The 72,089-nt window shown below is 47.0% G+C and overlaps 3 protein-coding genes across 3 annotated transcripts; 2 read left to right on the top strand and 1 right to left on the bottom strand.

The window, feature by feature from the left end:
* Nucleotides 1–22,051: 22,051 nt before the first annotated feature.
* Nucleotides 22,052–23,633, top strand: LOC139832282 (uncharacterized). The gene is made up of 4 exons (XM_071822004.1): nucleotides 22,052–22,076; nucleotides 22,162–22,772; nucleotides 22,863–23,236; nucleotides 23,342–23,633. The coding sequence occupies exons 1-4, from the start codon at nucleotides 22,052–22,054 to the stop codon at nucleotides 23,631–23,633; spliced, it is 1,302 nt and encodes a 433-aa protein (XP_071678105.1).
* Nucleotides 23,634–34,345: 10,712 nt separating this feature from the next.
* On the bottom strand, nucleotides 34,346–35,233 carry LOC139832281 (uncharacterized). The gene has a single exon (XM_071822003.1). The coding sequence runs from the start codon at nucleotides 35,231–35,233 to the stop codon at nucleotides 34,346–34,348; it is 888 nt and encodes a 295-aa protein (XP_071678104.1).
* Nucleotides 35,234–37,384: 2,151 nt separating this feature from the next.
* LOC139832280 (uncharacterized) lies at nucleotides 37,385–47,312 on the top strand. The gene is made up of 10 exons (XM_071822002.1): nucleotides 37,385–37,579; nucleotides 39,815–42,318; nucleotides 44,308–44,370; nucleotides 44,796–44,943; nucleotides 45,081–45,510; nucleotides 45,672–45,919; nucleotides 46,020–46,232; nucleotides 46,404–46,496; nucleotides 46,586–46,687; nucleotides 46,923–47,312. The coding sequence occupies exons 1-10, from the start codon at nucleotides 37,385–37,387 to the stop codon at nucleotides 47,310–47,312; spliced, it is 4,386 nt and encodes a 1,461-aa protein (XP_071678103.1).
* Nucleotides 47,313–72,089: the final 24,777 nt, after the last annotated feature.

The raw sequence follows: 72,089 nt of genomic DNA, 5'->3' as shown, positions 1-72,089 counted from the left end.
TAGGGAATTATCTCTTAATTTCTGGCTCTATATAGGTGGAAGGAGGCCTGTCTAATCTCTTCGTGTGGATCCATGGATCCGGTTATGATACAAACTAAACGGAACGAGGATTGACATAGCGCCGCGGCATAGGAAGGCGCATAGAGGGACGGACGAAAGCGCATTATGACGGACGAAGAGAGAAACGCTTTCGCTTTTATTATTATTATATAATATATATAATATAATATATATATATATAGGGTAGATCTATTCTGCAACCGGTTGTAGAATAATAATCTACAACCGGGTCACCCCTGTATAGGAGAGATTTGACCGATCCAACTAGAAAAAACAAAAGAAAAAGGGAAGCGCTGGGCGTCCCCCGGGGGATCTAATCACTAATCCCCGGGTGGACTGCCGTAGAATTAGCCAAAATGAACCGCTCAGATAGCGACACGTGTCATAGTTGCCCCTAATCCCACTTTTGCTACTATAATGTACCAAAGTAGCAAAAAACGTTTCAATTGTAGCAAACTCTATTCTCGGCGGAGACTCGCCGGAGACCGCCGGAGACTCGCCAGAGACCACCGGAGACCTCACCGGAGATCACGTAGCAAAAACGTTATGCTATTGTAGCAAAAAAAAATAGAAATGTAGCAAAAGTAACCTCACCGAAGACATCGCTGGAGATGCCGCCGGAGACATCATCGGAGACGTCACCGGAAACCTCGCCGAAAACTTGGTAGCCGAAAAAATGTATTATAGTAGCAACAAAGCATAAATATTGTAGCAAGAAAATTTTGTTATTGTAGCAAACTGTGCATTGATGAAAAAATAATGGTAGCAAGACAAATTTTCCCAAAAGAATTGTAGCAAATAATTTATAGTATGTTAGCAAAAACGCTAAATTAAGGTAGCAAAAAGAGCAGATAATTGTAGCATCACATTTTCGTCACAAAAAACCCAAATTGCCGGAGAGATGGTAGCAAACAATTTACACTATATTAGCAAAAATGCAGAACTAAAAGTAGCAAAAAGGAAAAACTATTGTAGCATCATAATATATTTTTCTCTATTGTAACAAACTGCTGGGTAGCATTACAGAGAACGGCCAAAAGGAGCACCCGGATCCATGGCGTAATCCCGCATTGCCCCACGCCCTGAGCTCGCGCGCTGGCCGGCGGCAGTGGGAGAGATGGCCGACGGCGAGGCGACAGGGGCAGTGCGCGAGCTCGCGGGATAGTAGGCCGGCGGCGAGGCGACAGTGGGCGAGCTGGCTGGTGGCGAGGCAGCAGCGGGCGAGCTCGGGAAGAACCACGGGCATCTCGATCAGGCCATGGATGGAGCTCCGAGCCGGCGCGGGTTGCGGCGATGCAGAGAGGCCGCCTTGGATGGCGCTCCGGGCGGCGCGGGAGGAGAGGAGGGGAGGGAGGCCGCCATGGATGGAGCTCCGGGGCGGCGCGGGAGAGGAGGAGGGCCGGGGATGGCCGCCGGGCGCGAGGTGGGCGGCGCCGGGAGCGGAGGCGCATCCTTGGGGGCGTGGGCGGCGGCGCTGCCTGGGTGTGGTCGTCGCGGCCTCCGTTCCTAGCGATGGAAGAGACTAGCGCTGTTAAGATAAAAATCGTGGTGGAACCACTCTATCGCTCGCTTCCGGAAGTGACACGCGTCGTTCGCTCGATCCGGAGGATTTCTGCGCTGTTCCCCCGGGGGAGAGACAGCGTTTCCCAAAGAAAAAACACCCCGCACCAATGCACCCCACGCCCCCAGTTCCCTGCCCGCACGCACCTCACCTCCTGGTGGCTACCGGCGGCGCGGCCTACCAGAGGCTTCCCGCGCCGCCGCTCCCAGAAGATCTCCGCACCTAGCACCTCACCGCGCGAGCTGCCGCCCCGTCTCTCCGCGCGCCGCAGGTCCGTCGCCGCGCCGGAGTTCAGGAGTTGCAGCATGGGAGGCTGCCGGCCCGTCGCTCGCGCCAGCCACCGAGCTCTTGGGCACTGCCGGCAAGGGGCCGCCGTGGGGCCCTTGGCCGCAATCAGGATCCGGCCGCTCGTTGCGGCGCGCTCCGCCGCCGACCTCTACCACGCCGGCCTGGACACCACCACAGGCAGAGCCCCCGCGACGGAGCAGCGTTGCAGTATTACAACGGATTTTAAACGCGTGCGGCTGCAGTTCTTGGAAGCATAGTTGCAGAATTTTCGGTTCTTCCCAAATCCTAATCCAGAAAATCTCTGTTCTGGAGTGAGCACCGTGGTTATGTTCTTGCCACATACACACATCCCTCCAGACTCCAGTATCCATGGCGCCCTAGGAGAACCGCGCTCTGGCTCTCAACCCTTGTCTGGTGTGCGGTCTCACAGGTCGTGCCTGGCACTCGGTACTACAAGTGCATAATCTTCAGTGTAAGTTTCTTTTTTTCAGTTGTCGATCTAAATCAAAGTATAGAACGAGTTGGAGTATCCATTCTAAGAGCAGTTGTTTTTTGATTCTAATACAGGCCAGCAGCGTACTTTTCTTCAGGTGGATGGAGGGATACGTAGAATTATGCGAGGCGGATGGCGGTAAAAGGTGCCGCTCGCAAAGCCGCCGTCGCGCAGCCTGTCCCAGCTCACAACTACTGATATTTGGTGCGCGCGAATCTTAGTGTGTCCATCATCAACACAATGGCCACGCTTATCTTAGTGGCCATCCTAATCGTCCTGCTGTTGGGATCTGTCACAAAATTAAGTACAGTATAGCTACCCAGGCAATATGTTGTATGCCGAACTAGCTACTGCAATTTGGTTCAGTAATCCTTTTAGCTTGGTGCATGTTGCCAGTCCACGCGACAGCTTATCTAAAACGTACTGTACTTATGAATGATCTATGTACCCTGGCGTATTAGTGATCTGTTATTTAGCAGTGCCGTTGGTGGCCTCCACGCGGCAGCTTATCTAAAACTAATATGTTTTCCACTCGCGTTAACCTCAACGGGACAATGCATTTTTTACTTTGATTTTTAAAACATGTGGTCACATAAAATGAACAAGAAATAAAACTTTAATTGGTTGGAAGTACAACCTTTCGATCGACGGCAGTTCAACAACAAAAAAATATTTCCATGTTTGTAAAAAAAATAGGAAAAGAATATGCAAGCAGTTTGGCCGTGCTTATGCGGGAAGCACAAGCATGGTACGCCGGGCAGTTCAGGTGCATTGATAAGGGAACTACAAGCGGGCATGACTTCAGGTATTTAAATTCATGTTCATAGAAAATCAGTAAGAAATATAACTGGGCAGTTCATGTGCACTTACAAGGAAAGTATACGTGTACTGCATCAGGCAGTTCAGGTGATGTGCTCTATCTGTGTGTATCGTCATTGTACTGCATCAGGCAGTTCAGGTGATGTGCTCTATCTGTGTGTATCGTCATTTTTCAAATTTTCTTTTGTCTTATTTGGTATCGTCAAACAGATGCTCTATCTGTGTGTATATGTGATGTGCTGTTTATTTGAAAATTTCATGTGTAAATCTAAAATAAAAAGAATTACAACTGCATTATACTAGGCATTACAAGCGCATTGGTTGTAGCAGTACATGTGCATACAGCAGTTCATGTGCGCGTGGGATTTTGATCACAAACGTGACCCACGACTCCAGAAAGTTTAGGCACGCTAAACACCACAGTTCAGGTGCGCTTACGAGGCAGTTCAGAATCGTGACCTGCGACTCCGAGAAGTTCAAGCGCTAAATGCAACAGTTCAGAAACGTGACTCGTGACTCCGGGAAGTTCAGGTGCGCTAAACACGGCAGTTTAGAAATGCGTCCTCGGGCAGTTCAGGTGCGTCTCCCTAGGCAGTTCAGGTGCGCTAAGCACGACAATTGTGGAACACGTTTTGGGAAGTTCAGCTGCACTAAATCGTCAGTTGTGGAACGCAACTTTGGACAGTTCAAGCGCGAACGAGGGAAGTACAAGCAGGCGTGACTCAAACAATGTGATTTTGATGTGCAACTTTTGGAAGTTTAGGTGTACTACGTGTGGCAGTTCGGGGCTGTGATTCCGGGAAGTTCATGTGCGCTAAGGAGGGAAGTACAGGCGGGGGCGACTTCGGTAAGTTCAGGTGCACTACAGGGCAGTTCAGGGACACGACCGCTAGAAGTTCAGCCGCTAAACATGGCAGTTCATAAAACGTGATTCTTATGCGCAAGTTCGGGCAGTTCAGGTGCTTATGAGAGAAGTATCCAAGCAGTTCAGGTTCTTTTACGAGGGGAGTGCACTCGGTGAATTCAAGAAGATGTAGTAAAGTGGGCAGTTCAGTTAAGTTAACAAAGGAAGTTCATCTATATATTGACTCCATGCAGCACAGGGAGGTGAACCTGGCAGTACAGGCAGTGACTCCGCAAAAAAATAGACATAGTGAACCCGGACAGTATAGCCATGACTCTAAACAGTTCACTTGGATGATACAAGAAGTTCAGGTACATGTCGAGGGAAGTTCAATACTCTGTTTTTTGTGGGGCGGAAATACATTATACTAATCGCAATGTTTTGAGCCCCGAGTACCTCAATCGCTGGTTTCAAAACCTTCTGCAGCATAATATGAATCTTACTTAACTATCTAATTCATTTCACAACAAATAATATTGGTCTAGCCCATCAAATTTTGGCCACCATCCCACGTAATACATCGAGAACATGCTTCTAAAACTTTTAAAATTAGTTTTCAACAATAAGGAATTGGCAAAAGTGACTAACACAAAAAAGTTATGGCTTGTTAATATCTTTCCAACGTGATATCATTTGCGTAATTCCGATTTGTCATTTGAAAAATAAAGTAAAAATGGTTCTGTGCCCGTCACGCTAAAACGATGAACTGTAATTTTAAAACTGCTCTTAAACCATACAAGATCTCGGAACATTACTAACACAAAAAAGTTACGCCTAATCCACAGCTTTCCAACGGCGTATTATTTTCTTCAATTGGATAAACGGTTTGAAAACTGCGAGGAAAATACTGTCCTGTAACGGAAAAAACGCGAAAACAGTGATTTGTATATTTTAAATTACTCTCGAGCAGTTCAAAATTTCGGAAAACACTCAAGAAGAAAAAGTTGCGCAATTTCGATACGAATCCAACGGTATATGACATGCATCATTCCGATAAATGGTGTACTATACGAAAATGAAAAAGTACGCGAAAACGTCGATCAGTATATTTGAAATTACTTTTAAACTGTGTAAAATTTCAAAAAAAGATTAATACAAAAAGGTTTCACAATTTCCACAGCTATCCAACGATATATCATTTCCTTCATTGTGATTAATGGTTCAAAAACCGTAGCGAAAAAACTGTAGACCGAAGTACTACAGCGGGAAGTTCAACCGAGTTAATTAAGGAAGAACACGTGAAGTTCAGTTGTTTATATATATAGGGTCGCACTATTCTAAAACCGGTGCTCCCAATATTATTCTGAGCACCACTTTCCCTATAGAGAGGATACGATTCGGAAAACAAATGCGAAACCCACCTCCTCCCGACAGCCAACCACGCGAATCAGGGTTCCACCATCCCCACACAGCATCCCTGGTTTGCAGCCACGTGCCTGCACCCAGCCGTCGGCCTGCCCTCCGGCTATCCCTGCAGCCGGCCTGCCCCCACCGCGGCCTGACTTCCCGCCGCCTGCCTGTATCCCCGCCGCGGCCTGTCTCCCCGCCGCTGGCCTGCCCCCGCGGCCGGTTCTATCTCCCGTCCCCCTGCGCCATCGGCGGAGATGGCCGGGGCCGACTCCCCTTTCCCATGTCCGCCAGCCCCCTTCCTAGCGACGGTTACGGGCCGCCGTCACGTGCCCCCATCGGCCGCCGCGCGTACCGCCCTTGGCTGCTGCGGGTGCCCTCATCGGAGCCACGTGTGCCCATGTCCGCCTCCGCCTGCCCTCCGTCGACTGCCCTCGTTGGAGCTCCTCGCTCCGGCTGGACATTTTCAGCGCAGTACAATTTCGCACATATGGTAGGTCGAGCGGCCGAGCAGCAGCAGGAGATGGAAGACGAGCGGCTCATTACCCAGCAGGAAGACGAGCAGCTCGTTTCCCTCTGCTACTTCCTCATGTGAGTCAATGTGTGTTGTATCCGACAGTTGAGAAATTGAGGCACTATTAGTTTCTGATTGCATCCGTAAGTTTCTTCTGCCCATAGCATATTCATTCTAATGCCTGACGGTTAGGAATAGAAGTGAAACTGGTGTAGAAATCCGGTATAGGAAGTACACTCCTTCAGCTTTCATCTTCATAATAAGTACACTTTGTGCAGATACCACTGTCATGTTTTCTTGGACCTGAACTTGTGTTTGGCGGCGACCTACACTTCTGAAGAATATCATTCTGTACTTCGTGGCTACAAAATGCATTTGGTAGCTTTATTTTTGTGTGTACTCCTGAAAGTAGTTGGTCTGAAACTCTGAACTTCCCTGTTATATAGTGCATGGACCATGTTTTTTTGTACGCTTGCAAATCGCTAATTAGTTTTGTCCCAACATTCACACTACGAAGTACATTTGTTAAGAAATCGGTTTCTCAACACGTGGAATGAAAACAAAGTCCAAATAGGGATTAAGAAAATACGGCAGCACACTTTTGACCTGCTCTTGATTTGACTTGTTCTAATGTCCCTGCAGGATTTGATTCGTTTCAATGTCCATAAAATTAACTCCGGGTCATCACATCCACTGTCGCTGTCTAAATTTGCCCACTTCAGCTTGGCCCTCATCAAGATGCTATCCACACGGCCGCCACGGTCGTGCATGTGTCACAATTAGAGATGTCAAGAAGTACAGTCAGCGCAGCGGCAAGAAAAAGTGTACACAGCGAGAAGTGCAACCTTATGACGCAGGCAGTACAATCCATCAATTGTTCATGCCGCAAGTCTGAATCCTCTATAGATATTTTTACGCCCCCATGCAACTCGTTGTGACGAGTTTAGAAGTAATGCTACTATGAACATCAATAGGAGCAAGAGGAGTCTCATCTAAGGAACTGAATGGGCTATTTGTTCGGTTATTTTATCTTAACTTTTTTTTGGATTATCATTGATGAAAGCCTCAAATTCTCATATCTTTTTATCTGTTTAAAAGAAGTACAACCATTCGACACGAGCAGGACACCCACTTAACATAGGAAGTTCAATAAAACGGCCAAATCCAAATGTAGAAAAAACATAATAATCCAGTCATCCGGGAGGAAGTTCAAATAAATGACAAGTACAACCATTCGACACTATCAGTACACCCACTTACTATAGGAAGTACAAGAAAACTGACAAAATATAAATGTAGAAAAAACGAAATAATCCCATCATCTGCGAGGAAGTTTGAATACTTGATGATGAGAAGTACAACCATTCGACAAAAGTAGTACACCCACTTAATATAGGAAGAACAAGAAAACTGACAAAATCCAAATATTGAAAAAAACAAATAATCCCATCACCCCCGAGGATGTTCAAACAGTTGATGACGAGAAGTACAACCATTCAACACGAGAAGTACAAGCACTTATTATAGGAATAACATGAAAGTCGATAAAATCCAATTGTAGAATAAATAAATAAATCTCGTCACCCAAGAGAAAGTTCAAATAGTAGACGGCTAGAAGTACAACCATTCGACACAAGCAGTACACCCACTTAATATAGGAAGTACTAGAAAACTGACAAAATCCAAATGTAGGAAAAAATAATAATCCCGTCATCCGCGAGGAAGTACAAGCAGTGATTCCGAGAAGTACAAGCGGAGACTCCAGGAAGGACAAGCGACAATTACAGGAACTCCAAATTGTCCAAAGAAAAGAAATACTCCCAAATAAGTTCACATAGCAACGTTGTGAAGTTCAAAAATTAACATCCCGTAAGTGCAGAATCACTTAAATAAAGTGTAGGGACAATCTAAAATTATCATTCGGAAACACACATGTTTAGTAATTCGAAAACATAGTAGTATCGAAACATTTCTAGGAAGTACAACCACGAAGGCCAAGAAGTACAAGAACATGTCTCGGGAAGTTCAGATGCGCGTGGTTGTGTTGCACATTTTGTGTGGTCGTGGACATCAAACGAACACCATATGAGAAAATTATAGCCATTTTACTGAACACTTTCGTGAAACCGCGCAAAGAAGTACAACCTCATTTTCCAAGAAGTACAAGGTCATCCGTGGTGAAGTTCAAATACTTGACGCTCAGAAGTACAACCATTCGACATGAGAAGCACACCCACTTAATATCGGAAGAACAACAAAACCGAGAAAATCCAAATGTAGAAAAAATCAAATAATCCCATCACCCCCGAGGAAGTTCAAACAATTGATGAAGAGAAGTACAACCATTCGACACGAGAAATACAAGCATTTATTATAGTAAGTACAAGAAAACCGACAAAATCCAAACGTAGAAAAAATAAATAAATCCCGTCACCCAAGAGGAAGTTCAAAGAGTTGACGGCGAGAGTACAACCATTCGACACCAGCATTACACCCACTTAATATATGCAGTACAAGAAAACCGACAAAATCAAAATGTAGGAACAAAATAATCCCGTCATCCGCGAGAAAGTACAAGCAGTGATTCCGAGAAGTACAAGCGGAGATTACAGGAAGTACAAGCGGTAATTACAGGAACTACAAATTGTCCAAGGAAAAAATACCCCCACATAAGTTCACATAACAACGTTGGGAAGTTCAAAAATTAAGATCCAGTAAGTGCAAAATCACTTAAATAGAGTGTCGGGACAATCTAAAATTATCAGTCCAAAACACACATGTTTAGTTATTGTAAAACACACTAGTATCGAAACATTTCTAGGAAGTACAACCACGAAGGCCAAGAAGTACAAGAACATGTCTTGGGAAGTTTAGATGCGCGTGGTTGTGTTGCACATTTTGTGTGGTCGTGGACCTCAAACAGACACCGTACGAGTTTTACTGAACACTTTCTTCAAACCGCACAGAGAAATACAACCGCATTACCCGATAAGTACAAGTTCATGTCGAGGAAAGTTCAGTGCTCTGTTTTTACGGGGCGGAAATCTATTGTGCAAATCTCATCGATTTGATCACTGACCACTTCAATCGTTGTCACCAAAAGCTTTATATGGTAGAGTATGTGTCTAATTTCATTACCTACATCATTTCACTACAAATAAATGGATCTAATCCGTCAAATTCAAGTCATTATCTCTCAAAGTATACCAAAAACATAATTTAAAAACTTTTAAAATTGGTTTTAAACCGTTCGGATTTGGCAAAAATGCTACATATGAAAAAGATGCGCCCTTTTGAAACCTTTCCAATCGTATATCATTTCCATTGTTTAAATATACTGCAAGGAAATCGTGGGAAAATCATTCGGTGCATGTCACATAAATTGGGCAGACAGTAATTCGAGTTTTTCTCTTAAACTGTAAGGAATTAGAGAAAACAACGTGAATAAGAAAGTTGCGCCTACTTCATAGCTTTTGAATGCCATATCATTTACATCATTCCGATAAGCGGTTGAAAATATTCGTCCAACTTACTATCCGCCCATTTTTGAATACGTCTGAATTTTGGTATTTTCAAAATTATTCGAAAACCATGCAGAATTTGAAAAAATGTTAAACATGAAAAGTTGCGAAATTTCATTATCTATCCAACGGTATATCATTCGCATAATTTGGACAAATGATTCGAAAAAACGAAATAATCCCGTCACCCACGAGGAAGTTCAAATAGTTGATGAAGAGAAGTACAACCGTTCGACACGAGCAGTACAAGCACCTATTATAGAAAGTACAAGAATATCGACAAAATCCAAATATAAAAAAATGAAATAATCCCATCACCCAAGAGGAAATTCAAATAGTTGACGGAGAGAAGTACAACAATTAGACACCAGCAGTACACCTACTTAATATAGGAAGTACAATAAACTGACAAAATCCAAATGTAGGAAAAACAAAATAATCCCATCATCCGCGAGGAAGTACAAGGAGTTATTACGAGAAGTACAAGCGGAGACTACAGGAAGTACAAGCAGTAATTAGAGTAACTGCAAATTCTAGAAAGAAAATACTCACACATAAGTTCACATATCAATGTTGGGAAGTTCAAATATTAAGATCCAGGAAGTGCAGAATCTCTTAAATAGAGGCTAAGGAAAATCTAAAACTATCATTTCGAAACACATGTTTAATTATTGTAAAACACACTAGTATCGAAACATTTTCGGAAGTACAACCACGACGGCCAAGAAGTACAAGGACATGTCGCGAGAAGTTCAGATGCGCGTGGTTGTGCTGCACATTTTGTGTGGTGAAAATTATAGCTCCGTTTTACTGAACACTTTCATGAAACCGCACCAAGAAGTACAACCGCATTTCCCGCTAAGTACAAGTTCATGTCGAGGGAAGTTCAGTGCTCTGTTTTTACGGGGCGGAAATCTATTATTCAAATCTCATCGATTTGATCACCAACCACTTCAATCATTGTCACCAAAAGCTTTATATGATAGATTATATGTCTAATTTCATTACCTACAACATTTTACAACAAATAAATGGATCTAATCCATCAAATTCAAATCGTTATCCCACAAAATATGCCGAAAACATGATTTCAAAACTTCTAAAATTACTTTTAAACCATTTGGATTTGGCAAAAATGGTAGATACGAAAAAGATGCGCCATTTTGACACCTTTCCAACCGTATATCATTTGCATTGTTTAAATATACCGCATGGAAATCACGTGAAAAATCATTCGGTGTCCATCACATAAAACGGGCGGATAGTAATTCGAGTTATTCTCTTAAACTGTAAGGAATTAGAGAAAACAATTGGAATAAGAAAGTTGCGCCTAGTCCATATATTTTCAATGCCATATCATTTGCATCATTCCGACAAACGGTTGAAACAAATCATCCAAATTACTGTCCGCTCGTTTTTAAGTACATACGAATTTTGGTAATTTCAAAATTATTCAAAAACTGTGAGGATTTTGAAAAAACGTAAAACATGAAAAAGTTGTGCAATTTCATTATCTATCCAACGGTATATCGTTTGAACATTTTCGATAAGTGATTCGAAAATCAAACTAAAAGTTCGATTTCTTTCCATATATAAGTGTTTTCGTATTTTCAAAATTAAATTTAAACCGTGCATAATCTACAAAAATTGTGAACATGAAAAAGTTGCGGTTTTTCATTATCTATCCAACGGTATATCATTTGCACATTTCTGCCAAATGGTTGAGAAACTCGTAGTATAATCATTAGCTCTGAAGAAAATGAGAAGTTCATGTAAGTTCCGACAGAAAGGTCAACCCTCTTATCCAGGAAGTTCAACATTGTGTCCAAGAAAGATAATTTTACGAAATAATTACGTTCATATTGATTTACCACAAAAAATCGACATAAAAAAAGCATTGTGTGAATAATTGTAGTGTAAAAAAAGACGAAAATACTTATTTTATGTCATATTTTTTTACGTCACATAAACAATTTTTTTTGCAAGGTTGATTTTGTCTTATGTTCTACTCGACTAATGAAGTAAGAAAAATTTTACGTGACGTAAAAATCATTTACGGTTGCAAAGACAGAGGGTGGGTGTAGAATAACTATTCTACTCCCTGGCACTATTCTACAACCGGTGCTCAAAATAATATTCTGAGCACCGGTCGGCCCTATATATGCGCGCACACGCACCAGATCGAGAAATAAAGGACACCTAGCACGAACTCACCCCTCCCCTCCCGTTCGTGCTCAACCCCTGGTAGCTCGCCGCCGTATTGCCTCCCGCCGCCGGCCTTAAGGCTCCCGCACCGGCGCCTGCAGGCCTGCCGCTCCGCCGCTGGGAGGGACCAGCGCCGCCGCTTCAAGCTCCTCGCGCGCCGCCGCCTCGAGGTCGTCGCGCGCCGCCGTCTCCAGGTGCTCTCTTCTTCCCCGTCACCGACGCCCTTCTTCCCCATGACCAGCGGCCTGCCTTCTTCCCCGCGGCGCTGGTCTGTCCATTGTTTCCCGCGGCCGACAGGCCGCCTGCTTCCCTCTGCCGCTGATGGAGTCCCTCCGGCAACGCCTGCTCCATGCCCGTGGGGCACCGCGCCCAGGCCATGGTTTTCGGCCAGATCATATCGAGTACTACGTACGTCGCAAAGTAGGGATGCCCGCACGCCTGTTTTCCTTCCGTTCTAGTGTCTCCATGTACGCAGCAACTGCTGCTTTTCTCTCTCGTGCACCTCTTTGATGCTCCTCTGCCTCTAATACTGCGCAGCAGCAGTGCAACTGGCTACTCACGGAAGTACAAGGAAGGTCAATTAGAAAAAAAAATCCAATTTACTAAAACGTGGATGAATCGGAATGTGGGGAGTGCACCGCGCCCCTGGTACTAATTATTTTATATGCACTGTTTTATTTCGGAGTAAATTTGTTTATCGTTTCTGAATTTCGAGTCGACCTGTAAGTTTGCAAGAAATCTGTTTTAGTAGATAACATAGAGGTCAGTACAAAAAGTGTTAGCATACGCATACACATTAGATTACATGGCAGAGGCTAGCGGCGGCCGATGCATCTTTCTTTACATTGGGAAAATGTAGATACAAGCAGGTTCAAGAGAAAAGGTAATCGTCTATAAAGCAAAAGTACAAATGGATAGTGCTTGGGTAATGCTAGGATTTTATTTTTTCGCTGTTCTTCGTGGTCGACGCATTTGCTTTTCTGTAACTTGCCAAGCAGGACATGTTCTACCATTTAGAAAAAGTTGGGAAGTACAGTTAGAACATGCGGAAAATTGCAGATAAGTGCTGATCTAGCAGAACCACATCCTCGCTCGTTCTGTCATCAGCTTCCGCTTTGTATCCGCATACGAAACAACAGTACACATTTTGGTAACAGTGGTGGTTAACAGAATTACAAAATATATTTTAACTACGTTGACCATATATTGCTTCCTCGTATGATTGAATTTGTATGTGCGTGTGAGTATGTGCTGAACCTTTTAGTTCATGTGCTTGCATAGAGTTAATTACATTTTTCCCACCTAGCCTTTTAGTTTGGATTTATTCGCTCCCGCTGTCATAATCTCATTTCTGGTGATTCTTTGCTGTTGCTAAGCCGTGCACTTACCACCGACCGACAGTAAACTTAACTTGTAACAGCAGTGCTTCTTTTAGTTCGGAGAGGACAACATTGTTCTTCATAGACAAAATCATCTAACGTTAAAAGCTGCGGAGAGCTCGCGCGCCGCAGCCTGGGAGGACAACCGGGCGGCCATCTCGAGGGCTCGACTCCGTCGCCTGGGAGGCCCGGGGCGCCGTCCTCAGGCAAGTCAGCGTCGCCCCAACCTGCCTCGCTCAACCCTTGCTGGCGATTTCTGCTGCGGTTGAACTTACTTCAAAGGGGACTTGTACTTTTTTTTCACGGCGCATGTACTTCCATAATTTTCTTATATTGTTATGTTCTGATGGTAAACCATGTTGCATGTCGTGGCTGCAAACTGTTGCTATTTCTCTTGGAACTATGTTTTCTATCTTAGTTTGTTGAACACTAAAATTCTCTTTCTATAAAAAAATTCGTAGTGCAAACTGTTGGAACGGGCAGTGCAAATTTTGTGTATGTAAAGATGGCCATCTTTAGTTTCAGTTTGGACTAGAGTCAGTTCGTGTGCGTAAAGATGGCCAGTTTAATCTTGTCTCGGTAAGATGCCAGTTTAGTCCTGTTTCTGTTAGACTTGTACGATGCTTCCACTTAGCATCCACTACTTTCCAGAATTTTTTTTTCTAATTTTACCTCTGTACTGTGTATGTGTGTGGCGGATTCCAGTCCGAAAGCTATTGTCCATTTATCTCTGAATTTTGGAAGTTAAGTACTTGCATCGAGAACTCTGAATTTTCAGTCTGAGCTGCTATTGAATTATTCCGAACTCAATCAATTGATCTGTCATTAGCTCTAGCAAACATTTCCTGCAAGTTTAAGGACAAAGTCCACTTGTATTTATAGAGCACTTGTCCTTTAACGGCTATACAAGAAATTCCGAGCGCGGATGATTTTCTAGATGTCGGCTTGTAGTGGGAAATCAAAATTGATTGGTTTTGGGAAGTACATGGTTCGCCTTGTAGTTGCAAACTAATAATAAAAATCATCCAATTTTTTTATCTTTCAAGAAGTATAATTAGAGATCCTAAGAAAAACAAGGGGTGACTAAACAAGCAACGTTTTCTCCTACGAAATGAAGCATATTATTTTTTTGTTTCAATTTACCTGGATCGCGGAATGGTTTAACTTTTAATTGATAATTTTAACATATGGACGCTGAAAAGTATAATAATTCGGTAGGAGCAGTACACCCACTTAATATAGGAAGTACAAGAAAACCAGAAAAATGGAATATAGAAAAAGAAAAATAATCCTTCATCGACGGTGAAATTTACTTGACGCTGAGAAGTACAACTATTCGACACGAGCTATATACCCGCTAAATATAGAAATTACAAAGAAAATCGACAAAAACAACAAAAAATAAATATCGTCATCCGCAAAGAAGTACAAATAGTTGAGGCCGAGAAGTACAACTATTTGGTGCGAGCAGTGCACCCACTTAATATTGGAAGTACTAGAAAACCAATGGAGAAAAAACGAAATAATCTAGTCATCCGGAGTGAAGGTCAAATACTTGTGGTTGAGAAGTACAACTATTTGGCGCGAGCAGTGCACCTACTTCATATTGGAAGTACTAGAAAACCAATGTAGAAAAAACAAAATAATCTTGTTATCCACGAGGAAGTTCAACTACTTGACGCTGAGAAGTACAAGTATTCGACACGAGCAGTACACCTGCTTAATATATGAAGTACAAGAAAACCGAGAAAATCCAAATGTACAAAAATATATAATTCGGTCATCCGCGAGGAAGTTCAAATGCTATACACAGATAAGTACAACCATTTGACACGAGCAGTACAAGCAGTTATTATAGGAAGTAAAAGAAAACCAACAAAATCCAAATCTAGAAAAAACATAAAAAAATCCCGTCATCCGTGAGGAAGTTCGAATAGTTGACGCGGAGAAGTGCAACCATTCAACACGAGCAGTACACCCGCTTAATATAGGAAGTACAAGAAAACCGACAAAATCCAAATGTACAAAAAACAACAAAGTCCAGTCATCCGCGGGAAGTGCAAGTCGTGATTCCGAGAAGTACAACCGTTGACTATAGGAAGTACAAGCACTAACTACTGGAAGTACAAAGTGCTCAACTAAAATTATATCGGCTTTTATGAACAGTTTTGTGAAACCGTACCGAGAAGTACAACTGTATTGCTCGGGAAGTATAAGCTCATGTCGAGGGAAGTTCAACGCTCTGTTCTTGCGGGGCGGAAATCTATTGCGAAAATTTAATGTAGAAAAAATCCTATCATCCGCGGGGGAGTTCAAATACTTGACGCTGAGAATTACTACCATTCAACACGAGTAGTACAACCACTTAACATAGTAAGTAAAAAAACCGACAAGATCTAAATGCACAAAAACAAAATAATCCCATCATCCGCGAGGAAGTTCGAATACTCGATGATGAGAAGTACAACCATTCAACACAGGCAGTACAACCACTTATTTAGGAACTACAAGAAAGCCGATAAAAATCCAAATATACAAAATAATCTCGTCATCCGCGAGGACGTACAAAGACTTAAAGCTAAGAAGTACAATCGTTCGACACAAGAAGTACACCCACTTAATATAGGAAGTACAAAAAACCGACAAAATCCTAATGCACAATAAATAAAAAATAAAAATCCTCATCCGCGGGAAGTACAATCTGTGATTCCGAGAAGTACAAGCGGCGACTGCATGAAGTACAAGCGGTAACTACGGGAAGTACACAATGTTCAGATAAAATTTATTAGTTTTTCTGAACAGCTTCGTGAAACAGCATCAAGAAGTACAACCGCATTGCCCGAGCAGTACAAGCTCATGTCGGCGGAAGTTCAATGCTCTGTTTTTTGCGAGGCGGAAATCTATTGTGAAAATCTCATTGTTTTGTTCACTAACCAACTCAACCATTGCCACCCAAAGCTTTATATGATAGAGTATGCGTCTAATTTCATTACCTACAACATTTGACAACAAATAAATGGATCTAATCCATCGAATTCGAGTCATTATCTCGCAAAGTATACCGAAAACATGATTTCAAAACTTCTAAAATTACTTTCAAACCGTTTGGATTTGGCAAAAATGGTAAATACAAAAAAGATGCGCCCTTTCGACACCTTTCCAACCGTATATCATTTGCATTGTTTCAATATACCGGATGGAAATCGCGGGCAAAATCATTCGGTGCCCGTCACATAAAACGGGCGGACAGTAATTCAAGTTGTTCTTTTAAACTGTAAGGAATTAGAGAAAACAATTGGAATAAGAAAGTTGCGCCTAGTTCATAGCTTTCCAACGCCATATTATTTGCATCATTCCGACAAACGGTTGAAACAAATCATCCAAATTACCGTCCGCTCGTTTTTAAGTACGTCCGAATTTCGGTATTTTCAAAATTATTCAAAAACTGTGAGGATTTTGAAAAAACGTAAAACATGAAAAAGTTGCGCAATTTCATTATCTATCCAACGGTATATCATTTGTACATTTCCAATAAGCGATTCGAAAATCAAGCTAAAAGTTCGTTTTCTGACCATATAGAAGCATTTTCGTATTTTCAAAATTAAATTTAAACCGTGCTGAATCTGTGAAAGTTGTGAACATGAAAAAGTTGCGGTTTTTCATTATCTATCCAACGGTATATCATTTGCACATTTCCTCCAAATGGTTGAAAAAATCGTAGTGTAATCAGTAGCTCTTAAGAAAATGGGAAGTTCAAGTAAGTTCCGACAAAAAGGTCAACCCTCTTATCCAGGAAGTTTAACCTTGTGTCCAGGAAAGTACAAGTCGGTGCTCAGAATATTATTCTGGACATATTCAAACTACACCAGGGTGTAGTTACACCCACGCATGTTTCTCATAGACTTGTGTGTACCATGCTTGTGTTGCCTTGGATCCATCTCAACTATCAACCTTCAATCAATTCATTCTAACACATTGATCGTCTCATGATTCCAATCATCTATAAAATGTAACAGTATACCCACATAACATTTCTAGATACGTCTAGGGTGCTTCAAATCTGGTTATATATTGTTCACTCCCAACACCATACATGACCTAGGGTTTAGAGGGAGAAGAGGTTTGCTAATCACGGAAAATGCAAGCTTTACTCGTCCTTGACCGTGGACACGTCGAATAGATTAAACACTATTCCGAAGTTGTATAATTTTATCCCTAAATTGTATAGATAGATTTTGCATTGTGACTCACTTGAGGTGTGCAATTCTAGCATCCTGCTATGTTGAATTCACAATATATTTTTCTTAGTGCGATTCCACCCGCTGAGAGGTTATTATCAGATACAGAATGCTGCTCGCTAGCCCCCATGGTTATGAATAGATATGGAATACGGCTCGCCAGTAGTCCTCTCTTGGGCCACATGGTACAACTAACTAGATGATTCCCCGAATGTTGCTACGGGAATTTTTAGGATATACATGAGCGAACATTAAGAAGTAAAGAAAAAGATAACATGGATATTTTCTTGTGTTGCAATTTACATGCTATTATTTCAATTATAGAATGTAACGTAGCATACCCATGCATGCAGAATTGCAGATACATGTATTTGGACGCATGCTAACATTTATATTCTTGAGTGCAATTGTTAAATGTTTATATATATTATAATACAACACATAATATCCATGCTAACCCTTGTCGACCAATTCAAGAAAATTGAGATTATAACAATATATAGCAAAAGGAAATATAAACTTGTTTCTACTGGGTCGATATATATCTCTGCAATTATGGGAGATACAAAATGTGGGTGTCTAGATCTAGAGCAAGGAATCAAATCGAGGCAGCGCAAAATCAGTTATCACCCTTGACATCCACAATGTACTCGTACGTAGACCATTTGTACCAAAAATGGAATATATGATTTTCCAAAGTATCATCTAGAAAACTAGAATAGTCAATATTCCTCTGTGAACTTTGCAACTACCTGAAGTGCATCTTAGGATTCACTGATCATCACTTCAAGAATGAATGGTAGCCAACAACAATAAATTTTCATTAGAACGATGCAATCAATCATATCATAGCTGCATGTTTCTATGTTGTTTAAATTGTCTCCATAGTCTGGGCTGCCGATCGTTGAGTGTGATCCTAAGAGACCCATCAATACAATCGAAATACAACCTCGATTCGGTTGTGTGAGGAAATGGAGAGAAGAATCATTGACATGAAATGTTGGAACCAATCACCGTGATGGAAGCACCTGAAGAGTTAAATATTAAACTCGGATCAAGCATGATATAAACAAAAGTGTGTTGGATGGCACCATCGAGAGAGTCAGGACTTCACTTGCATAAACATTTCAGGTTCAACTGTGGATAATATATACCACTCGGCAGCTGCAGGAAGTAGAGAACATGGAAGAAGAGGCCCATGTTTATGGCTCAAAGTCTAAGCTCACTCGTAGATGACGTAAAAAATGTTGCCGAAAATGGAGCAATGAGCGTGTATGGCGCTTGAAGGAACATACGCCTCAACAACGGGGACGCCAATAATCTGAAGGTGCATCATATGTGATCTTGCTTAAAGGACTGGAAGTTTTGAAAATAGGAGACTGCAACCCATGCATAGTCTACATCGGGGTGAGGTGGTGAGGCGCCAAGTCGAGTTCTCCTCGATGGCCTCCATCTCTTCTTCCATCGCATGCCTCCAGCTGACATCTAACGTGGCCCCACTGAACGAGCCAGGCTCTTCAGTGGCGAGGAAGTGGATGTACTCGTCCAGCTCCGAAGCCGGACCAGCGTAGATTACGTTCCGCACAGTGCGAAACCGGTGCTCGAGCTCGGAGTCATCTTTTGCGTCAAGCGTACTTGCGTACCTTTACGGTGGTGTGACGAACTCTCTGCCAGTGGAAGCCGGAGTTGGGGACTCTGCTATCGGATACCCTGGTGTCGACGAGGAGCCGGATGGAGGAGACTCACTCCAGACTTCTGGAGTCGGTGAGGTGGGAGTCGGTGATGACGGAGAGTCGGATTGAGGATCTGCATTAGCGTCTCCTTGAGTCGTCCGCGGCTCGAGCACCATGTGCTCGACAATGAACGAGTCAGCTCCGAAGGTGTTCACCGACGTCTCCGGTGACTTCGAGTCCTAGCGCACTCTTTTGTCAAATACAGCGTCGAGGGTGACGTGGACTCGGCTTGTCGCCAGGTCGAAGGACAAATAACCCTTTGTGCCAGGTTCGCAACCTAAGAAGACCCTCGGCCTGATGTGATCATTGAGATTCTTCAGCCTAGGTCACGTCTATCTGATGTGCACCACACAGCCGAACGTGCACATGAAGTGCACATCCGGCCTGCGGCTATGCCAGGCCTCGAACGACGTCTTGCCGTCCACGCTTTTAGTCGGCGAACTGTTCAAGATCAACACGGTCGTCGACACTGTCTCACCTGAGAACTCGCCGGGGACCTGCAATATATCCACCAAAGCAGGACGTAGGGGTTTTACCTCTCCGAGGGCCCTGAACCTGGGTAACTGCTGTGTCTCTCTCTCTGCAGTGCCCATCGTCGGCAAGGCGACGACGTGATCTTGAGTCCCCTGTGTTTGAACCTCTCGGGTTCGGTGACACCCGTGTTCCTACCCGGACACGAATCTCCGGCATTTGGCGCGCCAGGTAGGGGACTCAATCTGCCGTCGTTCTTCTCCGTCAGCTTCGCCGACATGTCCGGGCAGGTTGAGACTCGCGACGAGCGCGCGCGTCACCATGCGGCTAGTCGCGCTCGCTCTGAGCCTGCTCGTCATCGTGCTCCTACCGCCTCTGAGCTCGCTGGACGCGACACCCCGGGGGCTCCCGAGCCGCCCGAGCGCCGTGCTCCGGAAGAGCCAGAGCCACAGCCATGGACCGACGACGAGGAAGGTTCGTCCTTCCGCCCGTCTGGGGAGCCTCAACATCCCTTGACGTGAGGTCTCACCTCCTTCATCATCTCCGAGCCCAACGCCCCCGAGCAGCTTACGGAGGAGGCTCGCATCCTTCTGGCTCAGGAGTTGCTGAACCACCCAACATTGGTTGCCGGGCGGGACGGTTGGGCTACACGCATCACCAAGCTGGTGAATGGGCGCGGCAGGCCCCCCGCTCGGAACGTCCCTCCGCCGCCGCTCGCTCAGCAAGCGCTAGGAGAGGCCTCGCGCGCGGCGTCGTCCCCACAGGTTGCCGAGCCCAGCTGCCATATCATCCTGAGGACGCCTGAAGAGGCCCGTGTTGGGTTCGAGCGACAGCCCGAACGACCACACGAGCGCCAAGCAAGGGTCCTCCGGGAGATTGCGGTGACGGGTCAAGGGAACCGCACTACTAGGACGCCCGTCTGCATGGGGGCCTGCATCGCCTACACCAAGGAGCTCCGCCGCGTCTCGTGGCCGCTCAAGTTTTGGCCAGATCTGCCAGCTCGCTGATACGTCCATTTTGCATCACTATTTTATATCATAACTTACTGTTATTCATTGATATATTTCATATTTAGAGATGATACTTATGTTATTTCATCTATTTTGCATGTTTCATGATTATTGGAGAATCGCTCACCGGAGTCAGGATTCTGCTGGAAAAAGCACCGTCAGAATGCAATATTTCGGAAGATCAACAATTGACGGAAATTACACCGAAGATCTTATTTTTCCTGAAGACGAAGCCAGCCAAAAGGAGGGACCGAGGAGGGCCGCCATGGCCCCCCCCCATAGGCCGGCGCGGGCCCTGGCCTGGCCGTGCCGCCTTGTGGGGAGGGGGCCCACAGCCCCCTTCGGCCGCCTCTCCTTCGCGTACTTCTTCGTCCTGAAAACCTAAGCTCCAGGGGAATCGCGAATAGACACAGCCGCCTCTACGGGGCGGAAAACACCAGAGAGAAGAGAGCTCTCCGGCAGGCTGAAATCTGTCGGGGAAATTCCCTCCCGGGGGGAAATCGTCGCCATCGTCACCGTCATCGAGCTAGACTTCATTGGGATCATCATCATCATCATCTCCACCACCGACACCGTCATCTCCACCACTGCACCTCGTCTCCGCTGTAACATCTAGGGTTGAATCTTGATTATTTCATAGGGGAAACTCTGCCGGTGTTGATTACTCCTTGTTATTGATGCTATTGAGTGAAACCGTTGAACCAAGGTTTATGTTCAGATTGTTATTCATCATCATATCACCTCTGATCATGTTCCATATGATGTCTTGTGAGTAGTTCGTTTAGTTCTTGAGGACATGGGTGAAGTCTAAATGTTAGTAGTGAACTATGTTGAGTAATATTTAATGGTTTGATATTTAAGTTGTGGTGTTATTCTTCTAGTGGTGTCATGTGAACGTCGACTACATGATACTTCACCTTTATGGTCCTAGGGGAATGCATCTTGTATTCGTTTGCTAATTGTGGGGTTGCCGGAGTGACAGCAACCTGAACCCCCGTTGGTATATCGATGCATGAGGGATAGCAGGATCTCAGAGTTTAAGGCTGTGGTTAGATTTATCTTAATTACTTTCTTGTATTTGCGGATGCTTGCAAGGGGTTTAATCACAAGTATGTATTAGTCCTAGGAAGGGCGGTGCATTAGCATAGGTTCACCCACACAACACTTATCAAAACAATGAAGATTAATCAACTATATGAAGCGAAATCACTAGACTAATTACCCGTGTGTCCTCGAGAACGTTTGGTCATTATAAGTAAACAAACCGGCTTGTCCTTTGTGCTAAAAAGGATTGGGCCACTCGCTGCAATTATTACTCTCGCATTTTACTTACTCGTACTTTATTTATCTGCTATATCAAAACCCCCTGAAAACTTGTCTGTGAGCATTTACAGTGAATCCTTCATCTAAACTGCTTGTCAACACCTTCTGCTCCTCGTTGGGTTCGACATTCTTATTTATCGAAAGTACTATGATACACCCCCTATACTTGTGGGTCATCACTCGCTATGACGGCCACGGGGACCCAACAGAGTTCCTATAGCTGTACATTGTGAGCATCGAGGCCGCGGGGGGAGACCAAAAGGTTTTGGCTAATTGGTTCCCTATGGCGCTCAAGGACATTGCCCGCTCCTGGCTCATGAACCTCCAGAGGAGTCCGTCTCCTCCTGGGAGGATCTCTGCCAGCAGTTCGTGGCCAACTTCAAGCCTACAGCGGACCGCCACTCCACTCTCAATGACATGCGCCAGATTCGCCAGGAGAAAGGCGAAACGCTGTATCAATTCATGCAGCGCTTCAGCAAAGTGAGGAACACGATACCCATGATTTCTCAAGCCAACATCATCTCCGCCTTTACCGAAGGTGTCACAGATCTGCGGATGAGGGAGAAGCTCGCCATGCACGATGAGCTTGAGTCCACAACGGAGCTCTTCGCCATGGCCGACAAATGTGCCAAAGCGGAGGCGGGGCGGCTGTTCATCCGAGACCAACTAGAGGCCCGTAGCATGCCGTCCTCCTCCAAAGGCAAGAGCTTCTCAAAGGACACTAAGCGCAAGACTGTAGCAGTCTTGGCTGCTGAACCTCACCAGAAGTTCCAGCGTGGAGCGGAGGGGGAGAACGCAGGAGCCAATGGGCGCTCGTTCTGTACCTGTCACCGCAAATCTGGCCACTCCACTGACAACTGCTATGAGATCCAGAAGATCCGTGAGGAGCGGGACAGTCAGAGAAAGGTGAAGCATTCTGATGGGCACAGCGGCGGACGTGGGGGAGGTCGTGGAGGTGGAAACTGGAACAGTGACCGGAGCAGGGGCAACAACTAGGCAAACACCACCCAGCCACGCCTCGGCGATGGGAGAGACCATGCCGAGGAAGGCGCTGGGGGCTACCAGGAGCTGAGGGGCGCTATCTGTTGCATCCTCGGTGGGGCTCAGGCGCCAACCTCCACGAGGCACTTCAAGCAGCTCGTCCGAGAGGTCGCGGCCGCTCGCCCAGGTTTGAACCATGTCAAGCTCAAATGGTCACAGTTTCCTGTTTCTTTCAGCTCAGAGGACCACCCCAAGTCCGTCAGGATAGTAGGGGCCATTCCCCTCATGTGCACTCCCGTCATCAACAACATTGCTGTCGCCAAGACTCTGATTAACGGAGGAGCCAGGCTGAATGTTCTGTCGCTGGAAACTTTTGAGAAGATGCAGCTGTCTTATGATCGACTGAAGCCCACGATGCCGTTCTCGGGAGTCACTGAGGGATCCACCATGCCCATCGGCCAAGTGTGACTCCCTGTCACATTTGGTTCCCACAGCAACTATCGTACAGAGCTCATCGACTTCGATGTCGCGCACATTGGGCTGCCCTATAACACCATCCTGGGTTTCCCTGCCCTCGCCAAGTTCATGGCGGTCACCCACCATGCCTACAACCTCGTCAAGATGCCAGGCTGCAATGGTGAGATCATCACTGTCTGCTGCGATGAGAAGGATGCGGTGAACTCCATGGCGCATGCTTACCGAGAGGCCGCTGCAGCCTTCCCGGTCAACGAGGATGTCATGGAACATCTTGGAGGCAGTGAGAGGAAGAAGCAGATGCTTTCTTAGGCGCGTGCCAGAACAAGAAGGGCAGCACACGCCGCTACCCTCGCCGAGGCCATGGCCACGGCTACCCTCGGCGAGGACCGGTTGGGAAATCTCCAAGGCACTGGGGGCTCGGGGGCTCGGATCACTCTGAAAGGCAATTCCTCCAAATAGGAAGGCGCGCTCGATGCCTCCCCGAAGAAACTCCCAGACATGGCTCACCATACACCATCAAGGGTGCAGGAGTGCAATAGAGAGGTGATCGAGCCCCATCCCGAGGAAGGATCTGGAGTGGAGTACTCACGGCACATGACCAGCAGAGCAGAGAAGCCACCCAGGTCCCTGGATAATTGCGAAGGCAAAGCAAGGGTGTCAGCCGACTGGCCTACGCATAGCGATCGCATGGCATCAGGAGTCTGCCGCGCTGGGGCTAGGAACTCCTTCGACAGATCTCCCTCGGTCCTTCTGGCACCTTGCAGCTGAGAGGGAGCTATAACCCTCCAAGAAGAAATCCCAAAGGCAGTCACCCACAGCAGGTTGTTTGCTTTTTGAAGATGCCCGGCCCTGCTCTCACATCTTGAAGCAAATTCTCTAAGGGTCACTGATTCAGCCGCGGCAGCATGTAATGGGACTTCTTTAGATCTTTCTCAACGCGCACCCGCGCTGATTGGAATAAAAGACTCTGGACTTCATTCCTAAGGAATTCAAAAACTTGTCTCAAAGCGTTCCCTGAGTTCTCGATTGTGTGCGCCGTGCGAGCGGGGGCTAGGCATTGTGCCTTAGTCGGGGTAACCCATCAGTCCTACACTTGGGTACTGAGCTCTGGCAGCGGGGTCGCTACCCGCACTAAGCCACCTCACCAAGTCACTTGGTGTCTGATCTCCTCGCACAACAACACATCCGAGAAACACATCGCACGAGCAAAACAACACACAGAACCTTACGGTTACCTCCCCGAGGAACCAACAAGGAGTCACGGTAAAGCCTAAGGCGCAAGTCTACGGTTGCCTCCTCGAGGAACCAACATAATCCGCTGACAGGATACCTCTTTATACATGTGCAAACCTTACGGTCGCCTCCCCGAGGGACTTACAAGGAGACACATCAGAGCCTACATGTGAATCTTATGGTTACCTCCCTAAGGAGCCATCAAGAGAACGCATACAGGACACCCCCGACGTGCAGAACCCTATGGTTACCTCCTCGAGGAACCAACAAGGAGTCACGTCAGAGCCTACATGTAAAGTCTTACGGTTACCTCCCCGAGGAACCAACAAGAATAGGCATACAGGACACTCCCCACGTGCAGAACCCTATGGTTACCTCCTCGAGGAACCAACAAGGAGTCACGTCAAAGCCTACATGTAAAGTGTGACGCCCCGAGACCGGTACCATGAGGATCCCAGCGAACCCGCTGAAATCCGCACGATATCGATTCTGAGACGCCCTCCGACACGACGTGCGCGACGAATCACACACGTGATGCCAGAGGAATTACCCCGAGCGGTAACATTACAACAGGATTACAATAGAGCCCACAAGAAACAGATATATTCCAACAAGGACTCCAACGAGTCAAGATACAAATAGATACAATACAAAGATCCAAATCATACATAAAACCAAATACATCCGAGTACGGATAAGAATACAAATGGGACTAAGAGTCCTGAAGATAATCAAGTGGCGTCCATAACCCTGCCTAAGCCAAGACGGAAGGGTAACCTCGCTAGCGTCGTTCTTCATCGTACCAATCTTCATACCTGCCCGGTTATGTCCCAAAGCAGCAATAAGTACGAGTTCGTACTTAACAAGACTTCAAGACATATAAGCATTCATCAACCAGTCGTCCTTTGTACTTGAGGCACGCAGGGACTTAGAGGACGCAAGATGAACGTCATAGGCAATATGGTGGGGTTAAGCGGCAGCGCGCAAGCACTAAAAACCTATAGAGACACTCTACAACATTCATCTACCAGAGAAGGGGAGAGAGCGCATAACTAACAGTTCTATACTCTGCAAACATAACACAGCCGATGCATTCCCCCCTCGCAAGGAAGTACTTACAAGGGCACTCACACGGTTGACAAGTATTAACCAGTTATTATTTAAGTTATTCTATCTTACTATGCAAGTTATTAGTATTGAAACAACAGGTGTAAGTTGTCTATGGTCGAGTCATACAGCTCCAAGTCGTCCATAACCGCGGACACGGCTTATCGATAAGATTGTAACCCTGCAGGGGTGCCCAAATGTGCCCACACGCATGATCAACCCACTTGCGACAGGTGGATATCACGACTCGCACTCTCCTTCACGACAACAATGTCCAGGAAGCCACCTAACCAAGTTGAACCCGTATCGAAGTCCGGCCGAATCTCCGAAGCAATAGGCTGGCATGCACGCAAACAACAAAAGGTAAAACATTACGAAACTAGTTGTGGCCACTGGACAAAGCTGTAGATTCCGGCAGTGGTCGAGGGGAGACCCAATAAACATACCCACGTGTGGTTAGAGCGCTCAGTCTCGGAACAGATAACAGGAACTCGGGGTCCTAGATTTTAAAGAAACACAAGTGAGCCGTCATAAAACGATCAGCTGACCCACCGATGCCTCCACTAACAACTATTAACAAGTAACCATGATACCCTCAACAGATATATCCATAAACCATGTGTCATGATCTCCAACAGATAACCCGATAAGATAGCGATAACGGTAACACGATAAAACAGCACTAGCATGCACTACGACTCGCAAGGCAGACCCGATAACCAAACAACAGCTGTAGGAGGTTGGTGGAGGCAATATATGCTGCTTGAGGTAACAAGTGGAAGGGACACGTGACAAGAACGCAACTTAAGGATAGCATAAGGGAGGAGGCAAAAAAAATAGGTGAGCGACTCCAGCAGAGACAGGAGTTTAGGAAATGCTTGCCTGTTAAAGCTTGCCGAGGGACATCCGGAGAACTTGGCGTAGCTCGCATCAACTCAACGTCTTATCCGGGAAGAAGCAAAGCGCTACAACAAACAATGGGTGCAACACTTACTACTACGGCAAAGAAGCAGCATGATCATGATGCAGGCATGCATGACATGGCAACGATGGTGCAATGCAACTTATCCATATTAAGCGGGATCGGAATCCCGACAATTAATTAGGTTCAAGTTATTTATCTACCCCGCATATTAATTGTTGATTAGCATGGCAAGACATGGCATGGGTGAGCTACGCAATTTAAATGGAACCGGGATAAGAGATAAGCATTCCCGCACAATTCCATATTTAATTATTAGGTGTATCACTATTACCGAACAACCACATATGCAATGTGATGCAACATGTAAGATTGATGCAACAAGTTATATATAGCATTTAGGAAAATAGGGACAGGCTAGGGTTCACACGTTGGGTTTTGAGGCCGGAAACTCCAGGGTCGATGAGGAAGAAGATGAAGCCGGGTCTCGGCCTTCGGATCCGTGAAGAGTGAAGAAGAACTTGGAGTTCGCCTTCTTGCTTCGGTGTCGGTGGCGAACTAGACAGAGGTCTTCGGCTGCGAAGGAGATCTTGTGGTTCCACCTTGATCGTCGATGGCAGGTTTGACGTTGACACGTTATCTCATTGGAACAGCCAACACATAGATCGTGAGACACGGAATCAAAAACAAAAGGAGTGGAGGCAAGAATACACCGTAGTGTCAAGAGCAACCTGCAGAGCAACACAACAGCGCCACGTTCGGATTCATCACGATTTGGGGTTGTGTCCATGCGGGAAAACAGACGATGCAACGGTGCACTTGGGGTCGATGTCAACAGGAGGACCGTGTCCTTGTAGCAGTGACAAAACGAAGAACTTGAAGTGGAGACCCACGCTACGGGAGCCTGCAAGGGCACGCGGGGCAAAGCGGCCGAGAACGAGGAGCTACTGGCCAAGGCGGGAAGCAGCGCTGGCGTCGCGGTAGTTCATGCTGCCGCGCGCGAGCGGTAGAGGGTATCCGTGGCGATGCACTTGATGCGGTGAAGGGAAGGACGATGGGGCGACGAGGAGCCAGGGAGGTGGCGACCGAGACGAGCAAGGGATGACGCAGGACGGACGTCGTGCTCGAGGTAGCGGTTGACAGCGTCGGGACGAGCCCGGCACGGCTGCGGGGTTGGGGACGAACAGTGGACGGAGCCGGGAGGACGGAGGCAGAGGCGCGGCTTGGCTCAGACGCAGGCGTCCAGGAGGAGGCCGTCGACGCGCGGCCATGCGAAGGGAAGGCGGCAGCGCTTGGAGAAGGAGGGGAACAGGGGCGGCGCCGGCGGCGTCTGGTGGCGAGGAGGAGAGGGGCGCGCGGCCGTGGGCTTGGCATCGATTCAAGCTCGGGAGCGAGAAGGGATGCGAAGAAAGCGTGCGGGGCGACGGGGTGCGTTAGGTGGAGGGACTAGAAAAGGAAAAAGAAGAAAGGCAGGGGAAAAGAGAAGGCTGGCGGCGGGGGTGTGGCTGCAAAAAGCCAAGGGGAGTCCTGGATGGGAGGCTAGGGTTTCCTAGGGTGGGCCGGTCGGGCCTTAGGTGGGCTGCTCCGGCTGGGCTGGGAGTTGCCTGGCCGGTCGGGCTGGGAGGCTCTCTCCTTCCCCCCTTTTTTTTATGAAACCCTTTTTTCTGTTTTATTTTCTGTTTGTTTTAAAACCATTTCCAAAATAGTTTTTATATAGGAAAATAAGCAGAGTAAAATATATTTTCATTTGAGATAAAAAGAGGAGATTAATTTTGGCAAAGAATAAGGTTTAATAAAATATAATTTTAGGATCCAAAATATGCATGATGTCATGTTGATGCAATAAAAGAGAAACAACAAACAAATCTGATATCGGGATTTTCCTGGGCCGCTACATAAAGTCTTACGGTTACCTCCTCGAGGAACCAACAAGAACATGCATACATGACGCCCCCTACGTGCAAATCTTGCGGTCACCCTCCACGAGGAACCTACAAGATGTCACGTTAGAGCCTACATGTAAAGTCTTACGGTTACCTCCTCGAGGAACCAACAAGAACATGCATACAGGACGCCCCCAACACGTGCCTGTCACGTGGAACCCTGTGCATCAAGTCTTACGGCCGCCTCCCCGAGGGGTCAACAAGAATACGCGCACATGAAAAATGCCTATGTGTCAAGCTTACGGTGTCTTCCATGAAGAACCAACAAGAAGGCACAGAAAGCATTCACAAGAACCAAATTAAAGTTCTACACCTACCCCGCAGGCAAAGTACGAGCTAAATAGACCACCTGGTCTAGGTTCAAAGTCTTACAACAAGGACTTAAAAACAAGGACTTCACAGATAAGGACCTCCCGACAGGCAGCGGAGCAGTTAGGCGTGCGGCAGAGAGGTGGCATCGTCTCGGGGAGCTTCTCCGGGTGAGCTTGCATCCACCGCCGAGTCACCACCCTCGGTCTCATCCTCCTCGTCGGTGGCTGTATCTGAAGACTCTGGGGAAGGCTTGGCCTCGCCTTGAAGCTTGTACCTCTCAAGTAGCATCGCCAGGCCCTGCTAGATGTTCTTTTCCGTCGCGACTCCGCCATCTATCTTCACCAGATCCTCGGCCTTTGGTGCACTCCTCACGAGCTCCTGGAAGTCAACGGAGATCCCGAGCCGCTGGAGGTGGTAGAAGATGCGGCGCCCTGCGGAGCGCAGAAGGTTGGCACTGTCCTTCGCGATCAGGTCACTGATCAAGGGCTCCATCTTCACAAAGGCAGTGAACATCAGGCGGAGGTGCGCGGCCAGAGCCTCGCCGTCATCATCCTCTGGCACCACGAGGGCAGGAAGCGGGTTCAGGCCAAGACGCGGGAACAGAGATTCCATGTCGGCCACCAGCGCAACCAGCTCCTTGGACCTCTGGGCATTAACAGAGCGCATATGGTCAGCACGCCTTTGCCGAAGCTTCGTCGCTTCGCTGAGCTCAATTTGCAGAGTGGCAATGGACTCTTTGAGCAAGGTGACCTCGCCTTCCGCTGTGGAAAGGGAGGCAGAGACCTCCTTGAGCTTCTTCGCTTGGCCCTCGGCCGCGTCCAGCTTCGCCTGAAGAGAGTTTCGCTCCTCCTGAAGTCGAGTGCGGTCGGAATCCAACTGAAGGGCGCGAGCGTCAAGATCCCTGGCTTTTGTCAAGGCAGCCCCTTCACGAGCCGCAACCGCCTCCTCTTTGAGCTCGACCACCTTCAGCCTCTCGGCGACATCTTCGTCGGCATGGTCACGCAGCTTGCGGAGGTCTTCTCGAGCAGCTTCCTGGGCCATTTTGAACTCAAGCTGCTCCTCGCGGAACAGCTCCCGCTTCGAGGCCAGGGCTTGGATTTCAACAACCAGGTTGCTGACGCACTCGTCAAGGGACCGTTGAAAGGCGGCACGTGCCGCCACCAGGCACTGCTGCAAGCCAGGAGGAGGCGTTGGAAGCACAGGACCGACATTGACGCTCTCCTCGCCGGAGACGGGGGACCCATGCGAGCGGCGGCCTGACTCCTGCTCGCCGCCTTCAGGAGAGGCTCTAGGCGTCGGCCAAGATGGCGACGGGGAGCGTCCGACCTCACCGGCATCAGCCGAGTCAGGGGCAGGGTGCTTAAGGGTTGCCTGGTCCTCGCCAAATGCTGCCTCACCAGCCAGAGGCCCCTCTGCCGTCAAGGTCTTCTCCAAGGGCGCACCTGTCCCCCTTACTGCGTCATGCGCCTCCACTCCGCGAAGCAGGGTCTCCAGCATCCCCTGGCGACCACCAAGGGATGAAGGATCTACTAGCATTGGATCCGCAGAAGGCTCGGGGGCTGCAGCCCAGAGGATAGCGGCGTCTACAACAGCGTCCTGGGCGCCCTGTCCCCCGCCAGGAATGATGGGCTCAGGGCGCGCAAACGGTTGAAGCTCCTTAGGCATGGAGGACTTTGTCCTCCTCCGCGGCTTCCCCTTCTTCCTCTCGACCATCTTCGGTTTCTTCTTCTTGGGGCGCCTGGCAGCCCTGAAAGGAAAACCAGCAGGTTGACAAGAGAAGAGCGGGGGAAACTTACATCCAAGGCATGAAAGGGAAGGGAGGACTTACTCGTCCTCGTCAAAGGCCTCAGAGACCCACCCCGTGGACAAGGGCGTACGCCCCTCGGCCGCTGGCCGAGGGCCTTCCACAGCTACGGCGATGGAGGATGGGCCTGTCTTGACAGGATGGGTTTTCGGGTCCTCCTCTTCCTCTATGGCGTGGCTGCTCTCGCCGTCGCCCTCAACTTCAGCGCCCTGATGGGCGGCGACTATCGCCGATGGAGCTAAGGCCTCCGGAAGCTCGGAGTCAAGGCTCTCGTCCATGGGCGCGGAGTTGAGCAACCCCTTGCCACCGAACTCAGGAAGCTCCTCGAGGATGGAGGCTTTCTGGGGGTCGTGGTACAGGGGTAGGACATCCTCCAGGGGATCCACCGGAATGCCCGTGTGAATGAGGTGGTTGAGCTCAATGCCAACCATGTCATCTTCCAAGGGGCCCCGCCCCAGGGACATGTTGGAATGAAGGTCGAAATCCTGCAGCCCGTGTCGATGCTTCTGAAGAGGCGCGATGCGCGCGCTGAGGAACTCCGTCGCGACCATCACGCCGGAAAGGCCGCTCTTGTTCAGGGCCTCGATTCGATCCCAAAGCTTGGAGCAGGCCGGGCTTTTCAGCTTGCAAGCCGCCAACGCATCATCGTTCCTAACCACGGGATGATGAGGAACTGCAAAGCACGGATTCACCTCGCCGAGGTCCATGAAGATCCAGCGTTAGCGGAAGTCATTCACCTTCTTCTCCCAGTCCATGTCGATCCACCTACTCTCAGCGTAGAAGGTCACGCATCCGGCTCGAAGGCCGCCGTTGTTGAGCCTGGCGCTGTAGAAGTGGTGGAAGAGGGCCACTGAGGTCCTCACCCTGACAAACGCCTCGCACCAGAAGGAAAAGATCGCCAAAATGGTAAGAGACCTAGGGTGGATGTGCAGAACCGGGACTTCGAGGTGCGAGAGAAGCTCCGGGAAGAACGCTGACAACAGCGGAACAAGCCCGGCAACTATGCCGTGGTACAGGACGGGGAATGCCTCCGCCGACGGTGACTCCCAGGACACCGAACCAGGCTATGTCTTTGAGGCCGCATGCTCATTCCACTCTGTAGCCAGCATGTGGCTAAACTTCACAACCGCAGCCGGCGTCGAAGTGGTCGAAAGTAGCAGGGGGGCCGTCAGGTTCACCGCCGTCGTAGCAGCAGCCTGACTCCCCGCCGCAGCAGGGTCTTCCGCCCGCTGGGATCTCCTTCTGGGGGCCATTGTGCCGGGAAAGGGGGCTCGACGCGGGGGTAGATTTGGCGGTGGAAAAGGAGGCTGAGAGGCAAAGCTTGGGCGACGGAGAAGGAAGAAGATGCAGTAACTCCGTATGGAACCACCCTCACACCGTTTACTAAGAGCTGGACTCCTGCCAGAAACCGCGGTAACCACATTTGACGGCGCCCCAAGGCCCGCCATTTGATAAGCACGACCATGATGCGAGCCCGCTCGGTCAAGGCAAGACGCGTGTCTAGCAAAGTCTTAGCAACGGTTAGGGCGCGTGTCCCTTCCGACCTCCCTCAGAGGGCATGCGGGGCACGTGCCCGGGGGCTGCTGTGGGACTACCGGCAATCGGGGTTCCACGTACCTTATGTCGCTGAGAACAAAGGACTGACAATCACTCCGGGAGGAAATCCTGGAGTGAGGCTCCACGAGGGCCGAGCCCTTGCGGGACATCAAGCACCTCTCCAAGAGAATCTCTGAGAGGCATCGAGCCAAATAGGCCTTGGATGCCAACCACTCGGGCCCCGCCCATGAGGGGTATCCAAGGCCACCTTTCCGGACCACCAGACAAACCAGACAGGCGTCGGACACGTCATGGCTGAGCTCAAAAGCTCCGTCCCGAGGAGGTGAGATGCCATTACCTCTTCGGTGCTAAATCGGACTCGACGAGGACCAAAGCGCCAAGACCCTGTCTTGACCACTTTGGTGCAAGGCCGGATGGACGGCACAAACGGCCACAAGAGGCGTCATCGACGACCTCAGCCTCTGCCATGGACCGGCACTTTAATCGACCATGGACTATGTCCATCCTGTAAAGGGCAAGGGCATTTCCCGCCCTCATTTTGGAGATGTGGCAACCCTTCCCCCTCAAGATATTTCGGGGGAAGAGTACCATCTCCCCTATATAAGGACTAACCTTGCTATCGTATAAGGGGACGATCCCAAGCGATCACAAACCCTAGGTACATGTACGGTCATCTTCTCCATTGTGACTTGCAATATATCCACCAAAGCAGGACGTAGGGGTTTTACCTCTCTAAGGGCCCTGAACCTGGGTAACTGCTATGTCTCTCTATCTACAGTGCCCATCGTCGGCAAGGCGACGACATGATCTTGAGTCCCCTGTGTTTGAACCTCTCGGGTTCGGTGACACCCGTGTTCCTACCCGGACACGAATCTCCGGCAACGGGCCATGCCCACAATCATATGGTTGCATTGCTCGACAACATCTTTTTGCTGCGGGGAGAAAAGAGCCGTCAGGTAACGCTTCACTCCGAGCTCTGCGCAGTACGTTGTGAAGGATCCGGAGGTTAACTCGCCTCCACGATTCGTCCTTAGCTTGCGTAGCTTGCAGCTGGACTACGACTTGGCTCCCGCCTAGAGTCGGATGATGGCGGCTGCGGCCTCGTCCTTCATCGTGAGAAGGGCGAGCCATGTGTACCACATCAAGTCATCGATGACGATCAGGAAGTACCTCTTTCCGCTTGGGGTAGCTGGCTTGATCTGCCCGTAGAGGTCGCTGTGGACCAGCTCGAGTCAGTCCTTTGCCCGGTAACATGCCTGCTATGCGAACGAGGCTCGCCGCTGCTTCCCTGCTAGGTAGGCGTCACAGACCTGGTTCACGTACTCCAATAGAGGAGGCCATGCACCATGCCGCCTTTTGATAGTCGGCGCAAGCTGTCAAAGTTGAGGCGCCCAAATCGAGCATGCCAAGTCCAGGCCGAGTCAACACCAGTGTCTATCTCTAAACAAACCGGCTGGGCGAATTGTGCTATCAACTTTTACATACGGTTAGCCTCACGCTTGACCTTCACCATTAGCTTCTGCTGCCGGTCCCGCACACGGAGGAGTCCATCCTCGATCAGCACCTGGCAGCCATTCTTGTAAACTGGCCCAGGTTGATGATGTGCGTGTTCAGCCAGGGTATGTAGTATACCCCATTGATGGCCCGGTGCTCGCCCGACTTGCAGACGAACAACACCATCCCTTGCCCGCAGATGTTGACTATGGAGCTGTCTCCGAATTTGATGGAGCCGGTGACGCTCATGTCGAGCTCAGTGAACGTGGCGCGATCACCAGTCATGTGATTCGTCACGCCCAAGTCGATGTACTAGACGCTCTCCTTGGCGCTCCCTTTTGCGCCAGGTGGACGCGCAACTTCCCCTCCAGCAGGAAGATGGTCAACTTAGAGGAACCCTTCGACTAGGTGTCACCTCCGTCCCCGTGAGTCGATGTGACTCCAACTCTTCTTGAGTCGGCAGATCGCACTAGGTTGTCCATCAGATCTGGGAGTGCTCCTTCGGAGGAGTCGGCTCGCCCTACGACTCTGCCACGGTCATCGATGACTCTGCCACTGGTCGAGAGTAGGGTGCAACCTCTGACGTGCCTGACCCCGCGCTCTGGCGAGTCAGCATTGGGAGCTGAGGGGTGGACGCCACTGTGCATGCCTACATCATGAGCAGTGTGTCATCGTTGTCGGCTCTACCTCGCACGAGGTGAGCTTCCTCGCACTTCTTCTTGCGGCAGTCCCGCGCCCAATGGCTGGCTACTCCACAGTAGCGACACTTATCTCTCGACGTGTCACGGTTCCCGGTGCCACCTTGCGCACCTAGATTGCCTCTGCCGTGCCCGTGGCCTCGCAGCTTCATCCGGGTGAACCACTCCTGTTCATAGAGGAGCAGCTTGCCAGCCGGCTTGACCTCCGGCTCCTCCAGCTCGTAGCGCTCCTCGGCTGCCTTTAGCTGGCCGATGTGCTCCTCTAGGGAGAGTGTGTCGAGGTCGACTAGGGTCTCGATGGAACATGCCATATGCGAGAACTTCTTCAGGACAACGGAGAGGAACTTGCGAATGACATCCGGCTCGCTGATCTTCACGCCGAGCACACCAAACTGTGACACGAGGGATGAAAGGCACATGCCAAAGTCATCGATGTCCTCATCATCATTGAACTTGATGGCCTCCAGCTGCTTCTTCAGCACCGGCGCCTTTGAGTCTCGCATCTGGGTTACCCCGAGCCGCATCGTCTTCACCGTCTCCCAAGCTTCCTTCGATGTCACCTTGATAGCGAGGGTGGAGAGCATCTCTAGCGGGATAGATCGCAGCAGGCACTCCATGGACGTGTGGTCTGTCTCACGCTTCGGCATGCCGTCGTTGATGGCGATCCAGAGCTTTCGCACCTCCAACATGACTTGCATGAGGAGGGAACAATCCGCGTAGTTAGTGCGATTCAACATCAGCCACGAATCACCGGTTTCGCGGACCACCTGCTGGATGACCAGCAAGCTCCCGCTGTCTGGCTTCCCGTCGATGATGGCCACAACCTTGCCGCCGGTCATCTTCGATGGTTCTCAAGAAGTTAAGCTCTGATACCAATTGATGGCCCAAAACAAGAGAGAGCGACGGGGAAGAAGGGGAGGCAGAGAAACACAGTGATACTTGTCCGGTAGTGTGCAACCAAGTGAGAGCCTTGCCCTTTAAGGACCAACGGAATAATTTCAAAAAGACAAAATTTAGCGATAATTCCTTTTATTTAGCAGTCCTGCAAAGAGAATCAAATGTTGATAAATGCAGTCTAGGGTCTTCTCCTTCTTCTCCTGCAAAAGCATGATGCTGCACTTCTCGGATAAGACCGATACTGATGCAATATTCATTACTACCTCCGTTTCAAGGAATAAGGCGCCCTCGTTTTACGTGTTTTTTGTTTGACCAAGAATAACTCCAAATAGATAAAGGTTGTTTGCATGAAATTAGTATCATTGAAAAGTGTGTTTCAATACGAAACCAACGATACTAATTACATATAATATAATTAAGATTTTGTTGCTCAATTTTTATGGTCAAAGTTCGTCTTGAAATACGCGTGCGCCTTATTCCTTGAAACGGAGGTAGTATCATGTACTTCTGGGATAACTATAGGAGTTTTGATGACTTGTTTAGATGCAACACCATACTCCTTTAAAGTATATTCAGGCTTAGGTGTGATGGTTAAGTTTTCCATCATTGAGTTTAAGTCAATAGTTTTTGACTTCTGAAAATTTTCTATGAACTCCTGACGTCTTTCGTCAAGAACACGCTCCAAATATCCAGGAAAATAAGTTTTCCCGGAGCGAGTCGACCCTCTACCGTGAACAGAGAGCATGGGCGATCCCAACACTTACTTGTGTCAAGAAACATCACTTGGAACTTAGCTCCCCGCAACGGCACCAGAAGATAGCTTGATGGCCTGCAAGAACACATGTTCGTCAGAGCATATATTCGCGGAAGTATTATTCTAGTTTTATATCGAATCCCAATGAAGAAGCGTAAGCAAGTGCTTATTATGGATGTTTCTATCGCACCCAAGGTGTCACTAGTCTTGAGTAAATTGACTGCAAGTATTGGAAATAAAAGTGGTGAGTCGTTAAGATGTTCTGGAACTCCAGTGATGATTCTTCCAGATAGGAAGTTGCTTGATTTCCTCCAAATCTTCACTTAATGTCCTGATTTCGTGTAGATGTTTTTTCATATAAAAAACTTTTCCATCCGATGTCGTATGCAAAATCTACAGCCGTTTTACCGAAACATAACATTTTTTTGCAAAATATCTCGAAATTCATGTTTGTTATTTTTCCTAACAACTAGATTACGTAACAAAACTACATCTTAAAGGATTTTAAAATTTGAAGGTCTTATCATTTTCTTTTATTTTTTCCAAAACTGAAAAGGCCATGGCGGCGCCACGGGTAAGTTGCTGCCCGTGGCGCACCCCAGCCCGGCCCAAATATACCCGTGGCACACCATGCGCCACGAGTAAGGAACCCACCTATAGATGTTTTCCTAGTAGTGACACAGACAACAAAGTCAAAAAGCAAACATCCCATCGGGCACCGATGTGGCTCGTCGATGACGTCTACCACGTTCTGGCCACTATAGATAACGTCTAGCATGTCGCCACAGTGGATGAGGTTTAGCACATCCTATCTACCTACTCTGAACTTTCTGTACTGGTGCTGACGCACCACTTCGGGGAGAGCCGACTTGCTCACACCCGGAACACACACACAGAAGACTTTCGTTCCTCTTTCCTTCTCTACAGTAGAGAGAAGCGAATCCGGAGGCGACTCTTCTTCCCCTCGATTTTCGCCGGCGAGATCTTGGGTCTCTCTCCCCTCCGGCAGTCGCCTCGGCGGCGGGAGGGTGTGGGGACCCAGGATCTTCGTCTCCGGCATGTAAATAGGTGTGGGATAGGTGTGCGTGCCGCCGGTCTTCCGGTGGCGGCGAATAAAGTCTCCGCCGTTGGGATTCGAGATCCAGACGTGCGAGCGTTGTGCCCTGGCGGCGGTGTCGAAGCAGCTGTGGCATCGCCGCGTTGGGATTTTGTTCTCCCCGATCTGCTGCTCCCGCGGCGGTTTGGCTCCAGCACCGCCCGGGAATCGGGGGAGAAGTGGTTTGGAGATGGCCGGCGGCGTGCGCCGGCTTCGTCCAGGCGGCTGCTTCACAGGAGCGGGATGCGCGGTGTGAAGGATGTGGCGACGGTGTTCTTCCTCGACGACGTCGACGGGAGGCAGCGAGGCCATGCGCGGAGGAGTGACGGGGAGTTTCCCCGGCCGACGAGCCCCAAAGGTATAGGCGGTGCTGTTCGCAGCAGGCTTCTATTGAGGTCCACAAAGGAGCAGGTCTCCGATGGTATCTCCTCTGTGCTGGTATCCTGTATTGTCCATCTTCCTTCTCTCCGGCGGCGACGACGGAGGTTGGGGACGGAAGCCGTGTGGTGGTGCTCAGGGATTCCAAGGGCTTATGTTGTAATTTTCTTTTTTTCTGGGGTCCTTTGTGCAAATTCCTGTGTGTGTTGTGGTCTGGACTCTTCCAGAGTTGTGCCACGTCTGCTGTAATTCCCAAATCTTATATTAATGGTAATGCGTGGTTTCCTCAAAAAAAAAAACACACACCGCCAAATCCAGTAGCCGGCTAACACTGTCACGACCCGGAACACACTCCGGAGTCAGAAGAAACACAACTGGACCCGGGACACTCCACGAGTCGCCACACCGTCAACACACCCAACTATTCTGAGTCGCCATGAGTCGACTCGGAACACAAACTTATACTAACACTTATCTGGTACAGCTGGATTGATAGTGGTGCTTATAATACTACTACAATTAATTAGTGGTCTCAAAATAAGTCAGATAGATTCCCGTGGCACTTATCAAGCTAAGCTACTAGTAATAGTTTGCTGGACCTATGTGCAGCAGGACTGGTCGATGTCGTCCATCACGCTAGTCCCAAGTAGCACAGCTAAACGATTCATGCATGTACACTAAGGTCTAGTTATGCTGGCTATAAAAATTAATATAATATATTTGTGTCTAGTTGGAGGAGAGAGAATAGGAGAGAGACTGTGAGTGGGCTCTTATGCAAAAGCTAGCTCTAGCACGTGCTACTAGGCAAGATGTGTGAATGAAAGGTGGGTCATCCATTGAAAAAGTAGTACATTCTTATCACTACAAGAAATATGCTAACTAATGACCTTTATCTTAAGGACCATGATAGTGTTGGTCATATATCTACGACCATCTCCAGCCAGTTGGTCAGAAGCCATATGGGAGAGTACAATCCTATAGCATTATGACCTTCTCTATCAGGAAGGACATAATTTTCCTAGACCAGTTGGTCATAACATATACAGAGATAATCCACGACCTTAATTCCAGACTATTGCAACCAATTTAATTGGTCATGATCGCATGATCCAATAATAATGTCTTAAATTGTAATGTGTTGTCATGACTAAGCAGACACCTCAGCAATCTCGCCTATGTGTCACTGCCTATGTGTCTTTTTTTGCTTACGTGTCACCATATAGACTTGCTTTGAACCCACTGACATGTGGGACCCTATTGACAGGCTATATCTACTTATTGGGCCAATGTTTTTTTTCCACTGATTATTTTCTGAGCTGACATTATCCTCAACCGAATGGGCCAGCCCATACATGACAGCATAGGGAGGGTGGAATGGGCCAGCCCACGACCTGACAGCACAGGGAGGGTGGATTTTATTTTGCAAAAATATGTGCGCGGAGCGGGGACTCGAACCCACGACCTGGCGATGATGCTGTGTAGTCCTACCACTGCGATAGGACGGTGTGTTTGATGTTTCAGCGTAAGGTAGGGATAATATAGGTTCTTTCTGCCTTCTAACATGTAGGGTTCGAATCCCCATCTCAGACCCATCTCAAACCGCGACATGTAATTCGAATCCCCATCTCAGACCCACGACCGGCGGCGGCGGCGGTGGTGGGCGTGGCATCGGGCGGCGGCGGTGGGCGTGGCGTCGGCCGGCGGAGGGGACGCCGGTGGTACTTCCGGCGCAGCGGTCGAGCAAGGTGCGCGTCGTCGTTCGCCTCGGCCACGGCAGGAGCCAGCGGCGGTCACGGCCACGGGAAGGACTCCTCGTCGTCGTTCGCCTCGGCCACGGCAAGGACTCCTCTTCGTCGTTCGCCTCGGCTACCCCTCGAGGTCTGCACCCCTCTCCTGTCATCTCCTCTCTCCTCTCTCCCCTCTCATGGACATGAAAAAAATATGCATTTTTGGATCGGGAACGATGGAACTGCATGGATATGTTATGATTTAGTTGTTACAAGAATATTTTAGGTACTATAAGATTTATGTAGATTTAATTGTCAGGTTTCTTCACTGTCCCGTTGTTTTAGATTTCAGCCCATGTTCTTTAGTTTAGTGGCCTAGCTAGCTTGTTTGGTAGGAGCTGCAGGTTATTTTAGGAAGTTGCATAGATGAATCATACTCATATTTGCTGGTTGTGAGCAAAATTATACTACCATGTCAGTGCAAGCTTAGCTACTGAAGTTTCTGGTTTGGTTTGATTCTTAGTATCTTCGATTGAATCCTAACAATTTTCTGGTCCTTTGCATGCAGATGGACAGAAGCTGGATTACAAAAGGAGTTAGAAGGCTTTCCTATGAACACCTAAGGGGAGTGGATGAGTTCATAGTGTTTGCTCGCAGAAATGCTGCGGGGGCTGCTGAAATTCTTTGCCCTTGCCCCAGCTGTAATAACCGTACTCGACAAACTCTACAAGATGTACAGTCTCATCTGCTGTTGCGTGGGATGGCAGCCACCTACGATAGGTGGATCCATCATGGGGAGCCTTTACATGCTGAACCTGGACATCAACCTGATGCACACCATGCTGATGAAGGCGGCGAGCATCTAGAAGATGATCATGTTGTGCTAGAGAATTCTTTTAATTTGGTGGAGGAGGATGGGGATGAGGATGACAGGATCCCTGACCTGTTTAAGGATCTCTACGAGTCTGAACCACAAGGTGATGGACAGAATACAATCTATGCCGAGCTAATAGAGGAAGCGAAGCGGTCAGCTAGTGATGGTGGGACAATATCCAGATTTGCTTTCACCGTGAAGTTACTCCATGTCAAGTCCTTCTACCGGATGAGCAACGCCGCCTTGAACGGAATACTCCATCTCTTGGCCATCCAATACCCCAAAAGCTCAATTCCCAAAAATTACGATGAAGCATTGAGTATCATCGGCAGATTGGGGCTTGGTTATGAATCAATCCATGTCTGCCCAAACAACTGTGTCTTGTTTCGGAAGACGTATGCCAAGCTTGACAAGTGCCCTAAATGTGATGCCTCTAGGTGGAAAGATGGGGATGGCAGGAAGCAGATACCGGAGAAGGTATTGAGGTACTTTCCAATTATTCCAAGGTTGCAAAGGATGTTTATTTCAAAGAAACAATCTGAAGAAGTGCAATGGCACAAGCTGAAGCGGAAACCTGTGACTAATGAGCTTAGCCATCCAGCGGACGGAAAGGCATGGAAAGACTTTGACAGTCAACATAAAGACTTTGCCGCCGATGCGAGAAACATAAGACTCGGCCTTGCCACAGATGGCTTTAACCCCTTTGGCATGAGCAGGAAGTACAGCATGTGGCCAGTATTCATCGTGCCGTACAACCTGCCACCATGGGCATGTATGGATCGGTCCAACTTCATGATGGCTTTGCTGATCCTGGGTCCAGATTCTCCAGGAAAGGATTTTGATATCTTTATGGAGCCCCTCGTTGAAGATTTGTTCAAGCTATGGAATGGTGTGCAGACCTATGATGCCCTGAGTCCCGATAAGTTCAATCTGCGTGCTGCGGTTATATGGTGCATCCATGATTTCCCGGCGCTGCACACTTTGTCGGGTAGGCTCACGGCTGGTTATCAAGCATGCGTGCGTTGTGACAAGGACCCGTGCTCCGAGAGAATAAGAAACAAGTTATGCTGGATAGGGAGCCGCCGTTTTCTTCCTCTGGACCATCGTTGGCGAAAAAGCAAAGGGTTCAATGGCAATACTGAACCACGTGACCCTCCGGCAGAGTTTACTAAAGAGGAGCTCAAGCAGCAACTTGACAAGGTGAAAGATGTCAGACCGGGAAAGAATCAAAAGAAAAGGAAGCGGGAGGAAGGTCAATGTTGGGACCGGAGGTCTATTCTGTGGGACCTCCCATACTGGGCAGATCTGAAGTTGAGGTACAATCTGGATGTAATGCACATTGAGAAAAACATATGTGACAATCTGCTTGGGACATTTATGAACATCGACGGGAAGTCAAAGGACACACTTAACTCGAGGCTTGATTTGGAAGATATGGGCATAAGGGAAGCTTTGCACCTACGGCCTGTTGATGGGGGAAAGTCGTTTGAGATGCCGGAAGCATGGTATACAATGACTAAAGAAGAAAAGATTGCATTTTGTGAGTTTATAAGAGCGGTGAGGTTTCCAGATGGGTATGCCGCTAACCTCGCAAAGTGCGTGTCTCCCGATGGATGCAAGCTCCAGGGGCTGAAAACCCATGATTGCCATATCCTCCTCCAAAGGATCTTACCGGCTGGACTCCGTGGAATAATGGATAAAGAAATATATGAAGCGGTCGCTGAGTTGGGAAATTTCTTTAAAGAGTTGTGCTCCAAAACACTGAAGCTGTCTGTTCTTGAAAGACTCGAAAAAGAAATCCCAATTATCCTCTGCAAACTTGAAAAGATCTTTCCACCAGCCTTCTTCACCGTGATGGTTCATTTGGCGGTTCATTTACCCAAAGAGGCAATTCTTAGAGGCCCCGTACAGTACGACTGGATGTATCCCGTGGAAAGAAGGATGCTTACATTTAAGCGCTATGTGCGAAACACGGCCAGACCTGAGGGGTCAATTGCTGAGGCATATATTGTTGACGAGTGTCTGACTTTTTGCTCTCGGTACTTCGATGATCTGGAAACTAGATTTAATCGGCCAGGCAGAAATATAGAGCGGGATGATTCGCATAGTGGTGATGTATCCATTTTCAGCCATGGTGTCAAATTTCTTGGAGGGGCACAATACTTGGAGGCAGGGGATGACTACGAGAAGATGCATTGGTATGTGCTGAGAAGTTGCCTAGAGGTCCTACCATTTTTCGATTTTTTTTGAATTACTTATGCCGTTTTCAAAATGTGGTCGAAACGGCCGGCGCTGCCGTCTTAGCTAGGGTTGGAACCTATCAAAACTAAAAGTGTATCTCCGATGAAATCACATGTTTTGAACCTAAAAATAATTTTTTCCAAAAATAATGAGCAACAAATGAAGCACCTCCAGTTCAACTGTCTCGGTTTTCCTGCTGAATCGGCGGGGATTTGCCTTTTTTGCCGGGAGTGCCTAAAAAGGTTGGAGTTCTCAACAGTTGCTTAGTTCTACATAAAATAGGTCCTATTATTTAAATAAAATGTGTTGGCCCATTTCCGCGACATGTTATGGGTAGCTCCTTCATAAACCGCCGCCTTTCTGATGCTTAGAAAATAGAAAATGGCTTTTTAATATGGTAAAGTCGAAAAGTTCGTGCGACGACATTTGTACTCCACGACAAGGGGCACACGTGTGCAAAATTTGGGGTCAATCCGACAAACCATGCAACAGAAAATATCAAAATTATTTTGAATCCTTCTAAAATTTTCCAAAGTTGCAAACACTCTACTGAAATTTCCCTGAGCCAAAAATCTCCCGCCTTCCCCTCCCGCCTTCCCTTCCCAAAAAATTTCAGACAAAAAGAGAAAAAGGAAAAAAGACCAAAATGCCACACCAAAAGAGAAAAAGACAGAGGCGTTTTGGACAAATCCTCCTGGATCCCCGCGCCATCCAATTCCCCATCCCCATCCACTCCGCGCCCAATTCCCCTCCCCATCCACTCCGCGCCCAATTCCCCTCCCCATCCACTCCACTGACGGCGAAGGCGAGCGACGAGGAGACGGCCACGGGAGGACGACGGCGAAGGCGAGCGACGACGGGCGGGTAGCTGCGACGCCGACGACGAGCACAGGCGAGTTGATCTTCTCTTCTTCCATGCCATGGTTAGGGTTAGGGTTTTGTGCTGCCATGGTTAGGGTTTTCTGCTGCCAAAAGTCTATCCCTTCCGCCACTCGCCCTTCCACCCCACCTTCGCCGCTATATAACCGCGCCCTCCCCGCCGCCTCCGCCACCGGACACCAGCCCCCTCTTCCAAGATGTCGAAGCGTTAGATGTTTTCCTTCTACTCTGGTTAGATCGCGCGGTGATGTGCTTCGATTTGGACTGCGCAGCTAGTGATCACGATCTGTATTTCTCGGATCGCGTCGTGAGGGTCCGTGGGTGGTCTTGTTTGGTCCGCTACTCGCTATGGGGTGGTGGACGCTTAGTATAATTTTAGGATTTTTGGTTTTGTTCTTGGTGCGGATTGGTGTTAGTATCATTCATCGGAGGTTAGATTGGGTGTAAAGGTACTTAGGAATGGAGTTTTATCAGTGTTGTTACACCCGCGTAGTTGCTTTGCTGTTCTGATGTTTGAGATCGATCGTTGCCTTGACGGTGTTTAGATCCACTCTAGGACCCTGGGAAGTGAACATATCTGTACCGATTATATGCTCTCATCCTTTGTTAGATGCCTGTTGCTGTAGCTTCGCATCATCAAAATGGCCTGCACACTTCGTAGATGTTTATTAGTTGATATGTGGTACATGTTCTCTTCAGTATGGAAGTTATTGTGCGTGGTGCATGTTTACTAGTTCAATATGTAGTAAGTTAGTGTTCTGGTTTAAATTTTTATCTGTTGAATGTTCTCTTCAGTTGAATGGTACATTTAGTTATTGCATCAGAATTGAATGAAGCATTCAGTTAGTTGCATCTCTCAGGCCAAGTATATGTATAAGTGTCTAACTAGAAATTGATCTTGTTCTTTTTTCATTTATATTGTTTAGCTGTGAAGTTGGCACTAATACATGTGTATATGGTCAGAGGTGGTAATGCAGTATTTGCTGAGTCCATTAAGTGTATATGTTCACATGTTGTGCTCTTTCAGTGCATTGTGCTACTGCTATCTGACCACATATTTATTGCAGGAGCCAGTCCAACCACTTGGAGATCAGCAATGACAAGGAACACGAGGAAGAAGCAGCCCGCAGGTATGCAAATTGTTCCTCGTGCATTGCTGCAAGTTATCTTTTTGTCTATGTGCTTAGTATAGCTTGTTTTGCTTATCTGCCATGTTTCTTACCTGGGAGTTGTCTTACTTGCTTTTGTATAGCCTCAACACATGCTGAATACTTGTTAGCTTTTAATTTGTTCACTAAGTTTTTATTTTCAGTATAGAAATCTGCCTGTTAATCCACTATAATTAAATGATACTAAAAGCTGATTTAAATACCTTGGCTGATTGTGTTGTCTTGCCCCCTATGCATTTCAACCATTCATCTAATGGTTATCTGTTTTTTTATTCATGTAAAGAGGAACCTCTAACCGAAATCGAGAAGGCTAGGGCTAGGACAATGATGAGGAACAACAGCATGTTCCAATCCCTTGGTCTCCCTGCGTTAGTATCAATGTTTAGGAAGGCTGGTGGTAAAGAAGGTAGTGCAACTACTGCTGCCTCCTCTGCATCTGCCATAACACAAGCTGAAAGCTCAGACTACGATCCTAGAGATGAGGAAGTCATTGACGAAGAAGTCGATGACAATATAGTGGACAAGACTGTTAAGGTGCAAAACTCTTATCTTGTTTGGATGGCTAGGGTCACTTGTTTGCTATCTTTTTCCTTGTTTTTTTCCCTTCATACTGTTCTTACAAAATTTTATTACTTGTGATCTAATGTTGTTGTCCCTGCTGTTTGTACGAGGCCCTGAAGGTTACTAAGAGGAAAAAGAAGTCAGCTGTTAGGAAGAAGAACAAGAGTAGGAAGAGTCCAGAAGATACATCTAGTCAAATGGGCCCAGGAAGGATCTTTGCGGTACCTCCAGGAGGGTCAAAGAGACTGCTAGAACTGGAGACACCTGCTCCTGCTAGAGTCACTAGACAGAAAGCCAAGGCGGTTGCTGCAGCCATCCATGAAGACAATGATGAGGAGGAAGGAAGCACTGTCCGCATGGAGCCCAGCCATGTCGGAATGGAGCTCAGCTCTGTCCGCATGGAGCCCAGCCATGTTGGAATGGAGCTCAGCCCTGTCCGCATGGAGCCCAGCCATGTCGGAATGGAGCAAAGCCCTGTTGCACCTTTCGTGGACAGGAACACCTTTCCTGAAGAAACTGAGCAGGCTACTGGTGATGAAGGTAAGTTCATCTTCGATTGTTTTCTTGTACACTTGCATTTGCTTCTGTTCGATTAAATGCTACTGTTAGCAACATGTTTCCATGTTTGGTTGCTTGTATTCATTCTGTTTGAGAAAGAATGTGAAATGTTAGGTACTAATCAAAGTTTGTGTCCTATTCAGACGATGCGATTGTGGCTGTCAAGCGTATAAGAAAAGGCAAAGGGCTAGAAAGGATGACAAAGTCAATGGGTAGCAAGGTGACCATTGAAATTGCTGAAGGGATGAACGGGCCTGAGAAGCCTTTGCAGGCGGCAATGTTTGCTTCGGAGTGTGGATACAACGCAAGAACCCACACACCAGTTCTTCCCCACTTCAAGGACTACAAAAAGAAACCCAACCTAATTAAGGACTACATTGGCAAAGTTGCAGTAAGTTAATTTCTTCTTTTCTTAATTGTTTTTCTTTCTTCCTGTTACAACTTTCATATGACTGCTAATCATGCCCGTTCATTGTTTTCTTTCTTTGTAGGGAAATTTTGATATGGACACCAAATCGCCGGCCATCAAAAAAGCGTGCACCGAGAAGCTGCAGAAAATATCAAAGAATAGGCGGCACCAGATCAAAAAGGACTTCTTCGACAACGCTGCACCTGGTGAGCTCAGCATCAAGTCTCCCGTGGAAGGCTTGCCGGATGATCAATGGCAGGAGCTGCTGAAGTTGTGGTCAACAGAGCGACACAAGGTATGTTGCCCTTGGTCTCATTGCATGCAGTCCTTGATGTATCTGATGCTGTTTGCATGTACATGCTCTCAGCTTTTGTTCACATCTAAGTGATCATCTAGTCTTCCTTGATGTATATCTGTGGCATGTGTTTTTTAGTGCTATCCCATGGTAACAGTCTTCTTTTTGTAGAAAACCTGTGAATCGAACAAGGCGAATAGATTGAAGGTGAAATTTCAGCAGAAAACTGGTTCTAGGTCCTATGCAGCACATATCTATGCCACTGTAAGGACAATTCATATTTTCTCTTTATTAGGCCCAATATCTTTTCTCTCGAAATCTTGCCGTTTGACTCTTGTTCAATAACATTTCAGAAGGAGGAGCGCAATGGTGAGGAGCTGAGTGCGCTTGACTTGTTCAAGGCCACACAAAACAGCACAAAGAATGGGTTTTCAGAAACAGCCAAGATTGCTATTGTAAGTCATTTCAAATGCTGGTCATGTACTTCTGCCTTAAAGATTGTTGGCAATGCTCAGGGATACTTGCTGTTTGTGTCAGCTTCTTTAATACACTGTTTTTGTAAACACTTGATTGAAACATGTGCCTTTCTAGTTTAACTTGGGCGCTTGGTTTGGTTTTCTTAATTACTGATGGTCATGTAATTGTGGCTTGTTTGATTCATACTATTGCATCTAATATCTATTCATGAAGGCTGAGATGGAGAGGAGGATGAATCAGCCAGTACCTGAAGGTCAACATCCCATGTCGGATGTCCAAGTTGTTGGCCAAGTGCTGAAGGAGAAATGCCCTGCAAGCACATTCTTGGTGAATGTCGGGCTGGAGTCAAGGTCATCCGCCACCAAGTCTACTGCCATGTCTGCCCATGTTCGTGACCTCAAGGACAAGTTGGCAAGGTCTGAAATGCAAGGTGAAGCTATGCGAGAAGAGGTTGCTGCTTTGAAGAAGAAATCGGAAGAATCTGATGCCGCACAAGCTGCCCGCGACGCGCAGTATGAGCTGCTGCTGAAGAAGACACAGGAGCAGGAAGAGAAATTTAATCACTTCATAGCTCTTTTTGGAGCTAGGGCTATTGGTAACTAGGCTTGAGCTGCCATATGTGATGCTTAGTTCTGTGAACAAGTTTGCCATCGGTGGACTAGTTCACAGAACTATTTGTTCAACTTCTGTGTTGGCTCTCTTTTTTGTTCAACTTCTGTGTTGGTTCTGAACCTGTGAGAATTTTGAATCTGTGAGATGAATGTGATAATGTGAACCTGTGAGATGAAAGTGATAATGTGAACCTGTGAGAATTTTGAACCTGTGATATGAAAGTAAGATGGAAGTGATAATGTGAATGTGTGAGAAGCTGAAGTGTGTCTTATGTTATTGTTGAGTTTATTGTGGTATTTGATAAAATTCTAAATTCTGAGTTCAAATCTTTATGTGAATCTTGGCCATGGCCCAAATGCTGGAAGTGGTTAAATAGGCCTCGGCCCAAATACTGGTCAAGTAAATGGGCTGTGAAAGTTGTAAAGGATAAATTCTTAAAAACATTTTATATAAATCTAAAAAACAAAACTGGTTGTTAAAAAGGCCAAGATCTGAAAAACAGTTGGACTGTAAAAAGGCCAAGGCCCAAAGGGAAAAAGGCTGCGGCCCAGGAAAAATTGAAAAAAACTAGCTCATATGGACCTGGAAAACACAACTCACTAGGCTGAGTAATTGGGCTCGGCCCATTTAGAATGCTGAATTGGACCGGGCTGAATCTGCTGCCACGTAGGATTGGCTGACGTGGACAGGGCAGATAGACTTTGACCAAAATAGTTGGTCATAGGCCCATGACCTTCTGTTTTGGTCGTAGAAGTCCATGACCAATTAGAAAAAAAGGTCGTGACTTGCGATTACTGACCCTCAGTATGTGACCTACTGTTTTTGGTCAAGAAAAGGTCATGAAAGGACTACTAAGACCTTTTCTACGACCAATAGGGTGGGTCACCAGTCAGCATATTTCTTGTAGTGTATAGCCAACTATTGTACTTGTTGGCTACATATTGACTATAGATGACATGGCATCTTGCTTATAGTCAACAACCGGATATACTATTGGAGTTGCTCTTAGAGACCTACGTGCGCTAATCAGCTCAGGCTGGTCATAGTGGGGAGTAACTTAGACTAGTAACATATGCCATGTTACTAGTCTAGGTTACTACCTTCATAGTGGGTAGTAACTTATATGTGGTGTCATGCATTGTATCATTTATTATGTTGTAGACTTATCTTGCCTTGAGGTGTGTGATGTTATGGTAACATAGCTAGTTACCACCTCACTTTTTTTTTCATTTATTAGCATGCCATGTCACCAAAATGTCTTGATGATGTGTGATGTTACTAGCTATGTTACTCTCACTATGAGCAGTCTTAGGTTCAGCAAAATCCTTAGGTAGTAAAGGGCCACACGAAAATCAATGTTTAGGCACTATATTAATGTTACTCTAGTAGCAAATGCTATTTTACACTTTGGGAATCAGTCTGGTGCATGAGAAAAGAAAGCTAAGCTAAGTAGCACAGACATCATTGTAAAATTTCGTTGCTTCTTTTTCCAGCGCTCAAATTTTGGGAAAACCGTGTATACTTTTTTGCATATCTAAGGCACAGTCTGGATATATATTGCATCAAGTACTTATCTAAAGAACTTTCTCTATAAAAACTTTTCGAGAACGAATTTTATCAAGTTCTTTCAATTAACTTTGTTGGATTCATTCTTGTACTCCATGCATATCATAAATATATGACGTTCTAGCACCAGTGGAAAACGGGGCTTTTGCACCTGTTGGTAAAGCCCATATTTACCGGCTGACCAACCGGTGCAAAGCATCCGGTGCTAAAGCCCCCCCCCCCCTTAGCACCGGTTCAGTTGCAAACCGGTGCTAAAGGGGCACCACGTGGTTCGTAGCCGAGCGCCCGGGCGGAGGACCTTTAGCACCGGTTCGTTCTGCCGCGGCAGCATTTTGGAGTGCCGCGACAGGGAATTTCACTAAAACGCTGCCGCGGCAGGGAATTTCACCAGAATGCTGCCGCGGCAGAGAATTTCACCAGAACGCTGCCGCGGCAGAGTCTGCCGCCACGCCTCCATTTGAAACACGTTATAATGCACACATATATAGGAAACCATTATATTACATAAAAAACGTTATGAATATATCGATCGAAGTGACACACGTTCATGCATATATGTCGACATCAACTTCCAAAATAATTTCTATGGATCAGCAACCTCCAAAATTGACTGGGCGCTGATGGTATTCTCCGTTTGGATCTATGACTTGCTCAAGTAAGAAACCCGCGAATTCTTTTTGAATTGCTCGTACATGCTCGGTTGCTAGAAGACCGTCCCGCAACCGTTGGATCTAATAATTTGAAAAAGGTGGTCAGTATATATATATATGAATGAAGCACAAGGTGATAAAATAAAATTATGAATGTTGTTTACGTACTTCAAGTTGATCTAAAATTTTGTCCACCTGGTGGGTCCTCTGGCGAATGAACTCGCAAACGTAGAATCCGCATAAATTATTCCCGTCTGCTTGCCTCAAGCACTTTACGAGAACATAGTTTAATCAAAATAATAATCAAGGATGGTAATAATGGTATTGAAACTAGAATCAAAGAGATGCGCGGGCCTAGCTAGTAGTACTTACCGGTACAGGTCTAAGTTCAAGCTCTTTTTTCCACACACCCGGAGCCTTATTGGTGAACCGTTTCTAAGCCCTCTGGAGCATATCAGCCATGTCCCCCCACGTCTCAAGGGGTTTACTTTTCGAGTCCATGACTTCTACTACTCCGGCGTTAGGTTCAATGACTAGCAGGATAAAGTGAAACCTACGCACATATGTGTAACTCATCAATTACACTTAACATGGAGTAAGCGAAAAAAATTTAATGTGTTCCACAGTAACACTCATGAGAAGTTGTAAGGAAATAGTATTTTCCTTTTGTATGAGTTGTTCCTTAACGCTTGTACCAAGTTATTCTCCGTGTCCTTGGGATAGCGTGTGACAGCATACTCATGCACGGTATATGGGTCAACGAACCCAATGTCATAGATTTGAACAAGTCGGTATTCGTGGATCTTCATTCTGCATAATATAGTGAGTATAGTTATATGCATGCAATGGACGAGCCGCGGTAGAGACTTAATTACATAAATAATACTTACAGACAATAGGCACTCATCATAGATTTGTCGAGGGCATCTTGATTGAATAGCTGAAATAATTCAGGAAATTCGATGTTTATCACGTCATTTCCACGCCCGTAGTGCTCATCTTTGATTGCCAGCATGATCCAGTTCTGACTGTCCTGACATGCATCCAAGTACCACTTATGCAGTTTTCGCGGTTGTGTTGATAGATACGGCAACTCCTAAGGTCTGACAAGAGGTTGCACGTACTGGTACTTGTATGCTAATTGGACATCACCCGTGGGCATTTCGACGCGGCTTAAGTACTCAGGAATACTCATACCGAACGCATCTGCCTCATCTTTGTATAGTGCTACCAGCGTCGGATCAAGGTATTCCACGACATCGGGATACACTTGGAGCGGGGGGCACGAGTTTTTCTATTCTCCAAGCTGGGGAACTAGTTTCCCTTTTGCCTTACTTCTTCTCGACCGCTCCTTTGCTGCCACATTTGACTTGCGAATAGAGCGGTCATAGTTTGATGAAAGACTTGGCTCAGGTTGATGAAGGTACTTCAACTTTTTCATCAGTTTTTCCTTAGGTATAGGTGGCTCGGGCTCAGGCTGGGGCTTTTTCTTGCCAAAATTGGATTTCATGTACTGTTCCTTTGCGATCTTCTCATTTTCCTCTTCTGTATAGTCGTAAGGTCTCTTGGGAGGAACCTTAGGTACTATTGGGAGGGGCTCTTATCGGCATTTCGGTGATCGGTTAAGACTCATTGCCGGAGCGCTCCGCTTTTGGCTCTTAGACTTAGTGGGCTGCGGCGGCGGAGAAGGCTGACGCGGCGGCGGAGAAGGCTGACGGGGCGGCTGAGAAGGCTGGTGCGTTGGAGACGGGAGAGGCGACGGAGACGGCTGACGCACTGGAGACGGCTGCAGCGGTGGAGAATGCTAGCTCGGTGAAGAGTACGGGATAGGCGACGGAGCCCTTGATGGCACCCTCCAGTTTGGAATCACAATGAATTCCTTTCGCCATAGAACTGTAGTGTTCTTGGCTTCTCCCAGCTCTAGCAAATCCCCGCCACCGGCAGGGTAGTCAAGCTTCAGCGGCGCATACCCATCCATAATTTGATCCACCCCGGCAACAGCGTAGCCATGTGGAACCGGTCCAAAGTGGTATCTTTGATCAGGTACAACGGGTAAGACATAGCCGACCGCCGCCTTGAGCGATAAGTTCATCACTTTGACATGTAGCTCACAAGATGTCGACTCTGTGATATGATCCACAGGGTAGCGAGAAGCCATCGACGGATCCACATCTGCATCATCACCCGGCAGCTCCGTGGAAGCCACGCTGCTTTTCCGTTGAGATCCCTGGCCGGTAGCATCGAATGCAGCTTCTATCTGCGGATTAGCTTGAGGTTGGCTGACCATTTGGGAGCTTGACATTATCTGCCTCACTTGCTCTTCTAGCTTAGAAACGCGTTCTTGAACCACATCCTTTTGCCTCTGACGGCTTCTATCGGGATATTTCTTCATTTCTGCAGGAAACCCAATATACCATGGTTTGGAACCTGGTATGGTTCGTGTTCGTCCTGGGTGTTCAGGATTCCCAAGGGCATGTGCGAGCTCGTCCTTCTCTCTGTCGGGATGGAACTTCCCCTCTGCAACTTCCTTTGCAACATTTCTAAAGGCTTCGATGGGAAGTGGGTTTTCCTTATGTCTTTGTGTATATATATAGTTCCCTTGTGAGTCCAACGTGCCCCCATGCGCGTAAAACCAATCCCTTGCCCGCTGGTTCCATTTCAATACCTCTGGCTCGATCCCCTTAAGAATTAGGTCTTCCTCCATTTTCTTCCACTTAGGCCAGCCAGCCTTGTAGCCTCCTTGCCCCAAGATATGGTAGTATATCTTCTTAGAAGCATTTTTCTTATTGGTTTCTGACCTTCTCTTTGCTCTCTTAGATGTCTTGTACGCCACAAATTTGTCCCATTGGTCTTTTATCTTCTCATAGGCTCCATTGAAATCCGGAGTGTTTTTTTTCTTGACAAACAAGCTATCCAATTTTTTCTTGTAGCTGTTGAACTGTGTTGCCATCTTCGAAAGAGCCCACTTCTTGACTGTTCGATGTACGATATTCAGCTCGGGATCCTCAGGGTCTGGCCTGTCATTCTCACGTTCAGCCTCAGTTGGCTCCGGTAAGGTGAAATTTACCAGGAGCTTCCTAAACAGCGTAATTTTGGATCTCGTGTTGACATAAGTAACTCCTTCCATATTTGCAGGTTTATCCCATTCTTGAGTGGTGATCGGGATGGTGTCCCTAACAAGAACTCTGCATTGACTTAAAAACTTTCTTGCGTGAGACATGGGAGCAATTGGTTCGCCATCTTCAGTGATTTCCGTGATGGTGCACCTTTCATGGTCTTCCATCCTTATGGCTGCGCCTGGTTTACTTGCAGTAGATTTGCTTGATCGGGGGGTCTAAAAGAAGAAACAACGTTAATATATGTATATACACAAATCTGGAGGCTTAGTTAATTAATATATATACACCTCACCGTCAACTTCTCCCTCATCGGAGTCATCGCCATCTCCATGGTCTTGCTCATCTCCCTGACCAGAGCCATCTCCACGGTCTTGCTCGTCTCCCTCACCGGATTGGTTCAGATAAAGAGAGGTGACATCGTCATCATCATGGATAATGTCCTCGATGATGTATTCCTTTTCTAGGTCTCGTTCCATAGTTTCTGCAAAGACTTACAAGTTATTCTAATGCTCAAGACATGATCAAAGATTAGAGTTACACATATACATAGCTACTGATTTAGGATAATGCTCAATACATGATCAAAGATTGGAGTTACACATATAGCTCGGGTCCATTTTTTATTTAACCCTAATACATCGCTACAACAAGAGTACTCCTCTCAACGTCGACTGGGTGCTGAGCCCCTCCTGGTGGTCATCCAAAGATACGGAACAGCAACCGGATCATAGCTGATATGAGATCCCTGCATAACCGCCCATCCGCCCCTATACATGGTGTCCAACGCATACATGTAACGGCGGACGTGCTCGTCCTCCTCTCTGATACGCTGCTATACCACCTCCTCGGGGGCCGGCTCCCTCCGCACCGATCGTGGCCCACGCGACCGCTACCAAAGAAGATCCGGGTCAATGACGGGACCCGGATTCCTCACCAAGTTGCGCACCCCGGAAGGTAACACCTCCCAGTGCCAGCCTGGCGGAGCCCAGTCCCGGACATCGCCGGTCATTTCCTCCAAGATGGTGCCACGGCCCAGTCCAACTCGATGCGGGTGTGGTATCGACATCGTAACTATACTAATAAAATTATAAATATAATTGTAACAACTAAATAAAAACTATGCATTATAAACTAATAAACTAATAAAATTACACTAACTAAAATTACACTAACAAATAAACTACCTAATATACTAACAAATAAACTAACTAATTATACAAAGAAACTAACAAATAAACTAAAATTATTCATTCAACTAAAATTATTCAACTAATATTATTCATTCAACATATATATATATATATATTCTACTATATTCAACTAACAAATTAGTTAGTGTATATTCAACTAATAAATTCATTCAACGTATATATATTCAACTAATAAAACTAATTAAATTATTCAATTAATATTCAACTAATATTGAACAAATATTATTCAACTAATTAAATCATTGAACTAATATTCAACTACTTAAACTAACTAATTATACAAAAAAAAATTATTCAACCAATATTATTCATTCAACTAATTATTCAACTAACAAATTCATTCAACATATATATATTCAACTAAAATTATTCAACTAATAAAACTAATTAAATGAAACTAACAAATAAATAAATAAATAATAAATAAAAAAGGTGAAGATGGCCGGCCGGTGGCTCACCTTGCAGAGTATGCTGGGCCGGAGTCGAAGAGCGGGCGTCGACGGAGGCGCAGGCGTCGACGGAGGCGCGGAGAGGCGGCGCGACAGTGACGGTTGCGGCCGGAGACGAGCGGGCGGCGGCGCGCGGACGCGGAGAAGAACGGGCGGCGGCCGGCGCGGGGGAAGAGCGGAGCGGGCGGTGGCGCAGATGGGCGATGGCGCGTGCGACGGCGGCGGCGAATTTTGGCAGCCTGCCGACGTCAAAACTTCTCCGCGTGCGTAGTCCTTAGCCGTTTTCGTTTGTGATCTGTTGGGAAGAAGGGGGGCGACGAGCATATTTAAGGGGCAGGAGCTTTAGCACCGGTTCGTGGCTGGAACCGGTGCTAAAGGGCTGTGTGACTCGAAGGGCACCCTTTAGCACCGGTTCCAGCCACGAACTGGTGCTAAAGGTCAAATTTTCAAATTATTTTTGTTCTTTCAATGTTTCCCACCTTTTTAAATAAATAAAATTATAGCCACTAAATTATAACTAATGCAAATAGTAAAAACTATACCTAAAAACCAATAAAATTATAACTATAACTAATAAATAACTATAAATTATAAGAAATAATAAAATACTATTATAAATAGCTCCTACGTCCCCGTCTCCCACTTCACTCACTGAACCCTAGCCCATTTCACAATGGCCCCACCTCCGCACCCGCCGTCGGTGGAGGTGGACCCGCAGCTCGCGGAGATAGAGGAGTAGGAGGCGGCGGTGCTAGCGGCTACCATAGAAGCATTTAAGAGGTAGAGTCTCCAGGAGCTGCATAAGCGGCGGCGTGTGGCGGAGCTGGATAGTGAGGAGATGCGTAAGCGTCGTCGTGAGGAGGAGCTGCAGCAGCTGCTGCGGCAGGAGGCGGCAGCCAGGAGGGCAGCAGCGGATGCGCGGAAGAACTAGTCGAAGTCGTTATTTTAGTTTAAATTTAGTTAACGCATCTAGTTAAATTCCAATAAAGTCGTAGTCGTTATTTTGGTTCAAATTTAGTTAAAGTAATCTGAGGGAGCCTTATCTGGGGTGGTGGCTTCGACCGAGATGGTGGGTTAGTTTATATACCCCTTTTATCCCGGGTGGGGGGTCAACCCGGGACAAAAGATGGGGGGGCTTAATCTGGGGGAGGCTTATCTGGTGTTTGCCTTATCTGGGGGGGGGCTTATCTGGGGGGAGGGGATTATCTGGGGGCACGCCGCTATATATAGCTCCTCCGGGGAGAGCAGAGAGAGCAGCCCGGGAGCAGAGAGAGGAGGCAATGACCAGGAAGGAAAGAGCCTCTCCGGCGAAGCTTCTCGAAGATATCTTAGATGGCCGGCTAGCTTAGACAACATCCCGATCACCACTCAAGAATGGAAGAAGACAAAGATAGAAGGAGTTATTTATGTCGACAAGAGATCCAAAGATACGCTGTTTAGGAAGCTCATGGTAAATTTCACCCTACCAGCGCCAGATGAGGATGATCCTAATAATGACAAGTCAGACCCTGAGGATCCCGAGCTGAATATCGTACTGCGAAGAGTCAAGAAGTTGGCTCTTTCGAAAATGGCAACACAGTTCAACAACTATAAGAAAAAATTGGACAAGGATTTTGTCAAGAAAGAAAAGACTCCGATGTTCACTGGACCCTTTGAGAAGATAAAGGACCAGTGGGATGAATTTGTGGCGTACAAGACATCGGAGAGAGCAAAGAGAAGGTCAGCAACCAATAATAAAAATGCTTCTAATAAGAAATACTTCCATATTTTGGGGAAAGGAGGCTACAAGGCTGGCAGGCCTAAGTGGAAGAAAATGGAGGATGAACTAATTCGTGATGGGAACATTCCAGAGGTATTGAAATGGAACCAGCGGGCAAGGGATTTGTTTTACGCGCATGGGGGCACGTTGGACTCACAAGGGAAGTGTATATATACAGTAAAACATAAGGAAAACCCACTTCCCATCGATGCCTTTAGAAGTGCAGCAAAGGATGTTGAAGAGGGGAGGTTCCATCCCGACAGAGAGAAGGATGAGCTCACACGCACCCTTGGGAATCCCGAACACCCAGGACGAACACGAACCACACCAGGCTCCAAACCGTGGTATATTGGGTTTCCTGCAGAAACGAAGAAATATCCCGATAGAAGCCGTCAGAGGAAAAAGGAAGTGGTTGCAGACCACATTTCTAAGATAGAAGAGGAAATAAGGGAGCATCAGGAATTATTCTCCTAGTATAGCCATCACTTTACCGGCCCACCTCAAGCTCATCCACAGATAGAAGCTGTATTCGATGCTACCGGCCCAGGATCTCAGCGGAAAAGCAGTGTGGCTTCCACGGAGCTGCCGAGTGATGATGCGGAGGAACCGGCGATGGCTCCTCGCTACCCTGTGGATCATATCACGGAGTCCATACCTTGTGAGCTACATGTCAAAGTGGTAAACATAACGATCAAGGCGGCGGTCGGCTATGCCTTACCCATTGTACCTTATCAAATATACCATTGCGGACCGGTTCCACATGGCTATGCTGTTGCCGGGGTGGATCAAGTTATGGATGGGTATGCGCAGCTGAAGCTTGACTACCCTGCCGGTGAAGGGGATTTGCTAGAGCTGGGAGAAGCCAAGAACACCACAGTTCTATGGCGAAAGGAATGCATTGTGATTCCAAATTGGACGCCAGCAAGGTCTCCACCGCGTCACCCGTCTCCACCGCGTCAGCCATCTCCGCCGCCGCAGTCATCTCCAGTGTGTCAACCGTCTCCGTCGCCTCTCCCATCTCCAGCGCGTCAGCCTTCTCCGGCGCCGTGTCAGCCTTCTCCGGCGCCTCCGCCCACTAAGGCTGAGAGCCAAAAGCGGAAGCATACCATCGCCGCTCCAGCGATGAGTCATAACAACCGATCACCCAAACGTCGATGGGATCCCCTCCCAAGAGTACCTAAGGTTCCTCCCAAGAGACCTTACGACTATACATAAGAGGAAAATGCGCTGATCGCAAAGGAACACATGGAAAAGCAATTTGCCAAGAAAAAGCCCGAGCCCGAGCCGCCTATAGATAAAGAAAAAATGAAGAAAATGATGAAGAACCTTTATCAACCCAAGCCAAGGCTTTTATCAAACTATGACCGCTTTGTTCGCAAGTCAAATGAGGCAGCAAATTGCGGTCGAGAAGTAGTAAAGCAAGCGGGAAATCAGTTCCCCAGCTCGGAGAACAGAAAAACTCGTGCCCCCCACTCGAAGTGTATCCCGATATCCTGGACTGCTATGATCCGGAGATGGTAACACTATACAAAGATGAGGCCGATGCTTGCGGTATGAGTATTCCTGAGTAATTAAGCCGCCTCGAGTTCCCCAAGGGTGATGAATTAGCATACAAATACCGGTACGGGGAACCTCTCGTCAGATCTGAGGAGGTGCCGCATCTACCAACAAAAATGCGGAAACTGCATAATTGGTTGACATAGGTATACCTAAGGGGTATGTCGGATAAGTATCCCTGGTTCACAGAAAGGCGAGAAGGCCCATGGACTCGAAGCTTCGGGAGCCCAGAGACGATGAAGAAGTTCGGGTAGGAAAACAGAGTCATTATAGGAAACTTTTAATCAATATAGAAAGAGGCCTAGTCCGGCCCGATAACTTGTACTTGTGCGACACGAAAAAGGCTTGGCTTCGCCTCCTATATAAAGGGGAAGCCGAGGACGAAATAAAGGATCGAATTTTTGTGAAACCCTAGATTTTGTACTTTGTCGAGTTAGACGCCTTGTTCGTCTGACAACCTTCGAGATCTACTTGCCCTCTACTTTCTACGAAACCCAAGTCTACAACTTGCAGGCATTGACAAGTTAATCCCTTGTCAATTTGCGCCGTCTGTGAGAATTGGAGGTCGCAAGGTCCTGATCTCGATGGCATCATCAACATCATCGTCGACAACAAGCAACGCAATGGAAGGAGGTAAACGAGTCCAACCTGATCTCGTCGATTTTGTTCCTCACCCGCCCGCCCGTTTGCATGCATATGCCGATCTGGAGGAGTCGACGGACATGACTTTCGGGAGCTTCCGCTTCCTCGTCGGGAAAGAAGGATCACATCATCTTGTGGCACCGATTTTTTTGGGACCGTTGGCGGTCGAGCCCGATTACTCAGGATCGTCAACATCATCTGTCGAGTCAGGCGACGAGGAAGTTTCGCCGCCACGCTTCACCAAGCCCGCCGATGGCGGGGCACTCGCTGATCTGTTCAGTGACATGACTTTCGGGTCATTCACGGAAACCGATCTATCACAAGATAGCGACTCGGAAAGCTTCACCAATTTTGACTTCACCAACACCAGCAACTATACTGCTAGTAGGAAGGTCTTCGCCGATCGATACGATGGTGTCACCTATCCTGAACCAGACGAAAACACAACTGCAACATATCACCAGATCTGTGTAATCACGAGGTCAGGCCGTGAAGCTGATGAAGGGTCCGAGGCTTTCGACGATTTGGGTAACCCTTACGTCGATCCAGCAGATCTTACACGCGGAAGAGGAAAAAAATATATCGGGGCTGAACCACGAGAGAAAGTGCAACTGTCACAGGAAGCATGGGACAGAGCTACAAGAGCTATGAACGGCACGGAGCCGATGACTACACAAGTTTCGGCAGCAGCACTACAAGCATATCAATATAAACTTAGTTGTTCCAGACGCGAGTTTGGAAAAACTACAACAAAAACTCGATGTAAGAAGGGCTGCAGCAGATGCCTCCAGCGAACGTAGGGGTAACTTGAGTCAACACTCGAGGAATTCAGCTGACAATCATAGAGATGCCCGTGGAAGAGCAAGGTCTCGGTTGGTAGGTATACCCGAAGGTGAACGGGAGAACCTAATTCAAAACCTCGATATGTCCTTCATGTCAATAGATACGAGGGGAAACATAATCCCAAAGACGCCAGAGGCAGGATATATGGCGACACACGCGTTCCTCATGGCATCCAGGCCACCTCAAGGAGATCCTCGATCATCATTGTATCAGATGGCTATGGCAGGAGTTGGCGTTATAGGCGCAGCAATAGCAGGAAGAGAAGTGGTACCGCAACCTGAAAGTGCTCCGCGCCGAAACAGCCCAAGACAAAATAGTCCCCGACGAACTGTGGTAGCAACTCGAGATCCTCCAAGAGAAGGCGACGCGAGGGATACAGTAGCTCAAGCTCGAGTCGACAGGGCACGCGAGGAAATAGGTCAAAAAAATAGAACCCGCGAAAGTTAGCGAACAACGGAAGATAGTGATGAGGACTTGTGTGGACTCCCTTGCTTTACCCGAAGGGTTCGCAAAACTCGAGTGCCCACTAGCTTCAAGTTACCCGATGCTGGCGTGCGACAGGGATTGCAACGGCGCCAGAAAGTAGCTTCCTTGTGACGGTAAAGCACTCGTCCGTTGGGAACCCCAAGAGGAAGGTGTGATGCGTACAGCAGCAAGTTTTCCCTCAGTAAGAAACCAAGGTTTATCGAACCAGTAGGAGATGAAGGCCACGTGAAGGTTGTTGGTGAAGGAGTGTAGTGCGGCGCAACACCAGGGATTCCGGCGCCAACGTGGAACCTGCACAACACAATCAAGATACTTTGCCCCAACTTAACAGTGAGGTTGTCAATCTCACCGGCTTGCTGTAAACAAAGGATTAAACGTATGGTGTGGAGAATGATGTTTGCTTGCAAAGAACAACAAAGAACAATGATTGCAGTAGGTTGTATTTCAGATGTAAAAGAATGGACCGGGGTCCACAGTTCACTAGTGGTGTCTCTCCAATAAGATAAATAGCATGTTGGGTGAAAAAATTACAGTTGTGCAATTGACAAATAGAGAGGGCATAACAATGCACATACATATCATGATGACTAATATGAGATTTACTTAGGGCATTACGACAAAGAACATAGACCGCTATCCAGCATGCATCTATGCCTAAAAAGTCCACCTTCGGGTTAGCATCCGCACCCCTTCCAGTATTAAGTTGCAAACAACAGACAATTGCATTAAGTACTGTGCGTAATGTAAACAATACAAATATCCTTAGAAAAAGCATTGATGTTTTATCCCTAGTGGCAACAGCACATCCACAACCTTAGAACTTTCTGTCACTGTCCCAGATTCAATGGAGGCATGAACCCACTATCGAGCATAAATACCCCCTCTTGGAGTTACAAGTATCAACTTGGCCAGAGCCTCTACTAGCAACGGAGAGCATGCAAGATCATAAACAACACATATATGATAGATCAATAATCAACTTGACATAGTATTCCATATTCATCGGATCCCAACAAACACAACATGTAGCATTACAAATAGATGATCTTGATCATGATAGGCAGCTCACAAGATCTAAACATGATAGCACAAGAGGAGAAGACAACCATCTAGCTACTGCTATGGACCCATAGTCCAAGAATGAACTACTCACGCATCAGTCCGGAGGCGGGCATGGTGATGTAGAGCCCTCCGGTGATGATTCCCCTCCCCGGCAGGGTGCCGGAGGCGATCTCCTGAATCCCCCGAGATGGGATTGGCGGCGGCGGCGTCTCCGTAACTTTTCTCATATCGTGGCTCTCGGTACTAGGGTTTTCGCGATGGAGAGAATATATAGGCGAAGGGGCAGAGTCGGGGGACGCTCGAGGGGCCCACCCCATAGGGCGGCGCGGCCAGGGGTGGGGCCGCGCCCCCCTAGGGTGTGGACGCCTCGTCGCCCCTCTTCGTCTCCTCTTCGGACTTCTGGAAGGCTCCGTGGAAAATAAGACCATGGGCTTTTGTTTCGTCCAATTCCGAGAATATTTCCTGTGTAGGATTTCTGAAACCAAAAACAGCAGAAAACAGGAACTGGCGCTTCGGCATCTTGTTAATAGGTTAGTGCCGGAAAATGCATCAAAATGATATAAAGTGTATATAAAACATGTGAGTACTGTCATAAAACTAGCATGGAACATAAGAAATTATAGATACGTTTGAGACGTATCACCCGACAACTATAAAAAGTTCGACGGGTTGCAAGATCCAGATGATTGGTTGATTGATTACCTGGAAACAGTAAAGTTGATGGGTGGTACACGGGCAACAGCTATGCAAAGCATTCAGGTCCACCTTAGCGGAGCCGCAAGATCCTGGATGAAGAAGCTACCAGAGGGATCCATAGACAGCTGGGAAACTTTCGAAGACCTGTTCGTGAGAAATTTTCGATCTGCTTGCAAAAAACCAGCATCAATAGAGCAGCTAAGAACTTGCAAGCAGAAGTCGGATGAATCGATGGGAACGTACATCCAACGGTGGAGCATCATCAAAAACTCGGCTGAACACGTGTCTGATGAAACAGCAATCGACGCGTTTGTCGCTGGGATACGAAGGAGACACCTAATCGAAGAGTTGGGGAGATCCAACCCAAGAACAATAGCAGAACTCATGGAAATAGCGAATCGGTGGGCCGACAGAGAAGATGATGTCCACAATAAGAGGCAAAGGTCACCCGAAGAGGATCACAATAGAAACAGCAATCAAAATAGGCGACGCTTCCGCAACTTTGCGGAATATGACGGTCCTGGCCAAATATCGGCTGGCTTCCAAGGAAACAATGGAGGAAATCATCGTGACAATCATCACAGGAGCAATGACCAGCGAAGCAATCACAGAGATGCACCAAGTTCCAGCAGACAAAACAATCGACCAAGGTTTCCAAGGCCATACAACGTGTCACCCGAGGATTTGCTGAACGGGCCGTGCCAGATGCGCTTCTACGTCGACTCTGACGGGAGAAGACAGTCAGGCCATCTCCAGAAGGACTGCCGAACTTTCCAAGCTTTACGAAGAGCGACAGAAAGCTCACATGCAGAAGCAGTAAACAGAGGATATGTGCAAGGACCAAGGAGCGAAGTACATGTGCCTCTGTCACCGCCACCCGCAATTACTAGTGCAAATAAGCAGCAATTGCAAATTGCGGGACCTCCAGACAACAATGATGAGTTCACACGCTCAAGAGGAGCTATCGATGATCCAGAAGGGCAGATCGTCGAATAGGTCACAGAAGCTAATTTTAGTAGTTTGCTGGACCTATGGTGGTGCTTTTAGTGTACTACTACAATTAATTGGTGGTCTCAAAATGAGTTAGATGGATTCTCACAACACTTATCAAGCTAAGTTACCAGTAATAGTGTGCTGGACCTCTGTCCAGCAGGACTCGGTCGGTCGCTGTGGTCCATAACGCATGGGGATATGCGTCATTTGTTATGTCCCATGTAGCATAAGGTCTTCCTCAATGCTTGTCTCTTAGCACGGTATCATAAAGTCTCGCAACATCTGGTTCACATTATCTCTTTATTCATGTGGCTCGCCCTTGTGATGTGTGGTCATCTTTATGAACCTCTTGCTGTCGGGGTTATGCCGAATAGGGTATACCACGGCAGAGGCTTAAACTAGCAAGCCCGGGTGGTCCACTTGGGTGGAGAACCCATCAAGGTTGCCGGGCGGCCCAGTTGCTAGAAGATGGAGTCCCAGTCGACTAAAGAGGACCCAAGACGGATTCCAAAAGGTTCAGGAAGAAGACTTGTAACTCAAGACACGGCATCCTTGCCGACATAGTCTAGGACTCCGTAGACGGTTAGGTCTTTACCTCCATAAAACCCTAGGTCCTGGCGCATATATAAGCCGGCCTAAGGGGCGCCTTTAGCGCAAGTACGAAAGGAAACTTAGGTCACCATTATAACTTGTACTTTGTGCTGTTATAGTGAAATTCTAGCAGGACGTAGTGATCCTCCATCGAGGGGACATGAACCTAGGTAAATCTCCGAGTTACACCATCCCAAGCATCCCGGCGTCTAGTTCCACCGTAGACCCTAGCCGTGAGAACCCCATCATGGCACTATCGTTATCAAGGCAATAACAGTTGGCGCCCACCGTGGGGCTAGCGATATCTGGAGTCCAGTTTCAGGCGGCAGCACTTGGAGGCATCGACGATACCATGGCGGGTGGCCATGTTGTCTATTCCGGTGGTTCTCCGTTCATCACAACAGAATCATACAAGCCGGCTTCCCACAACATCGCCGCTTACACGATCATCCCGATCGGCGGCATTGACATCTTCGCCGACTTCACTTCTGTGCAGGTGGCATATGAAGCAATTCCCCCCAACCCGCCCTTGATGTGGAAACCGTGGTGGAAACCGAATCTGGATCTACGCTCTCAGTTGATGCTGCCGAGTTGCAGATCGAAAAATTTTCTACCCAGGCCATCTCTACCCTTGAGGAGGAGATCGTGGTTAAAAATAGATCTATGTCCGTTCTCCAGGTCGAGGGTCCCGACTATGATCAGTGCCACTTCGTGGGCCATGTCGACTCCATCGCGGGTTCGCCCGAAGACGGCGAAGACCCCGAATCCGTGCTCCAAGCCATAAATGAAGAGTGTGGAGATAGGTACTCGGACGTAAGTACTGGGAATACTCCTATTTGTCAGGAGAAAGGTAATGAGGAGGGTGTATTTGCACCGTCTGATGAAGACGCACTAGTAGAAAACATGCCTTTTGTCCAGCACCCCTGAGGGCATTGGTCCCGGTTCGTTTGGCGCGGGGCGACCCCACCCTCTAGTCCCGGTTCGTTTGGGGCCTTTGGTCCCGGTTTGTAATACAAACCGGTACTAAAGGGGCTGCAGCAGGCCGTGGCAGGCCTCGGAACCCTTTAGTCCCGGTTGGTATTACCAACCGGGACCAAAGGCGTACCCTTTAGTCCCGGTTCGCTTTCCCGGTTGAACCGGGACTAAAGGATTTCTAGGTTTTCTAGGTTTTTTGGCTCTCCACGCACCTCCACACCCCCCCCCCCCCCCGTGGATCACCTTTTTTAGCTTTGTAAAATATAAAATAAAATTATAGAAAATTAAAAAATAAAATCTTTTGAGATTCCTGTATGTTACGCAACCTACTATTAGGATAAATTAATAAATTTGAATTTCAACTTTTTTTCCCATAAAAAGCTTAGAAAATGGTAAAACGGTATTAACTTTTGCATACGACATCGGAAAAAAACGTATAATATATCAAAATGATCGCGGAAAAAAGTTACATCCGAATTCACAGGGGATTACCCGGTTAGCCATTTTTTTGATTCTCAAAATTCCAAATAAAAATATGAAAGCAGGAAGATTTTAGTTTTTGCCAAAAATTCAGGATTTTATATTTTTATATTTTTTAAATTAATAATTGCATCCTGCATAAAGATTAACCATAAAGTTAGCCAATTTTTAGATTTTCGAATTTTCAGGTTTGGCAAAAAATATATTAAAAATATTAAAATTAAAAAATAATTATAATACAAATTAAAAAGTTAATATTTAAAAAATTTGAAATTATAATACAAGATTATTATTACATCATTAGTTTTGTTTATTAAAAAAATTATTTGGAATTCAAACAATAAATTGATGTGACATCGACCAACATGTTAATAGGATTGATATGATACTAGTATCACAACATGCGCGCGAAGCACTTGGAAGCGGGACGGGAAATGAACTTAGAAGTTAAGCGTGCTAGTTCTAGAGTAGTGGGAGGATGGGTGACCGAGCAGGAAGTTTAACCACGGGTAAACAATTTGACTAGAGATTAAGTGTAGTGTAGTTAGAGGCTAAACTTGTCAAATAACTGAAAATACTAGAAATTCTGAAAAAAATAGAAAAAAAGAGGAAGCGAAAAATAATTAGAAAAACAAAAATGGATAAAAAAAATTAACGAAATAGACTTTAGGCCCGGTTTGTAACCGGTTGATGTTACAAACCGGGACTAAAAGTCATTTGCCTCGACGCGCGCCGGCAGCCCACGTGGCGGGACCTTTGGTCCCGGTGTACATTTGAACCGGGACTAAAGGGTTGAGCCTTTAGTCCCGAATGTCTAGTCTCGGTTGCAAAACCGGGACTGAAGGCCCGTACGAACCGGGATTATATGCCCTTTTTCTACTAGTGGCGAGGACCCAGCTCACTTTGAGCGTCAAATCTGGTCATGACCAAACAAGTTCCCTTGGAAACAGTGGCGGTTGTCATCACGCATAGGAGTGGAGGAAAATCCACCTGTTGCCCAAGAGACCCCTGCTGCAACACTCCGAGCACCCAAAGCAGCATTAATCTTCGCTAAGGATAGATCACCTGAAGCCATAGCCCAAGTTCACATACTTATGGCAAAAGCTCTGGAACAGAACGAACGTGCTACGTCCTCTGCGATCGGCCGACTAGCCTCAAATTGGACGATTGTCGTACTTTTTTGCCAAAAAATACCATCACGTGGCAAATCACCAATATGGTCTCCCACCGGTGAAAACCGCCACAAGCACCGGTGACAGTACGATGAGTCCATAACCGGCCCGCCCACAGAAAGGCGTTGGCGCAATGCTCTTCAGCTACCACCGCCCTCGCCTTCCCGTAACAACCGGAATATGCCGTCTCCTGGCAAGCAGCGTAATTCCCGTAGGGGTGAAAATCATCCATGCAACGCTAGCCGTAATAGTTGCCGTGATGATTTACCCCAACCACCTCCTCCTCCACCGTCAGGCGGTGGCAGCAATGGTAGTCAGAGTAGCAAAGGACATCATCCGCATGGAGGCAATGGACCGCCTCCCCCTCCTCCACCATCATCAGGTGGCGGCAAAGGTGGTGGAGGTGGCGGCAGCCATTTCTCAGGTCGTTACCATAACAACGGACGCTCTCCTGGTCAGCGCGACACTATGATGATAAGCTGGCTATGGAGATAATAATGGAAATCTGGCGGCGTATCATGTAAACAAGCCCGACCTGAGGAAAAAGCTTGATCGAATCCAACAAGATAAGGACGAAGCCTACATGGGACCTAAATGCCACGGCCCAGACGTCCGTAAATAGCCATACCCGTCTATGTTTTGTCTACCTAAGCATATTTAGACTTACGATGGGGTAGCTAAACCACACACCTCTGTCGAAATTGCCAATGGCAACAGCTTAGTACCAGCCAGATATCTCCCGATTATGCTAACAGGAACTGCCAGGGCTTGGATCAAAACTTTGCTAGAAAAATCCATCAACAATTGGAAGGATATGAAAGATGACTTCACCAGAAAATTTGAGGGCACGTACAAACGCCTGCATACAGCTGTGGATCTTCAGTGCTGCATTCAGCAAAAGGATGAATCTTCCCGACTTTTGTTAGCCAGATGGATCACCATGAAAAAGGGATGTGAAAACGTGTCAGAAGAGACGGCTATCCTCAAAATTTGTTCAAGGACTCATCCGGGGAAGTACCTTAAGGCATAAGTTTCATAGGGAAAATCCCACTAATCTTGGCACGATGATTGCTATTGTCGACCAATGGGCAGATGCAGACGACGATGCTAGAGGCACTAGTAGAAAAGAAGCCTTCCATCCTAACCCATTAGTCCCCAAATACTTTGATCCGGAATTAATGGGGTCTTTAGTCCCGGTTAATAACACCAACCGGGACTAATGGTCCGGCCGGGATTAAATGGTAGATCTTTAGTCCCGGTTGGTGTTACCAACCGAGACTAAAGAGGCCTGCGCCGGCCGTAGCCTGCCATAACCCTTTAGTCTCGGTTGGTGTCCCCAACCGGGATTAAAGGTTTTTTCGGGTTTTTTACTCCCCACGCACCCTTCACCACCCCCCCCCCCCCCACCCACCCGTGGATCGCCTTTTTTTGCTTTGTAAAATACAAAAGAAAATGATAGAAAATTCAAAAAATAAAATAATTTCAGATTCTTGTATGTTATGCAACCTACTATTTGGCAAAATTAAGAAATTCAAATTTTGACTTTTTTTGCAAAAAATGTTTGAAAAATGGTAAAACCGCATTAACTTTTGCATACGACGTCGGAAAAAAACGTATAATATATCAAAATCATCGTGGGAAAAAGTTACATCTGAATTCACCTGGGTTTACCCGGTTAGCCAATTTTTAGATTCTCAAAATTCCAAATGAACATACGAAAGCAGGAAGATTTTAGTTTTTGCTATAAATTACGGATTTTATATTTTTTTATTTTTCAAAAAATTAAAATTAATAATTGCATCCTGCATAAAGATTACTATTACTTTTACCCAACTTTTAGATTTTCAAATTTTTAGGTTTTAGGTTTGGCAAAAATAGAATTATTTAAAAAATTTAAAAATTTAAAAATAATGCAAATTAAAAAGTTATGTTTATTTATTTATTCAAGATTATTATTATATCATTACTTTTGTTTATTAAAAGAATTATTTGAAATTCAAACAATAAAGAAATGTGACATCAACCAACATGTTAATAGGATTGATATGATACTAGTATCACATACATGCGCGCGAAGCACTTGGATGCGAGACGGGATGGAACTCGGAAGTTAAGCGTGCTAGTGCTAGAGTAGTGGGAGGATGGGTGACCGAGCGGGAAGTTTGACCACGAGTAAGTAATTTGACTAGAGATAAGTGTAGTTAGAGACTAAACTATGCAAATAACTGAAATAATAGAAATTCTGAAAAAAAAGAGTGGAAAAAAATTATAAAATAAAATAAAATAAAAAACTTTTACATGGAGGCAATTTTGCCCCGACGCACGCAGCCCACGTGGATGGACCTTTAGTCCTGGTTCGTAAGCAACCGGGACTAAAGGGGGTGAGCTTTAGTCTCGGGTATTTAGACTAAAGCATCTTTTTCTACTAGCGAGGCACTGAAGACCTGGCTATCGCAGCAGCCAAGGAAGGTGGAAAGCAGAATAAAAAGCGAAAAAAATAATAACGATGAATAGCCCCCTCCCGAGTTGGTCGCTGCTACATTTGGCCAAGGCTCCCAAGGTGGCAAAGGCGGAAGAGGTGGCCAAAATTCCGGCAAGCGAGGCTGCGGAGGCGGCCGAGGGACGTGACGTGTTTCTTCTGCAAAAGGGTCTAGTTACGAGGAGTGGCGTGATATGCCTTGTGCTTAACATACTATGCTCTTAGGAACGCCAGCCACTCACTCCAACCTCCACTGCCAGAAGCCGGCTTCAAGGGTAAAGCCAGTAAAGACAAGAATAAGCTGGACAAAGAAGCCAAGGAGCCAAGTGACTCCGAGGAAGGAGATAAGCCGCCAGCTAAAGAGCAGACATAAGGAAAGAAACCATATCCGCAAAAGAGAGACGCTTTCCATGTCTTTTTAGGATCAGAATCTGTGAAGGCCCGCAAGGAGGCCCTTCGAAAACTTAACGCCACGGTACCTGCTGTTCCACAATACCTTGATTGGTCAGATACAACAATAACTTGGGACCGTACAGATCATCCAAAGCATGAAGCGCGTCCGGGAAGATATGCCCTGATAGTTGATCCTATGATTGACGGCTATGGCTTTTCCAAGGTCCTTATGGACGATGGCAACAGCATAAACACACTCTATGTAGAGACGCTACAACGTATGAAACTATGTACAATGCTGCTCAAGCACAATAATGTGGTCTTTCATGGTGTTGTACCTGGAAGACAAGGCCAATCACTCGGCAGTATCACCTTGGATGTTGTGTTTGGCTAATTACCGCCTTGAGCCCCTCACTTTCAAGGTCGTGCCCTTCAAGAGCATGTATCACGCCATATTTGGCCGTCCGGCGTTTGCCGCCTTCATGGCAAGGTCTTCCTATATCTACACCAAGCACCACCGTCGAGCCTAACATTAAGAAGGCTCACGAGTGCGAAGTTGGTGCAGCCGCCTTCGCTGATGTTGTCCTCAATACGGACAAATATAAGCAACTAGTGAAGGAGTTGAGCCCCATGGAGATGCCGGCCACAAAAAAGCAGATTGTTGAGCCCGCCCTAGCCTTCAAGGCATATGGAGAAACCAAGGTGGACCTTGTCAAGTTTTTACGTGCAAATAGGGATATCTTTGCATGGCAACCTTCTGATATGCATGGTGTCCCTAGGGAATTTGCCGAGCACTCCCTAAACGTCTATCCTGATGCTAAGCCGGTTGAACAAACTATCCCGGTTAAACAAACTATCCGGTGCTTTGGTCCTGAAGGACGGCGTGCCATAGGCAAGGAGATAGCCCGGCTCCAAATTGCCAGCTTCATTAGATAAGTCATACATACAGAGTGGCTAGCAAACCTCGTACTTGTCCCTAAAAAGGACACTACTGAATTAAGAATGTGCATTGATTACACGGATTTGAATAGGGCTTGTCCCAAAGATCCGTTCCCTCTCCCCCGCATCGATCAAGTTATTGATTCAACAGGCGGGACAGAAGTTCTGCATTTTCTCGATGCATACTCCAGCTACCACCAAATACATATGAGGGAGTTTGATAAACTCAAGACATCCTTTGTCACCCCTTACGGGAACTTTTGCTATGTTACCATGCCTTTTGGGCTAAAAACCGCAGGTGCCACGTATCAGCGTTGTATGCAATGCTGTCTACGCGGCCAAATTGGTCGCAATGTCCACACTTACGTCGACGATATCGCGGTGATGTCGAAAAAGAAAGATGATTTCATTGCTGACTTGCAAGAAATGGTTGATAACCTGAGAAATTTCTGGATGATGCTAAACCCCAAGAAGTGTGATTTTTGGTGTTCCAGCCGGCAAACTTCTTGGCTTTATCTTCTCTCATCGAGGCATCAAAGTTAACGGGGGAAAATCAGTGTGATTCTTGATATTACGAGGCCCACATGCCTAAAGGACGTCCAGAGCCTAACCGGCTGCGTCGCCACCGTTAGTCGGTTTGTCAGCCGTCTTGGTGAGAAGAACTTGCCTCTCTATCGGCTCCCGAAAAAGTCCAACAAATTTGTCTTGATAGACGAGGCGGATGCCGCCTTGGCAAAATTGAAGCGTACGCTTTCCACTGCCCCATACTCGTAGCACCAGTATCCGAGCCTATGCTGCTATACGTCATATACGTCACTGCATCCAACAGATTTGTTAGCATCGTCCTGGTGGTTGAGCGTAACGAGGAAGCCCAAGAATACCCACTACAGCGGCCGAGTTACAACCTCAGTGAAGTTTTAACAGAATCCAAGTAACGTTACACTCAATACTAGAAGCTGGCTTACATCGTAGTTTTGACGCCAGAAAACTGAGACACTATTTCTCAGAACACTCAATTACAATGGTTAGCGAGGCTCCCCTGTCTTCTATCTTTGGCAATTGGGGTGTTGCCACAGCCGAGTAGCCAAATGGGCAATTGAGATAGCCACTTTCGAGATTAGCTACAAACCCCGGCTAGCGATCAAATCTCAGGCTCTAGCTGACTTTTTCGTCGACTGGACAGAGTCAGTCCAAAATACGAATATACCAGATCCACACTAGTGGACATTGTACTTCGATGAATACAAGCAAGCTGGGGGCTCGGGGGCTTGTGTCGTTGTCAGATCCCCTAAGGGCGATAAATTGAAATACGTACTGCAGATACACTTCAATATCACCAATAATATATGGCAGATTAAGAAGCTCTTATGCATGGCCTCCGCATCACAAAGGACTTGGGTATCAAGCAAATCCAGTGCTTCGGAGATTCCGATTTGGTCACCCAACAAGTCTCTGGAACGTGGGACACCAAAGACCCACATATGATCGCCTACAAGGTGGTTGTAGATGAGTTCGCCAAATGCTTTAAAGATACGAGGTCAGGCACATACTAAGGGCCGACAATGATGAAGCTGATGCTCTCTCCCACCTTGGATCTGGTGGTAAACCAATCATGATAGGTGTCTTCCTTGAAAATCTATGGGTTCCTTCAATTCAAGGTGCCGACCAGGACAACCCAGACAAGTTCGACTCACCTCTACACCCTGTAATGGTCATAATCCCTGAGCATCGCCTTACATTGACTACCTGGTGGATAAAAAACTACCACAAGATGAAGTACTTAAGCGACAGATCATCCGACGAGCCAAGGCATACACTGTTATCAACTATATAAACGGAGCGTCACAGGTGTCTTCCAACAATGTGTTTCTCCGGAAGAGGGAATAGAAATCCTAAGAGAAATCCATATCGGCGATTGTGGCCATCATGCCTCCGCCAGATCCCTTCCTGCCAAAACCTTTAGGCATGGTTTTTACTAGCTTACCGCCAAGGCGGACGCCCAGAAGATAGTCGAAACATGCGTTGGTTGTCAATACGACGCTACTAAACCATGTTCTAATGAACGTTTCCGCTTTTGATCTTCAAGGGTATGTAGATGCGTACTCTCCCTCTCGTTGCTTTGCATCTTGTAGATTAGATCTTGGCTCTCGTAGATTAGATCTCGGTTTTTTGTCGTATCCGTAGAATTTTTTTTGTTTTCTATGCTACGAATCCCATAAGGCTGATGCCACGTAGAATTAAGCCGTTCATGCGCTCGACTTTCCCATTGGACTGGGGGTGCGCGACTGATTCTATGTCTAGCCGAATTCCCATGTAGTTGCAGTATTGCTCTGAGTTCTCCTTGCGATAGGTTATTTCCATTATCAGTAATAATACTATGTGGAAGACCATACCTGACGACGATATCCTTGATGAAACGTGTGGCTGTTTCATCACTGAGGCTTGCAATGAGTCTAGCATCAACCCATTTGGTGAACTTATCCACTGCAATGAGGATTTGAGTGTATCCAGACGCTGATGTTCTAAACGGACCAACCATGTCAAGCCCCTAGACGGCAAAAGGCCAGGTCATGGGGATGGTGTTCAGTTCCAAAGCCGGCTTGTGCGCCTAGCCCATGAGATCTAGGCCACTCCCTCTTGGTTCCTTGCAGGCCTCGCGAGAATGTGGGCCCTAGTGGTAGCCCTCCGGAACCTTCTAGAAACCCT

This window comes from Lolium perenne, chromosome 6 (genome assembly GCF_019359855.2).
Source record: "Lolium perenne isolate Kyuss_39 chromosome 6, Kyuss_2.0, whole genome shotgun sequence".
Taxonomy (NCBI): domain Eukaryota; kingdom Viridiplantae; phylum Streptophyta; class Magnoliopsida; order Poales; family Poaceae; genus Lolium; species Lolium perenne.
Note: the sequence above shows the minus strand (reverse complement) of the source record. Positions and strands in the feature narration are given on the sequence as shown.

Bases quoted from the DNA above. Each gene is read 5' to 3' on its own strand.
- LOC139832282 (XM_071822004.1), top strand. From the start codon at position 22,052: ATGACGGCCACGGGGACCCAACAGA. The intron at 22,773-22,862 runs GTGAAGCATTCT...GGCAACAACTAG, and splicing joins AGCGGGACAGTCAGAGAAAG to GCAAACACCACCCAGCCACG. The intron at 23,237-23,341 runs GTCTTATGATCG...TGGTTCCCACAG, and splicing joins ACTTTTGAGAAGATGCAGCT to CAACTATCGTACAGAGCTCA.
- LOC139832281 (XM_071822003.1), bottom strand. From the start codon at position 35,233: ATGACCGGCGGCAAGGTTGTGGCCATCATCGACGGGAAGCCAGACAGC.
- LOC139832280 (XM_071822002.1), top strand. From the start codon at position 37,385: ATGCGCGGTGTGAAGGATGTGGCGACGGTGTTCTTCCTCGACGACGTC. The intron at 44,944-45,080 runs GTGCAAAACTCT...TGTTTGTACGAG, and splicing joins TAGTGGACAAGACTGTTAAG to GCCCTGAAGGTTACTAAGAG. The intron at 45,511-45,671 runs GTAAGTTCATCT...TGTCCTATTCAG, and splicing joins GCAGGCTACTGGTGATGAAG to ACGATGCGATTGTGGCTGTC.